This window comes from Emydura macquarii, unplaced genomic scaffold (genome assembly GCF_026122565.2).
Source record: "Emydura macquarii macquarii isolate MOO-44397 ecotype Brisbane River unplaced genomic scaffold, CSIRO-AGI_Emac_v2 contig_1253, whole genome shotgun sequence".
Taxonomy (NCBI): domain Eukaryota; kingdom Metazoa; phylum Chordata; order Testudines; family Chelidae; genus Emydura; species Emydura macquarii.
In genome coordinates this window covers 93,510,567-93,582,655 of record NW_027131390.1, presented here as the reverse complement: position 1 = coordinate 93,582,655, position 72,089 = coordinate 93,510,567, and the positions used below count along the sequence as shown (strand labels likewise).

Sequence of the window (72,089 nt, the reverse complement as noted above, 5' to 3'; positions counted from 1 at the left end):
TGGAATTCTTTTGGGGGAAGGTTCCCTGTGCAGGGATTGATATAGTTTTTTCCTAGGTGGACTTTTATAGATGAAGTCTTATTTGACTTTTGCACTTGAAAGAGTGCTTCTCTATAACTATTTCAAAGACTTACTAAAAATATTTTTTAAAAGGAATATTACTGTGCAATGGCTTTGACTTAATTATTTCTAGCATGCATCCAACTCTTAGAACAGCTATGTCATAAGGGCACTTTGGCCCAACTCCACAAAGATACTTAGGTGCCTAAATCCCATTTTTAGGTGCCTCTGGGATCCACAAAATTCCTGCTCAGCTGCCGCCCAGCCCTGTAGATGCTTAAACTCACTTGGTGTCTAGGTATTTACAGTAAAAGTGCCCTGGATGCCTAAATTCCTACCTCTGAGTATGCGCGCTGCTGCTTTACTCTAGGTGTCCAGTTGCCTATCTCCTGCCTAAGCCCTAGAGTGATCCACAAACCAAGGGAAGATAGATGCTCCTCCACTTAACTTGTGTATGGGGCCAGGGGTAGGCATGCACAGAGCGACACAAAATATCTGAGGGGGGAAGGGTAGGGAGGAAGATCAGGAAGCCCTCCCTTGTGACCTTTAGCTGAGTGGTGTGAGAGACTACTGCTTCAAATCCCTCCACTGCTTGATGAGGAGATGGGATTTGAATAGGGGCTTCCCAGCGCTCGGGCAAGTGCTATTGCTACTAGGCTATGGAATAGTCTGATGTGGGGCTCTCTCAAACTCTCCTATTGAAGTTCTAACTTTAATTCAATAATTCAATAATTAAATATTAATTGTGTCAGAGTGGGGCTGATAATGACTCCATAGCCCCAGTTCATGGATCACTAGCAGACATAGGTGCCTCCCTGCAACCTACAGTTAGCTGCCTCTCTCTGAGAAAGGGGTGGGACTTAGGACACACCCCTCTCATTGGTATCTCCCATAGGCTACTTTAGGCAGTTCCCCACCTAGCGTGCTTGCTTTGTCATCTTCTAAAGTGCCCACTTCGCCCCATTCATTGTAGGCACCTAGGCATGGAATCCACAAAGCAGCTTAGGGTCCTAACTTCCACTGAAGTCAATGCTAAAACTCAAATCATTTGTGAAGTTTGAAAAAGTGTGACTGATGTAGTCCCCCAATTTTCAAGCTGTTGGACTTCTAGCTGACGTGTTGAAAAATCATAGGAAAGGATAGTCTCATGGAGCCAGATCCTCAGATGGTGTAAATTAGCATAGGCCCAGTGAAGCCAGCTGAGCATCTAGCCCATAATACTTCAGGCCCCGGTGAAACCTGGAATCCGTGACAAGATTGGTGAGGATATTGATGTCTGGGTGGAAGAGAAAAGAGGGCTGATTTGACAGTAGAGAGTGGGTTGAGGAGATTAAAGAATTGGAAACTAAGCGGTCCTTAATGGGAGAGTCATCTGTAATGGAAAATCTATAGTGTGCAGCTTGTACTGCTGAGTGGTCAATTCTGATAATGTATGGCTGTTGTCACCACTCTGTAAGCATACAGGAGTCAGGTCTGTAAGGCGAGAAGACATGACACTTACTGGTGGCATCAGCACTCCTTTCAGTCTGGAATTGTTTGGTTCTGGCCAGGCCTCCTGCGTGATAGCTGAAAGCACCAGGGTGATGTGGTGTGATTTTTCTTAATGATTGTTTAACAGGGCACTCTTGTTGGCTAACAGATTGTGTTAATGCTTTCTGCTGAAAAAGGATTCTTGTTGTGGCCCCAGCACTGCTCTTGCCAGGCACACACACAAGCAATTCATCAGATTATTTTGTGGGTCCTTTAAAATTGTGTTTATGAAACAAAGACTAAAGAAGGGTGGTGGCTCTTCTATCTTCCAGATCAGCAGCAACTCAGAGAAGATCTATTTCCTTAACTATTTAAAAGCTCAACTTTGGGTTGATTTGTAATTGGCCTAATGTCTGAATGATTCCTGTGATCATAAAGGACATTGATGCAGCATGAGTAGCTAACACTAAAACCATTTGTTTAGCAAGGGAAGTGTTGCTATAGATCATTGTTAAATGCTTATTTGTGCTCCACTGCTCTAAAGCACAGAAACTAATTACTAAAGATAAATTAGCCTCTGTGACACAGAGTGAAAAATACACATCCCAGGATGGACCATTTTGACCACAAACTGAAGTCAAGAATCTTGGGTTCTGTTCCCAGCTTTAACTTCATGTGTGATGCTAGGTAGATAGCTTTATTGCTCTCTGTCTCAAGTTCCCCAACTTTAAAATGGGTGTAATATACCTCAGGAAGTATGGAGAGCCTTAATGGATTGCAAAGATATCTCTGGATGAAAAGTGTGTGTGTGTGTGTGGGGGGGTGTGTGTGTGTGTGTGTGTGTGTGTGTGTGTGTGTGTTGTAATGAATATTACAATACCTAACATAGCCACAGGAGGGCTCCATCAGATGGTAGAACAGCAAATTATTTTGTGCTAGGGCCACAGAGATACCTTGGCACCTAGTCCCAGTTTTAGACTCCACTGTGATCCATAAAACTCCCACTTGGCTGTCACTCTACCCCTGTAGTCGCCTAAGCTCACTCAGAGCCTAAAATGTCAGGCTAAAAGTTCCCTGGGCACCTAAGGTTCTGCTTCAGAGTATGTGCACTGCTGCTTCATTCTAGGCATCTGGACGCCTACCTCTGCCTAAGCCCCAGTATGACCGACTCTAGACCGTCACCCGACTATCTTCCCTGTGGGATGCAATCCAGGATAAGGTGCTCAGACATGGGGCTCCTTCAATCCATTCTGATAGAGCTGTTCCCGTTTGAATAAATAAATCCTCATTAAAGCAGGTGACTGGACCCTGGGTGTCCCACCTCCCAGTTGGGTGTTCTAGCCACCAGGACACAGAGTCATTCTCTCTCTGGCCCAAAGACTCTCTGTTTATCCAAACTGGATAAACGGAAGGTGATGGGTGAGGTAGGGCTGGGAGACCAGTCACGTTCTTTGGGTTTTTCCCCTCCAAAATTGTGGGGCAAGAAGGAGCAAGTTACAACAATCAGAGTGAACTGGGCAGTTTCCCTTTTGCACCATGGGCTCCACAGGGAAGAGCTGTGGAAGGAGGCAGAATAGTCAATACAGAACCTCCGTGGCCATATTGTCCAGAGCCATGGGGGTCTAGGAAACAGAACAGAGACAAGGGGTTGAACTTGTCTGATGGGCAAAGCAGACTTCACGCCAGATAAAGTCCTTGTTGAATTCTACAGGAAGACCCTGCATAGGAGAGCCTGGGGCCCTTCTGGCCTAGGAGCTGCTCTGAAGTGTGCTGCCTAGTAGTGGTAACAGTCCCAAGACACCATCTGGGGATTGCCAGGGCGATAGGTCTGCTAATCAGGTGATTACAGCCCCTGTCAGCCCCCTTCCCCTGGCCAGTGGGGAAGGGTCCTGAACAAGGAAGTGGCCAGGCTCAGTTTGAGAAAGCAGCAGCAGCAGCTGCTGCACGGCGAGTTAGGAACTGCAGAGAGGAATCCCCAGGAACTGTGTACACAGCCACAAGGGGACAGGCTGCGAGGGCTGGATGTTACAGCAGGTGCAGCTCTGAGTGGGACTTATGGGGCAGCAGCAACAGCTTGGCAGGGAGCCAGTGTAGCGGGGCCCCAATGAGCATCACTAACTGAGCCCATTCTGGAACCTGCAAGCTCATATTTTGCTTGAATAGTGACTGGACTGGATGGGGCACCCTAGACTGTAGACCTGAAGAGCCCTGACTTTTGACTGGACTGTTCCCAGGGCCCAAAACAAGAACTGCTATTGCTCACTTTCAACTGTAACTGTTAAACCTGTGTACCTGGTAATTTGTAGCCTCTCCCTTTCCTGCCAGCCCTAGTCAATTACCCTTTCACTTAGCCCTGTCTTTGAGTGCTTCCTGGGACTGACCAGAGCTAATGCCTACACGGCCTCTCTGCAGAAGCACCTACAGTGCTTGCCTCCAAGTTGCGGTATACCAGGCACACGACTGTCACTCTGAGGGTTTGGTGTACTCCGGGCGTGAAGCAACCCTCAATAATTAGACCTGAAGTGCAGTATGCTGTGACCACACCCCCACCTCTGACATGCATCCTGTTCTGGGGGCCTGTAGGAAGGTAGATGTGGGATCCAGCTAAGTTGGAGGACTGCTTTGCGTCCTCCTTGGGACCTGGCCTGTAGATATTTGGCCAATGTAAAAAGATAGCCAAAGCAGATAGAGAAGATCATCAGATATTTATCAAAGGTTCGCAGCACACCTGCAAACAATCCTTAACAAGAACAATCCATATTATTATAAAATTCTGTTTTGACACAGTTCTAAATATTTAGAGCAAGACGTCGTTGACCTGCTCTAGCATTTTACCAACATCCTCAGAGCCGTGTATAGAATGGGATCAGGAAAAACATATTTCTACTGGATTCATTTAAATATCTCTTCTTCCTCTATTGTCCTCCCTCTCCCATGGAAATTTGGAAACAAACATCATTACCCTCTGGCTTTGCTGCTTTAATTGCTTGAAGGAATGCAGCCAGTTGATAAAACATTGAACAAGTTCCCACAGGTTGCACAGTTAGTGGCTAATAGCATACACTTACAACTAATGCTGCTCTTATAGAGCCTATCTAGAGCTTGTAATCCATTTGTTTTAAAAATGATTTCCCAAACTTAGGGCTCTTCACTGTATCAAAAAGTGTGCTATTTTAATAGACACAATATGCCAAGTTCTCACGGGTTCACTTCTATGGAAATAATATTATTACTCACTTGGTCTGGAGTTAGCATGCTCTTCAGGAAGATCTTTTATGGCAAGGATACAGTGTTAATAACATTCTAAAATAAATACATATTCATTAGTTCACCTTTAGAAAGGGAAAGTATCTGTACTAATGGTGGGCCAAGATAGCAATTTCACTTATAAACACCAGAGGGCAGTATTGCCCTATTAAAGTACAATTTTCTCCATTTAAAAACAATTAATACATATTAAAGATTATAGTCTCCTTCTGTTTCACTAAAGTGAAATGAGCAGAATCTGAACCATGGAGCTACAGCATATACTTGGGAGCTGAGTTAATGGTTTGACATATTAATCTGAACCAGAGTGGATGAAATGGTTTGGGTAAAAAATAACCGTTTCCCAATCCCTTTGCAAGTTTTCAGAACCAGACTTCTTGTGGTTGGTATTGTTTGATTAAATGTTTTTTCTGCACTTCTTATTCTGCTTCCAGTCCCTAAATAGTTCCAGGGCAAGTTGCTGTCATGTTGTTTCCAGTCACACTTTTATATTAAATGTACATGTGGGTAAGAAGTTTACGAAGAGTTTGTATGTACCCTGATTTTATAAGCTTGTGACTCTGAGCAGCCTGTGTTTTATAAAGGTTTATAATATAGTAGCAGGTATCACAGGTGGCTATAAGCAATCTGTTGTACTCTATAATCACTCAGTAATCATTTATTAATCCTTTATAAAGGTAACCTTGTTGTCAAGTGACCAGGATAAGAGGTAGAAAATCTCAGAGTCACCCAAGGAAGTCTACTTTTAAGAGAGATTCCTGGCTCTGTTTACAGAATCAAGCAATTCAGGTAAGCAGAAGGACTTGAGAAGGAAGCCCCCACTTCAGATGACACATGGTGGCTGGCAAGGTTCAAGACTTTGGAACATATTCATCTCCTCCCCTTTAGTGTATCAGAACCTGGATTTATTATCCTTCCAGCCATGCCTTAGAGATCACATCCCATCAGTGGCATTTGGGGGTGGGTGAGATGGATATGGGGGCTGAGCAGGGAATTCACATGTTGCAAGTCGGTTCAGATTGTTCGAATTTGAGTCCTGAATACAGTGAGTGTAAGTTAGAGAGACAAAGTGGGTGGGGTGATGATATCTTTTATTGGACCAACTTCTGTAGTGAGAAAGACAAGCTTTCGCGCCACACAGAGCTCTTCTTCAGGTCTTATATCCTGGGACTGACATGGCTTCAACTACATGGCATATGTGAGTAGATGTGTTTATTAAGTGACACAGATTCTGATCCCCTGACATTTCATAGTACTTTACTCCTCACATAGCACTGCTGAAATGATTAGGATTGCTCCGTGTGCATAAGAATAACAGAATCTAGCCCTAAATGGTGTTTAAATGTTGTGCACCAAGGACTAGATGCAAAAAGGGTAAAAATGTTCAGCATTGCTATGCCTCTGTTAAGTGCTGCTGTATTAATTTAGATAGAATAAATGTGCCAAAGGTGTTACTATAACCCAGTTATTGTCCAGCATTAAACAGGAATAACAAGGGACATTTAACAGGGATAACAAGTATACAGAGACTTCAGCGTGCTCATTATCATGGCAAACACACCGTTAAAAAATCTTTAATAAAAGGTAAAAGACACAAAAAGAGGGAAAAACAGTTAAAGCATTTGAAATGTAAAGTATGAAATAAGGGTTTTTTTCTAACAACATCCCTTGTTCTTTTTCTCTTTAGGTAGGGAAAGTTTTAGAAGAACTGTCCCCTCTTGTCTGACAATTTCTTAGATGGTATAATTCTCCTTTTTGGGGAAAAGAGAATAAGTTAGTTGGTTCAGATGGCTTGAGCTGTTGCCATTGTTACGCTGCTGTTAAAATCCAATCCCATTTTGTCCTGAGTGTGGTTAGGATTCAGCTGAAGTTGGTAGGGGTAGATCTCTCTCTCTTTGCTACAAGCTGGTCAGGACATCCTTCAGGATTAGGGTGAAGAAGGTGGTCCAAGAAGATGGCGAGGGTAGCAGCAGCGATGGTGAAGCGCGCTCCAGTAGCCTCTGTCTGTTCTTTCTGTTTCTTCCCCTCCAACGTCTTTCTTTAAGGACCCAAAAGGGAGTGGTGGGTAGAATAACCCATCCCCTCGTTAGTTCATCCACCAATTAGCCTAACTTTCGACATACCAGTTTTGATTAATTAACTTTTATCTTCAGATCAGCTGTTTTTAACAAGCATAGGTTCATCAGTCCTTGGATTCTATTAATGTGGCCTTTTTGGTTTTGACTAATCCACTTTCTCTGTCTGGCTCTTTTACACCTCGTTATAACATTCTTTACTGAACATAACTTGACCTGCTTTTCATAGTAAATTTCTAAGCCAACAAAAGTTACAGACCGATTCTCACAATGGCGCCCTGCTGCTTACTGGATTTCACAGCCCCGAGTTAAGTGCCCAGACTCCCTATCCAAAGCACGGGGTGAGTTAAGCACCTAAAAGAGGGATTCCCAAAAGCCAGCACCCTGAGTGGGGAGCTGCCAAAGCTAGCCAGTAGACAATGCCAAGGAGAGTGGTATGAGCTAAGCTGGCCCCTCAGAAGGAAATAGGTACCTAACTCCAGGCTGGAGGAGCCCTCTCTGTCCTGCTGTTAGCTGTGTAAGCCAGGTCAGATCTGCCTCACACAAAGAAGCAGTGGTGGTTCTCTTCCCTTCCTGCCCCACCCTCCCAGTGATTAGAGCACTCACTTGGAATGGGGGAGATTCAAGTTCAAACCCCCCATCTATCTGATTTGAGGTAAGGAGTCAAACCTTGGTCTTCTACCTCCCAGGTGAGTCTCTAACCACCGGGCTATTGGGTATTCTGAACTGGGGGTTGTCTGTCTTCTCCTTCGCATGAAATACTTAAATATCAAACCCCAGTGGTTAGACCACTCACCTGGGAGGCGAGCTCTTGAGCACTGGGGGGCCACTAAAACATCCTCTTGTGTGGAGTAGGTGTGCCCTGAATACACCCACAAGATCAGGGCCTGCAGTTGAGGTAGTCAGGGGAACACCCCAGTTTGTGAATCCTGTCGTGGCTTAGTGAGAGTTAGATCCTGAGCAACTGGCAATGTCAGGACTGAGGCAGATGTGCGCAAGCTGGGTGATGGAAGCTTTGGCACCAAAGGGACTTTGGGCATCTACTGGGTTAAGTGGGAGCTGAGCAGTGGTTTTGTGAGTGCCAGTGATGCTGAAATGTTGGATTTAAGTGCCTAATTCCCCATTTCCCCCCCTCCTCTGCTGTGACTCTAGCCTTAAGGGTCTGAGCCTTGGTGCTATCAAATACAGAGAAATAAGAGCCAAGAAATAACTTTCCAAACTCATCTCAGCTTTTGGACATCTAACCCAACCAAACTCAAATCAAAATCCTTTGGACGCTCTATGCTTAGCTTGATCTCCAAGTCTACGAAGGGGGCTCAGAATTCTCAACTAGCAATGCCCCTCTTTCTATAGACTTTTATGTTCAGATCTGATCATTACGTGTGTGTTACAGCTGGATGGAGTTTAGAGCACATATTTATGTTGCAATAGTGCTGCGCTTGTCCCACATTTGTCCCACATTTGTCCCTGGTTGTGTCCACATTTCATGCCAAAACCCTTTTATTCCTCCTCTGTTTATCTCCCTCCTATGAAAATTCCCATCAGAATGAGTTGATATACAGAGCATCAGCCCAGGATGGGTATTTTATTTTTATCAAATCGGGCAGGGAGGGGGGAGAAATGGATCCCACTGATTTTAAATTACAGGGCAGGAGAAGGAATTGTTTATTTTTTCTCACATTTCTAATTCTCAAAAATAGCTTTGCTTAACAAGCTAAAATTAGGCAGGCAAATAGTCCATATTATGGGGAAGTGCCATTGTATTCAGTATATTTGGAAAACAATTTGAACCAAATGAGCTATTTTGTTCCTTTAGCTCAGAAATTGTGTGTGTATGGTTGGCAGCTGCTAAAGTCCATCTGGTCAAGAATTCATGAAGACCATAATGTCAAATTCTCTAAATACGAATTTGCACCACAGTCTATTGCTCTCCTGTATGGTTTTTTCAGAAGGATAATATGCATTTTTAAAAGTCCCTGAATATGTTTTATCCTGTAGTCCATTGCTAGGGAAAAGAGCTGTTATGGTACATTGGGATAATCCCCTACTTGTGTAAATATCTTGGGTGACTAGTATGTACCTACAGCCATTACTTTAATAGACCAGATCCTGACCCCTCCTTCTGGTTGGTTTGTGGACCACTCCAGTTGAAGATTCCCCCAAGCATGGGGGAATCTGTGAGTAGCATAGAGCCATCACAGAGGATCCTGTGACACTGCCACAGTGTAGGAGGCATAGTGTAGAGAAATGGGGTGTGGCAGGGATATCCTTTATGCACTAGTGATCCCTGGCAGCCAGAAATACCCTTAGAGACTGTATTGGCAGCCCGTGCAAAATTAAAGCAGCTTTGAGGCTTCTCCTGTTTATGGCAGGGAGTGGCCCCGGAGCTGGTCAGCCCTGGAACTGGGCATGAGTTAATGTAAAGGTGGCTTTACACAACCTTTGTCCCCACCCACCCTCATGAAGTGCCAGGAGCAGCGTGGATGGAATCAAGTATCTGGGTTGAATACTTTTCTTTAATATAATTCTGTAAGGGCTCTGATTATTTCTGAAAATGGCAATATAAACAGTCCAAGGAAGACTGAGTAACTTGAAGGTTGTGCCATAAAGTGATAATGGCCAGGAAAATCGAAGGGAAAGTTACATCACAGTTTGAGCGTGGCCTGAGGAGCTGTGGTGCTGCACTTACCTGAAATCAGAGTGTGATACCAGACCTGGACACAACAGAGAAAGTTAGGAGTTAAATTTGTGGTGCTGAAATTCACTTTGTAAGTCTGCTATGGCTTTTATTTATCAGTGGGTCAAATGTCTGTCTAGGTCACCCAACACTGCAGGATGTAAGATGCACAATCTTACCTGCAACCGTTTTTCTAGTGTCGTACGCTGGAAAACTGTCAAATGTTCGCATGTGTTTTTGTGTGTGTTTCCGACGTCATGTCTTGTAACTTGGTGATCTGGGCTAATGAAATAGATGTATTATATGAACAGAAATTACATGAGCCTAACAAGCTAGGTAGATACAGGGGGGGTTACTATAGTACCTTTTGATCTTGGGGGATTTGGAGCCACATACTTAATAAGTTTGGTAGCCTTATCTTTGTCGCCAGTGGATACTTATCCACGTCATGAAATCACTGAACAATCTGGCATGATTGATAGCCTGTGCTCAGGAGAAGCCTAGGAATAGAACAGCAGGGACGCAAACTGAGCTGCATAGCTTGGGAAGAGAGAAGTACGTGCCAGCACCATGCTTCACTCTCGGCAGTGCTGTTAGTTCCTTAGTGCCAACCTCGCCCCTCAAAAAAGAAGGTGAAACTCACCATAGCACACAGAACCTGCACAGGGTGCATGTAAGCTCTTGACACAGAGTTTACGTGGTGCAGAAGGCCTTACACACCAAGGGGATTTTACCTTCTAGCAGAAATGGTGTGCATAAGGATGCAGAAGGTTCCCTACTTGGGCCCTGTGAGTTGGAATGAATTTCACCTCTGTTCCTTTTTTCATTAGCAATACCTGATGTGGCAGGCAGAGCTGTAGGGGAAAGGTCTGTGTGCAGTATGCTGAGAGGCCTGTGTCACATGCTGAGGCTGTAGAGTTTGACAGCTAGCAGTCTGGACTCAGCTTGCATTTCTGAGTCCCCTGGTGACACAACAGACTAAGACCCTCCTGAAATCTGATTTTTCTCCAGCACCATTCATCATATTATACCTATTAACTAGTCCTCATTTTGACGGACTTCATCACTTTAGCCCTAAAGTTACCTTTCTTTCACGGCGATTCGGTGCCCCCTAGCTATTACTGTTGAAAATGACTTACATGAGAAGTGCAGAATCATAAAATGGATTACAGAAAGTCATGTACACCAAAGGCATGAGTCCCACAGCATTTTAAGTTTCCTGCATGATTCATTTTGTGTGTCCCTCATTCTGGGTCTTTGTCACAAACTGTGTCCCACATTTAGGCCTTGGCAGGTTGAAAGATTATATATTCAGTATATTTTTTAAATGGATGAGGGGTCACTGTGCCTCTTGGAAGTTTGTGAGCCATTGTCACTGGATAACAAGTATCATGTAGTCTGCCCTTGAGACATCTCTACTTCTCAGCTTCACTGCATGAAAAGAAACGCCATTTAGAACCCCCATCGTTGCAGCACTAGATTAAATCAGTCTCAGCCCATTACTTTAAATAATCAATACCCATAAGTGCCATGATGCTGTCTCTTACTTCACTGTGGAAGCTGAAAAGTTAAAGGAAGATTCACATAATTATAGATTTTCAAGATTAATTTTTTGGAAAATTAAGCATTCCGTGTTGTGACACTTGACAGGCTGCTTCTCTCTGCACCTCCAGCACAAATGCAGACTGAGTCAAAGATCAGAAGGAGAATAAAGCAAATTTTTACTTAAGCTTTTTGCTGCCACCCTCACAATAAACCCTGGCAGTCTTATGCATATTCCCCATTCCACAACTGGCTCACTATGTATGCATAATGTTCCCTCACACACTCGCCAGTGATCAGCTGAGATACCACCTTCTAGCACAGAGATATGCAGCTGTGTTTGCAAAGTAACTGAAAGTTACTATTCCTTCTCAGGTCAAGTAAATCCTAAAGACAAGTTTAAAAAAAAATCAACAATAAACCAACCCAAAGGCCCAGACTTCTGCGTCTGACCTAATCTGTCTCACTCTAGTTCCATCATACTGTCAGTCTGCAAGAAAATAGTTCCAAACTTTTGGCTGGGGCCTCATTTGAATTAGCTTGTTAAACTAAATGTTTTGGCCATGGTTTTGAAAAGTGACCAGTAATTCTGGCTGTCTCAATTTTGAGGGGGGGCCCAAATTGAGGCCTCTTTAAATCGGCTTGATTTTCAAAAAGTGCTGAGCACCCTGCATGGAAATCTTTATGAAGGTGTCACAAGTTGGGTACCCACAACATCACTTTTGAAAATGTTGGCCATGTGTGTAACAGTGTGTTTGTACAAAATACCAAAAGCTAGTCTCAAAAGATAGGAAGGGTCACTTCTTGCACTGCTCTTGATGAGAGCTTTCTCACTGATGTCAGAGGATACAGATACCGCATTTAACTGAAACTGTAAAATAACTGGGAATCACGGGCTGGTGCAGTTGCAGGCAGTTGTAAGGTCTGAGTATCTGAATGTATAGGAGCTAGCTCTTGAAGAAGTGTTTGTCAGCTGTGAGGGAGTTTGTTTTTTTATTGGAATCTGAGCTTCAGTCAAATCTGTTCTGCCACAATCTCACTCTGACTGGAGAATCATTGTCAGGTATAGAGCTGATGTCTACAGGTTATTTCCATGCAAGAATACAAAAAATTACAAAGACATGTTGCATGGAGAAATCAGCTTGACCTCAAGTTATCCCAGTGAATTTCATAGCAAAGACACTTAATAACCACCTTGTTAGAACGGTGATTCCTCTCTGAAGGCACCTTCATGAAGGGCCTTAGGCATTGCAAAGCTGAGTGTCACGGCGCCTAACTTGTAGGTGCCTAAAAAAATCACAGGAACAAGACTGCAATCCACAAAGCCTGAGTTAGGCACCCAGGTTCTCCCTACAATGAATGGGGAGAGACAGGCGCCTAAGAATGCGATCTACAAAAGCCAGCATGGTAAGTGTCTCCCCGCCTAAGCTAGCCAATGGGAGATGTCAATGTGCTAAGCCCCTTTCTCAGAGAGAGGTGCTTATGGCCAGGCTACAGCAAGGCACCTAGCTCTGTTAGTGATCTGCAAACAGGAACCTCTCTCTTGTAGTCTTGGTGTTGGTGCCATTGCCCACCTTATAACTTTTAAGTGGTTACAATGCTCATCTGGGATCTGAGACCCAGGTTTAATTCCCCCAACCCTGGCAGAGGGCAAGAGAGGATTTCAACATGGGTCTTCCACCTCTCAGGAAAGTCAGCTAACCCCTGAGTTATGGACTATTCTGATGGGAGTGATCCCTCAGTCTCTTCTGTTGATGCGGTTGCACTGTGAATATATAAAGAGAGAAGGATTGGGCAAGACAGAGAGGAAATGACTGTAGTCCAGTGGTTAGGACACCAAGCTGGAGAGTAGGAGGACCAGGGTCCACTCCCCCCCCTGCGCCAATCACTCTGTCATTATTTGTCTGCACTGGAACAGTTTAAACAGGGAGAGAGTGAAACTTCCTCCTCCTTGTTACCAGATTTGCCCTTCACCTTGGAGTATGCTCATTTAATTAGGGTTACCTTCCTGGAAGGGGGTGTGATTCTAGGGATGTGATTCTATTAATGTACTGCTTGTGTTACTCGTGTGTTCATATGGCTACAAGCCCCCTCCCAATGGAGCTATCCTGCAGGACCTAAGGTTTTCAGGGCTGGGTTCCTCCAGAACCAGATTAAGATAAACCCCCCACAGACACATCCACACATTCCAGATTAACTGAGCGGACCGGGCTATCAGCACTCTCAGCTGACCCCTTATATGTTCCTGAACTCAGCAGGCTGGGTGACACCACACTTTCAGTGGCCATCCTTATATGCCCCTTTGCAACGCACCAGAATAGAGCACACTTCTTGATCAGGCTGGGTCCAAACAGCACTTTTAGGCTACTCCCCTTGTTTGCCCCGGGACTCCATAGGCTAAGCAGAGTAGCACTTTTTGGCTGTCCCCTTCATATGCCCCTTTACACCACAATTGTTCTAGCAGTAACCCCCTTGATGAGCAAACCCCATAGGATTTTTGGGCACTCCAGAGATCTTTGGTTTAGGTAAGAGAAGCATTGCTGCAGAGCAAGATAGGGACCAAGAACACAAAGGAGTACATGCAATTTGGAGAGAGAGAGAGAGAGAGAGAAAGTGGCAACCAGCTTGATTATAACAGCTATTTTATTGCTAGGTATATAAAACTTATGATACTAATAGTAATACCATACAAGGAGAGAAAAACAATCAAATGCTTACAATACTACACAGTTGGGGTATTGGAGAAAGCTATCCCAGGTTTGATTACAAAAGTAGAAAGTTATACCTGGACTAAGAGAGAGAGCGGGAGAGAGACAAAAAGTGTGTTGGGGGAAGAAGAGAGGGGGCTATCTCACAACTCCATGCAGCTCAGAGGTTTGTCAGCTTAGGGTCTGGAGCGCTTTTAGTCTGGCAGAGTCCCCAGCACTATCAGTCAGGAATAGGGGAGGTTCCAGTGGAACTGATGCAGAATTTGGATCCAAGCATCAGAACAGGGGTTTGAACTTTGATAGGGGATTTTGTAGACACCAAGTTTGTTTATGGATAAAAAATGTCTGGACAAAAGGAGCTGATCCTTCCTGGAAGGGCATTTTTCCTTGAGAGAGAGCTCACAATGCAACCAGGATACAGTGTTTTACATATCAGTAACTAGAATGGTCTGATAACTGCGGAGCTCGATGTGTACAGGTGTTAGTTCATTTACATCAAGAGCAGAGATTTCCCAACATGCAGTGCTTCCCTGCTTCAGCAATCCCAGAGTTCAGTGCAGTCCCTGCTTGACCAATCCCAGAGTTCAGTGCAGGCCCTGCTTTACCAATCCCAGAGTTCAGTGCGTGTTCCATCTTCGATGTAGATGAAGCTTCTGTATGCCTCCCTTTTACATCTTTGATGTAGATGAGGCATGGGGAGTTGTATCACCCTTGATGGGAGGGTTTTCCACTGCCTTTTCATATTGAAATGCCTTTGGTTTCTGGTTCAAGCAGCCTGGGGATCGGGAGGGGGTATTCAGGTGAGCCAGAGAGAGAGTCGGGGTTTTGCACCCTGGTTCCCTAAGAACACAGAGCTGCCAGGTAACATCCTCCTCCAGATGGCTTTTGAATAGGGCCCGATCTGATAGGCACGCTCAGAGGACACCTACTGGATTGTGAATTGCTTTGGGGCTTAAGCAGGAGATCAGCTCCAGGTGCCTAGAGGGAGGCAGCAATGCACATGTGCAAACGCCAAAACATAGGCACCTAGGGAATTTTTACTTTGAAAACTTTAGGGGCTGAGTGAGTTTAATTATCTGCAGTGATTGGAGGGAGTTTTGTGGCTTTCAATGGGGGACTTAAATGCCTAAAAATGGGACTTAGGTGCCTAAACAGCTTTGTGGATTCCATCCTTAGTGGTGCTTGGAGAGTAAGAATGGTCTGATAGATAGAGCACTAAACTGGGAGTTAGGATGCCTGGCTTCTGTTGCAGGCTCCACTGTGTGACTTTGGTCAAGTCACTTTGCCTCTGTTTCCTCACACCCTTTGTCTATTTACGCTGTAAAGTCTATGGAGCAGGGACTGCCTCTTACTGTGTGTCTGTACAGCATCTAATGCAATGAGGTCCTGATCTCAGTTGGGTACTCTAGGCACAATTGTAATATAAAGAGTAACGACTGAGTCGTGTATGTCCCTCTCATGGTGCCACCATTGATTTGCTCTTCTAACAGCAGCTGTCAGACCCTCCCTAGCTGTGGTACATACAAAAAGTGCGTGAATTGCTTCACTAGTGCCTGTTCCTGGCATGTAGTTTGCTCCTTCCAAGTGATATACACATTCTGGGTCCCAGTGTTGGCCATCTCACAATGGCCCCGACTGCTAGCACTGGCCAGGCAACAGCCTTAGTACCTATTCCAATGCACCCCTAAGCCCAAGGGTTTGTCCAGTAACATGATAGCAGTATAGCTCCCCGAATAGCAGCATTACTACTGGAATTGTGGCTTCTATTAACTGGGAAAAGGCCATCCATACCCGGGGAGGATTCTGCTGTATGTCCATCTGAAGTTGGGGTCGGTCCTGCTTTGAGCAGGGGGTTGGACTAGATGACCTCCTGATGTTCCTTCCAGCCCTAATATTCTATGATTCTATAAGAGAGACTTGCACACACAGCAGATTATGCTTATTAGCGACTCCTTGGTTGAGGGCAAAAAGTTACCATTATCTGACAGTTGCCAGTAAGCAAAAGGCAGGTTTGTGGGTCTGCGGCCAGGGATGGAAGTGCTGGGATGTGCTGATTCCAATCCCCCAGTGCCAGAGCAGGACACGTCCTTGAGAGTGCAGGAGAGGTACTATGCAGCCCCTGTGCTTCCTTCCATGGTGCAACCCTGCAAAGCTGCCTGCAGCCAGGGCTTGGTATATCCCAGCACTTCCTTCCCTGGTGCAGTCCCACAAACCTGCTTGCAGCCAAGGCTTTTCACAAAAAAAGTTGCCAGTAGCTGGCATGCCTTTTGCCAGTAACTGGCTCAATTAATGTTATAGTCAATTGGATGTTATTGGTGCCATGCAAAAAGTTTCTATTAGCAGATAGATGTTGTTATCTGGATTGTTGTGAACCGGCATTTACTGTACTTCACTGACATTCTCTTCACTCCTAAGAATTCATATAATTAATCATACCATTCACAGGAAAAAGAACATTTCCTAAAAAACCCACAAGGACCCTTCTCTTAACAAATCCAGTTTCCCAACTTCTTATGAGGGTTCCAAGTTATTATGGGGGTGGGAGGGGGGTCATTCAATATGGACCTTATTCAGACACTCACATGCAAGATAGGAGACTTTACCTCCAGCAAAAAAATTCCCTCCAGAACAAGTACTATATCTTAACAAGGGAATGGGGTAAGGGGGAGGAGGGATTCTATTGAGCTCTACTCCCTGAACGTCTTTGAATGCTGGGAGGGTCCTCATTCATTTCATACAAGAACTGATTATTCAAGTAAAATAGAGCACTCTTAAGAACATCATCTAAGTCAGAGAACCCACTTGAGACTCCTTTCTGTGCCCATTATGAAGCTGTCTCCTGGGTTATTGTGAACCAAAAAGCACTTACAGTTTACTAACACTGAAAAGACCTTGTAGGAGAGGATAATTGTGATTGTAGCTTATTGAGTGAGATCCAGACTGAGCTCATGTTATGTTGCCTTTTTATCCATCTAAAAGGAATTAAACAAAAATTCCTGGATATAAGTCATCTTCATAATCTATGGACTTTTCTTCATTAGAAGATACATGTGTAATATAAATTTTACTTCCCTACTATTCCTTTTAATTTCAATTCACTCTTACTGTAGGCTCTTGAACAATAAGATATCTACTGTACTGCAATAAAAATAATTGCTCAAGACCTTACTGTAACAGGTCAGAGTTCCAGGCAGTCGGGAGAAGTTCTTGAGACATTGTCCTGGGGGCTCTGGTAAGCTGTATAATGTCACAAAGCCTGAATCTGCAAAAATTCAGCATGCCATGTAACCCCAGTGATCAAAAAAGCTGTGTTTGGAAGTCATAGAACTAACTAGGAAGTGAAGAATTCATACAGATGAACTCTTCTCTTCCCATCTGTTAAATTTGGAAATTAATAGGATCTCAGATAAATAGAAGAATACACCAGCATATGAGCAACAAACTCGTGTTTACATTAAGAAGGCTGCTGCCATGCCCTAAGAATTGAAGAAGACAGTTCATACGAGGCAAAGCCATGCAGATTGCCAATACATAACATTAGGCGTGCCAAAATCCCAGTTCATTTCAGGTCCATATGTGTGTACCAAATGGGATTTTCTTCAGCTCTAGACAGGAGTAAGTCTGTAACTTTTGGGTAGATGGAATGGATCGGCAGAGCAACAGGCCTTCAAATAGGGCCTCACCCATAGCCCAATAAGAGCCATGCAATCCTATTGGCTTTAGTTGGCTTTGTCTCAGGCTCCTATTCTTTTTTTTTTAAATAAAATAAAATAACTCATGGTATGGAGGAGAGTAAAGGAAGGAGGGCAAGAGAAAGTACTGGTTACCATTTAAAAAAACCCAAAATCACTGAGCTGTGCATGCAGAGCCTTTCCTTGTTCTCAAGTGGCTGACAGGTCCTCTTAAAATTAGTCAGGGAGATGTATTTCAGCTATCAATTGACCTCTCTTTTCCTGTTTGGACAGTGTAAATATCTGGGTAGGTGCGATGGGTCTGTTTTCAAGGAGAGATGCAACTGTGGTGAAATCTGGAGTCTCCCAAAGCTACAAGTTATTGTGGTAAATCCTGTTTTTTCCCACCATAACAAAATATTTGTTTCTGTAATGGCAGATTTCCTTATATTTGCCAAGAAATACCAAAATCTTATGAAAAACAAATGTTCCTTTGGAAAGGGAAGAGAACTGGCGAGAGGCCTAGCAAAGCAGAAGAGGGACAGGCTCTTTGGTTGTGCGCACCTCAAAATGCTCCCCAACCCAGTCATCTGCATTAACCCTCATACCGGCGTTGTATTACAGTAACTGTAGAAAGAGGCCATACAGAACAGAAAAACACTTTTTCCTTGTCTCTTCTTCCACCCCTTGAGGTTTTTCCTTCTTGTTGATTGTACAATAGTGACACCGATCTTTGCTTGAAATGGGCTGAATGCTTTGCTTGAAACTTGGAAAACCAGGCCAGATCCCATTGAAATCCATGGAAATATTCTAATTGCACACTCAAAATGTGGGAGTTTGCAAAAAAAATAGACCTTATGTTTAGCGTTTGGAAGCTATGTATTTACCTTATTATTTATACTATAATAGCAACTAGGGGCACCAAATGGAATCAGGACCCCTTTGTGGTAGGCACTCTATAGCCATATAGTAAAAGGCAGTCTGTCTTTTACAATCTAAATAGAAAAGACAAGGCAAAAGAAGGGTTATTATTTCCATTTTATAGAGGGACAAACTGAGGCAAAGAGAAATTTAGGTAATTTGCCTTAAAGTGATACTGGGATTCTGTGGCAGAGCCAAGAAATGGCTTCAGAGCCCTTGAATCCCAGTTCAGTGCCTTAACCTCAAATTTCACCTTCCACTCCCTCTACTCCCCCCCAACCCCCTGTGTGTGTGTGGTTTGGTTATGTTTGTTACCAATAGGTTTGGTTATGTTTGTTACCAATAAATTTTGACTCCTTTCTAGGTGACATCAGTGGAAAAACAGACACCATATCCCATCTGAGGGGGTTAGCTCACTGTGCAGTGCTAGTTGTATTTGTCTTGTGGTGCTTCCTTTTGCGAAAACAAAACTTCCCGGTTATGTTTTTCTTCCTCTTCACTGTGCTACCAACACATTTAACTCTCCCACTTTTTCTGAGTGCCTTTGTCTTGGAGTTTTGAGCAGGGAATTGTTCATCCTTTTGAGTCTCTTAACTGAAAGAGAGCTTTTCTTAGATGAATCTATAAGGACATTGCCAAAGCTGTTGTTTTTATATACGTTCAACAATAAAGAGTCCAGGGAGAATTCCACATATCCTGGATTCACAAGGAGTCAACAGATGATGATAAGGTGGGTAACAAGAGCTGAAATTTACTGGAAGACATATACATCAGCTGTCGCAGTACATGTGGCAAGTTGTAGATGAAGGTGAAAATGCTGTGGGTCTGAATTTCTCTTCCTTGTACTTTATATAGTCACTGAGGATATGATTACATTGCAAAGAAAAATCCGTTGCACTGAGTCTCAAGAGCCCAGATCAAGCGATGCAGGCTTGTGGGGCTCAGGCTGCAGGACTAGAACTAGCAGTGTAAATATTCCCACTCAGGCTGGAACCTGGGCTCTAAAACCCAGTGAGGCGGGAGGGTCTTGGAACCTGGGCTCCAGCCCCAGCGAGAATGTCTACACTGCTATTGTTAGCTCCGCACCCTGAGCCCCACAAGTCCCAATCAATCGACGTGGGCTCTGAGACTCAGTGCCTCAGGTTGTTCTCTGCAGTGTAGATACACCCTAAGCATCTGTCTGGCCTACAGTTTGTGACTGTTTTAACTTGAGCTAATTGATTGCCAGTTAACTACCATGACTGTACATGCTAATTTAGACACCACAAAGCCATTTGTGTCTTTGAATATACCTCTGTGGAGTATCTAGATTACCACTGACTACTGGCCTTCTCCCTTGGAAAAATGAGTGTAACAGGCAACCAGATCAGTACACACATGCCCAAAGGTTACAATTTTCAGTCATAAAACCGATTTGTCACAATGGGTTTTGTGCCCATTCCAACTCATCCATGCAAGTGTGCTGCCGGTCTGTGCACCTGTGAAGTGCAAGTGCAGTGATGTGCAGTTTTACATATTCATATGTGGAGGCTGGAGTTTGAAAATTTACTCTAAATGACTTGCCCAAGGTCACAGGAAGTCCCGATAGGAATAGGAGCCAGGGACAGAATCCAGGTCTTGTGCTTTAACCCTCAGCAAAATTAACTATATGTCTTTTAAAATATATTAATAATAGCAATGCACTGATTTTTTATTTTTAACTAGATATAACATGGCTGATACTATTCCAGGGATCATAACATTCTCATCTGTTATATGCAGTCACACACACACACACACACACACACACACACAGAGAGAGAGAGAGAGAGAGAGAGCAGCCTGGGACCACTTCCTCCCCCCTTTGCCTCTGAGAGTTTCTAAGAAGTAACTAGAATTCCAATTGATTTTCCTTTAGAAAGGATATTGTTGCACGCAGATGCAAGGGGGGCCTTTTACCCACTTCAGAAAAGTTCCATTAGTATCCACAATCAAAAAAGTGAGCTATTTCCGTTTGTAATTCCCAGGGCCTAATAGGACCCATTTAGGTGATAAAGAAAAGAGAATAAGCAGTTAATGAAAGACAAGGCAATATTGAGATGCCCATGGGATGGAGTGTTATTAAGCTATTTCCTAATGTTCCTAAGGTCTGAACTCTTAACCTAAATCAAGGATTATAAGGTGTCTGTTGCTGCTTCCTGTGGAGGAGCATGAGGGTGAATGGAGGGAGTTTGACTGAACTTGTAAGATAGTCCATGCTGGTTCTTAGAAGAAAAGACCAAACTGAGGGACACAGTGTGAAGGCTCAAAGATTTATGAACTGAGGACTTGGACTCTATTGTGTGAGGTCAAATACCTACTAATCTTTAGCCTGTACAGTTCTTAGAGCCCATTCCAGTATGTTTTTTAGTGGTCGTGGCTAGAAGAGAATGACTTCCTTTGGGCTTTTTCTCTCCTTATTACATGGAGCGTGTCTTATTTGAAGTTATAACTTGATTGATTTGGAGGATTCAGCTGCTATTTGAAAATAACAGAATCTCTACTCTTTGGGCAGCTGAAGAAAACAGGTGGGATTTACTGATTCATAAATTCTAAAGCCAGAAGGGACCATTGCGATCATTTAGTTTGACCTTCTGTAAACAAGGCCATCGAACTTCCCCAAAATAATTTCTAGAGCAGGAGTAGTCATTAGGCAGACTATGGGACAAATCCAGATTGCCAGACGTTTTTGAATGGACCCCACAATCTCTTTTTAAACTTATTATTATAATTATTTTTTATTATTATTTTTTTTCTCTGGAGTCTGAACATTGACTATACCTTGAAGAAATTTGGACCTTGGCAAAAAATAATTGACTACCCCTGTCCTAGAGCATATCTTTTAGAAAAACAGCCAATCTCGATTTAAAAATTGCCAGTGTTGGCGAATCCATCCTGATCCTTGGTAAATTTGTTCCAATGGTTAATTATGCTCCCTGTTTAAAAAAAAATCATGCCTTAGACAATGCAGGCTGAAACTATCTTCAACTTCCAGCCATTGGATTGTGTTATACCTTTCTCTGTAGATTGAAGAGCCCATTATTAAATATTTATTCCCTCTGTAGATACTTATACACTGTATTCAATTCACCCCTTAACATTCTGTTATGCTAAATAGATTGAGATCTTTAGAGTCAATCACTAATCCTTTAACCATTCTTGTAGATCTCCTCTGAACCATCTCCAATTTATCAACCTCCTTCTTAAACTGGACCCTGTATCCAGCAGCAGTTGCTGCCTATCTGTTGAACGGGGACCAAATCCTAAGGTCCTTGACTTGGTCCTTGACTTAGTTTTTCCTTATTCCTTACTCGGGCAAACTCTCATTGAGTTCACTAGGAGTTTTCCTGAGCACAGACTGAACTAAAGCTCAGAAAGAACTTATGGCTGTGGCCCATAAGACAGCAATACTTAAGTATAAAGACAGCAAAGAGTATTCCATCTTAAGAAAAAAACAAACACATAAAGAAACTTGGATGTGTTTGTCTTTCTGAAAATGAAAGATGAATAGGAATCAAACTAGTAATGTTATCTTAAAAAAACCCCATGATATCGTTGAAGTAACCAGCCCACTGTTTATTTAATCAGGAAAATAGCTGGGGTTTTAACTAACTGCAATACAAAGCCTGCACAAAGGATAGACTGAACAAGAAGAGATAGATGTGACAGTGTCTTTGGGACGATAGGATGAAATAAGCAATGATACATGGAGACTGCCTACAATGGCACCAACTGGATTGAGGTGAGAGGTAGAAATGTTATAAAAAAAATTATTGCACGCAACAGTTGTATGCATCCAGGGCAGACTGGCAATGGAGAAGTTTAAGAAGGCCAGTTTAAGGGCTATAACATTGATCATAAGGATGTCAGTTACTCATACTTTGACAGGAATAGGAATTCAAAGAATGACTGATTGGAAAAATGCTAATTTCCGTAGGTAGCCCGGAGCCGCTTTCTTCTTATAGCATTCTCTGGCAGCGGATGCTATGGTTTACATTATGTTAAGATATTCATTACAGCCCCTGTTTTCACACACTCATAGATAATTTCTGAAAAATTATCCTTTTCAAAGAAAATCTTTCACACCTGGCCTCAGTCCACATTTGCTTTTAGTTTAATGTTTGAGCAAACTCGGTTCGCTCTTTTTGAGCACTGGTTAAAAAGAAGGAAAAAAACCATTTTCATTTCTAGAAATGGCTTTAAGACTTTTGTGCCTGCATTTACTCAAAAATGGGTGAACTTGCAAGTCAGAACGTTAAAGTTAAAGCTATTGTAGTCTCCAAACTCACTTGCAATTAAAAATAAAGGAATTATATATAATTGAAAAGCTGCTATTGTGCTTTTCAGCTAAGTTATAATACTGATGATGGGATGATCTATATATATACTACTAGTAATGGTAGCTATGGAGGTTTGGGTTTGTGCTGATATTTCACTGTGAAATTCTGTATTTGCGCACACTTATATGGAAATACACAGAGAAAACAATTTTGAAACTAGTGTCTTAGGGAATTAATTTTAGGCTGGCCTTATCTAGGGATATAATTTAGGCTCTTTAGATAACTGGCCCTAAGATTACACTTCACATTTCTCTTATTGTGGAAAATGAAAATGACTGGGGATGAGTTTCGCTCTTTTGACAGGCAATTTCACTCTCAGGTTCTTAAGAGTGTAACATTTTTGTTTAAAGTAGAACATAAGAATGGCCATACTGGGTCAGACCAATGGTCCATCTAGCCCAGTATCCCATCTTCCAACAGTGACCAATGCGGCGTGCTTCAGAGGGAATGCCAGGAGATCGAGGAAAGTGATTATTCCTCTCTGTTCAGCACTGGCGAGGCCTCATTTGGAGTACTGTGTCTAGTTTTGGGCCCCCCACTACAGAAAGGATGTGGACAAATTGGAAAGAGTCCAGTGGAGGGCAACAAAAATTATTAGGGGGCTGGAGCATAGGACATGAGGAGAGGCTGAGGGAACTAGGCTTGTTTAGGCTGCAGAAGAGAAGAATGAGGGGGGATTTGATAGCAGCCTTTAACTACCTGAAAGGGGGTTCCAGGGAGGATGGAACTAGGCTGTTCTCAGTGGTAGTAGATGACAGAACTAGAAGCAATGTTCTCAAGTTGCAGTGGGGGAGGTCTAGGTTGGATATTTAGGAAAAACTTTTTCACTAGGAGAGTGGTGAAGCACTGGAATGGGTTACCTAGGGAGGTGGTGGAATCTCCATCCTTAGAGATTTCTAAGGTGTGGCTTGACAAAGCCTTGGCTGGGATGATTTAGTTGGGGTTGGTCCTGTTTGAGCAGGGGATTGGACTAGATGACCTCCTGAGGTCCCTTCCAACCCTAATCTTCTATGACTCTATGAATGAACAAAACAGGCAATCATCAAGTTTCAAACACTACATGGCAATATTTGTTTAATATCTGTTCCCTGGATTTTTTTTTTTAATTATTTGTGGAAATATTAGTAATCTCAGGGCTTTATAAAAGTTTTTTTTTTTTGTTTGACACAATAAATATCTTCGTTTGTTTGGCATTACATGTATATATACACACAATTCGGCTGAATCCCTTTAAATCTTAGTCTAAAGTCTGCAATTTGTTTCTTATAGAATCTAACTCCCACTTATTCTTGAGAGGCAAAGGGTTAAAGAGGGCTTCAGTGAGACATACCAGATGGACAACAGGCTGCCACAGAGTCTGGAGCATGTGCACCACATGTATGAGGTGGACCCCAGGGCACTGTAAAGGGCACATTTTGGAGATTGAAGTGGTAAGTCATCTTGAAGTAACTATTATCTTTTTTTTCCTTTCTAACGATATCATGTGCATTCAGCTACTCAGTAAACATGCGTGAGTTTAATTATCCTCTGTTGCCCATTGCTCATGATGATGAGGAACAGAGGCTGTAGATAGTGTTTCTGTGCAAGTTACATCCGTAACTGCGAGTAAAATGAATACCTGGGGTATTGAATTTCACTAATATTGGGATGGGGAGTGTTGATACTATTTACCCACTGAACATTGTGAGAGGTATTGGTAGAAGTGAGGAATGAGGAGGATATCTATTTTAACACACACTTGGGATTGATGGGGGATGGGTTAATTAATTCAGAAAAGGCAAAGACTCTGTAAACTTTTGTTCATTGCAAGAACTGACCTTGAATTAGGGCCTTTTTAAAGATTCTAGAAAGATTCTCCCCCCCCCCCATTCTTGGTGCTTTGCCGAGCCTGTAAGCAGAAGTACTGAAATAGCAACAGAAGCTGCCCACATATTTCCAGCCATGCCCAGAAGCAGAGGGGCAGGCCTCATGGAAAGCTCATGAGAGAGCCTGTTCTTGTGGGATGCCTAGCCCAGTTTTCAGACCCTAGCAATCTGGATACATTTCCAGATTCCTGGCCTGATTCTCCTCTCTTACTGGTTTAAAACCATTCTAACTCCATTGAAGTCAGTAGTGTTGGTGGAAGGAAAATAAGGCCCTTGGATACTTATCTAAACTGAACCTGATCTCTCAGCCTTCTGGGATTCACTATTTTCAGTACAGCTCCCACAGAATGACTAAAGGATGGAAAACATGCCCGAGACTAATAAACTCAGGGAGCTCAATCTATTTAATTTATCAGAGAGAAGGTCAAGGACTGATTTGATCACCATCTGTAAGTACCTACATGAGAAACAGCAATGTGATAATAGAGGGCTCTTCAATCTAACAGGCGAAGGTATAACAATATCCAATGGCTGAAAGTTGAAGCTAGACAAAGCAGGCTAGAAATAAGGTGGAATTTTTAGCAGTAAGGGTAATTAACCATTGGAAAAATTTCCAGGGATTCTGATGGTTTTTCCATCACTGAAAATTTTTAAATCAAGATTGGATGCCTTTTTAAAGCAGATTCTCTCGTTCCACCAGCAATTAATTCAGGGACGTTCTATGGCCTGTGTTATACAGGAGGTCAGAGCAGATGACCACAGTGGCTTTATAATCTAAGCATTCTATAATCTGTGACTTTTCTTATCTTCTCCACCCACATGGGAGAGTGGATGGGAAAGCTTGGCAGCCAGGAAATCTCCTCTTTCCTCTGCACCCTATTAAAGGCAGTAGAATAGGGATCATCCAGCTGCATGCATATGTCTGCGTGTGTGTGCAAGTGTGTAGAGGTCTCTGAAAAGTTTGGCCTTCTAAACCCAGTACTGTGGACGTCCTGCATTTTTTGTGCCTCTTCCTCTTCCACTCTTGGCATCTTGCTTTCTGCAGAGGAAAGGGGGCCAAATCAGCTTTGTTGGCAGCTTCTGAAGACAGCTGGGTAGTTTCAAACACTTAAAAATCTAGATGTCATATGGTGAATAAAAATTTGGGGGGAAGGGCTAAAACTTAGCAAGATCCTGATCAAGACTGACCCTACAGATCAGAAAAGAGCTCCTTGTTTTCTTATACGCAGCAGCTGCTTTATTTATATATAGGGTGTTTATCATCCTAGCATAAGAGAATCTCACGGATATGAATGAATTTACTTCACAACAGTGCTGTGAGCTAGCAAAGTAGTAGTATCCCAGTTTCACAGCTGGGGAACACAAGGTAGGGGTAGATTAAGAGATCACAGAGGAAGACTATTGTAGAGCCAGGAGTGGATCCCAGATCTGCTGAGTCCTAGGACAGTGCTTAACCACATGAATTCAGCACCTTTCTCAGCATATTCTAAAAAAAATGAGCATAGTCGTCCTCTCAATCCAGTGTAAATCAAAGTAACCCCATTGAAGTTACAGCTACAGTTCAAAACCAGCATGAGAGGAGAACTGGGCCCAACTTGTTCTTTTCCTCAGTTTACACATTATTCTATCCCTGTAAAGAGCATTAATAGCTAAACCCAATAGCTTCTCACCCTTTTTACTCTTATAAACTTAAAAATATTTAAACATGTTTTGTCAAGAGCAAACTCCCTTCCAGGCTGAGAGAAGTTGTATGCCAGGATTTAGTCCTGAATGAATTGTTATGAATAAATGAAATGCCTCTAATATGAGGTTTTATAATGACACTTATGCTGTTATCTTAAGTGCATGTACGAATAATACGGTTAATAAGAAAGAAGCCAACACATAACTATATAAGCCATCACATAACCTATAATGAGTTCTCAAATACTAGAGAAGGCACTAATGGCACAAAATATTACATTTCAAATAAAGAGATTGAGAGAGAATGCAAAGTGTAGAGGAGAAATGACTGGAATCAAACTGACAACAGATGTCAATGCAACATTCTTGAGATGGCGAATGAATGAATATGGCCTAGAAAGAAGGTGTTCAGATTACTGTGTATCCTTTTTAAAACATGGATTCTAATACTACTTCTACTAATTATGTATTCTAATTAGAGGGTAATTATATGAGGCAAGAAAAATTTATAATGCTGGCTTTACCAATTGCGACTGTATGTTGTATAGACATTAGAAGGTGAGTGATCTTCTGAACCTGAAAGATTTGTTGCAGGCAATGTCTGATGTGACAACCCATGAATGAAAAATATTTTGACATACATGGTTCCTGGTTCTCCCCTGTTTTATACTTTGTGTAGTCATTTGACGCTTTGTCAAAGTGGGTGCAAAATGATAGCATTCTAATCCAGTAGATCTTCACACTCACTTTGCTAAGGTGTAACTGACTATCCACAGCGCCAGGTGGTGGAGATACAGGCCTGACGAGTCAAAGAAAGAGGGTATTTATTGCCTGTAAAAGAACAGAACAGGTGTTATATACAGAGCTTGAGCAAAATAATATACTTGCACTGAGTCTGATAACGGCTTGAAGAATCTAGCCAAGAGCTGTTAGTGATATGGGCCATGCACAGTAACGGGATTGTTAACGTATTTAAACAAAGGCGTTCAGAATACACATCAAATGAAATGTTTTAGCATAAATCTTAATACTATATACTGGATTGAGAGAAAGTGAGTACATGATGATATATGATGGTATAAATTCATTAGTTGCATTAGTTTGGGAAGGCTGCACAAATTAGTCGCAGATGATAAAGCCATGTGTGAGTGACACATGCTGATAAAACTTTAAACAATTGGGCACTTTCATGTATTTTGATTTTGACATTTTACTGCTAAACTATTAGAGCAGTTAAAAATATTATTAGTGCTCTTTTATGTACATGTATACATATGCCTGAAACAGTTGCTTTAGTACTATTAGTTCAGCTCTGCAGGCATTAGAAGAAGAGAATTATACAGATACATTGTAGAAATCTCCTAAAATTATCTAAACTATCCTTTTCTATGCAGAATTTATGTTGCTCTTTTAAGGGTTAGTACCTGGGCTAGAAAACAAAGTCTTGTATCATTAGAAAAGAGGGGAAATCTCAATTCCCTTGTCCTTATGCTCCATGAGATAGACATTGAGGGCTAAATCCTCAGATATGCCCTTTGCATTTCTTCAATGCCACAGATGGTTCCCTAGCATAGGTTAGAGCAATCTGTAGGCTTAAAGTCACCTCCTGAATTGTATTATGTGCTCCATAGCTGCAGATGGAACACATAACTGGGCCATCCATAGATAGGCCATCTTCCTGATTTGCCACTGCCATAAATTCTGTAGAGCAATAGCATTAAAACCAGTCGGGTTTATAGCAATCAGATTCTGCGGAACTTTTCCATAAAGGTTTCACTCGGTTCGGTGTATTTGTACCCCTTTAGTTGCCAGTTGCAAATATTTCTGAAATATGAGTTTCAGTCTGGTAGCCAAGATTAGTTTAATCAAGACAGAATTTTTGTCTTAACCTGGTTTAGGTGGAAGTAAGAAGTAGATTATAAATGTTAGGTCAGTCAGTCTGGGAATAGAGCATTTCACATGCTTTACCAGTCACAAATCACAAACTTTGAATGCCATTTACCAAACAGCACACAAACAATCGTTAGCTCAAATAGGCTCATCAAACCATTTGTAAAATGGTTTTTCAATAAGGAACAAATTTATGAGAATGCTGCTGATCCAGTCACAGGTAACGCATAAAGGGATAGAGTGATACATTTATTGAATAAATCATTCACAATGAAACATTTCATCAACTCTAAGGCTGTCCACCGTTGTCAGTCAACATATCATGACGCTTTTGTGTAAGAGGGGGGCTGTCGGCATTGGCATATTGGAATTTTCCGAAGATAAGCAATACAATTTATCAATCTAAATTTCCCATGATGCAGTCTGCTTTTTCAGTTGCTATCTAAACTGTTGTACGGTGTCTCACAGTTGCTATAGTTTTTCCTAACGGTGGCTTTATTATGGCCAGTGAAGTGGTGATGTGTGGGTGTGAGCCAGAGTAAAAGATGAAAATACTGCTGAGCGTTTATTTTCCCTTTCTTAATGGATCTGAAAACTGCTGAAGTCAATAGAAATCAGTATTTTTTTCGTCTGTGCTGAGACCAGCAGTGCTGCTTCCCGATGTGCCCATATTGAGGGAGGCCTCAGCATGTTGCCCAGCAATGTGCTTAGAGAGCAAATACAGCAGCGGCAGCGGCAGCTGGGATGAGTGCAGGAGAGTGTGTTGGTTGACAAAAAGTTGGGGCCCTCCCTCAGTGCTGACCCGCATAAAAATTAATATGCACAAACCAAGTTAAACTAGAGTGCCCAAAATATACCATCTCTTATATTTTTCTGGGTTTACTGTGTATTCTGTAACGTTCTGGGATCCTTCCTAATGAAAGTCATTGCCTACATGCAAGATATATATCAATAACATTAAAGAATTGACTTATAGCAAACTCCACAGTTGAAAATTGAAGTGATACATTGTGAAGATGATGTGCAATGCAGCGTATAAAGGACCTCATTTTTAAAATGACCTTGACATGGTCTCTTTCTTTAAGGTTGGGGAAAGGAAGAGCTCCACAAATAATTGCATGTGAAATTTTATGGGCATGATTATTTGTGGGTGCAGCTGAGGCATCTGGGAGTCTAGCTACCTGATCTGCAAGTGCAATCAGACAGGCAGATGTGTTCCTATTGGCACCCACAAAGAACTGCACCTGCAACAGCACACACAAAATTATTTGTGGGTGACAAAAATGAGATTGAGATTTAAAAAATTAGGCCATACGTTTTTCACTCATAAACTACAATTAAGGATATGATTCTGTCAGGGAGGTCACAGATTCTGTGACTTCCCAGGACCTCTGTGATTTCTTCTGGGGCAGAGCTGGAGCAGCGGTCAGTCACGGGGCTGCTAGAGCAGTGGCTGCTGGAACAGCTGACCCATGGCCAGCCCCGGGGCTGACAAGACACCTGACCAGGGTTGGGTCAGCCCCTGCGGCAGGATCAGTGGTGGGGCTGGAGCAGCTGCAAGCTCTGGCAGTGCTCTGTTTGTCTCTCCCACCATCCCCCGGTATTTTTAGTAAAAGTCAGGGACAGGTTGCAGGCTTCCATGAATTTTTGTTTATTGCCAGCGACCTGTCCCTGACTTTTACTAAAAATACCTGTGACAGAATATCTGTCCATACCATGTTTGCAAAGACCCGCCTACTCTGCCCTGGTGTACAGCAGCTGGAACTGCAATGCCAAAATGATCAATGTTGGTTGGTTTGGGTTCTAATCACTCTAGTATTTAAATACAGGGATAATAAAAGGTTATCATCTTTATTGTATGAGTAAAGGGCAGCAGAACTGTGCTTAGCATGCCCTGATTGAGGGGAGGGTCACCCTCAAATGAACTTCACTTGCTAAGCAGAGGCCCGGTAGGGATGCCAAATCCTAGTGAAGATGAGTGGGTAGGGAGAGATGTTTCTACCTGGTGGTGTGGATTCTCCCCAAAAGCATCCTAAACACCATTAGATCTGCCTGTTTCTAGTGTTTAGTGACAGAGCTGATTAGATTTCATTGAGCGTCTTTGTTTCCAGTTGGTGATTCCTAGACCTGACATTACGGCTGAGCAAGTCTAGGAGCTAAGCCTTAGACCTTGTCTGGGGACGGTGAATACAGAGCCTGTATTGGCTGTGACCAGGCCCACCGACAGGAGGCGTCGAAGTGGTCAATTGCCCAAGGGCCTGGCAATTTAAAAGGGCCTGGGCAAATGGGATAGGTACCGTGGGCAGTGGGTGAAGCTTCACCTCCGGGAGCCTAGCTCCCCGTCCCGCCTCTTCTACCTGCGGCCCTGCCCACACTCCACCCCCACTCCTCCCCAGGCCCCGCCCCACCCTCCCCCTTGGTCTCACTACTCGCCAGGTTTCTCCTTTCACTCCTACTCGGCCCCCCCATCTCTCTTCCACACACCCCCTTCCCTGCTCGACCTCCCTGCTGCCACCTCCATCCTCCCTGCTCAGTCCTCCCACTGTCACTCACCGCATACATCCCTCCACTCCTCCCCCACTTGCCCCCCCATGGCTGCTGCTCGCTGCATCCCCCCTCCTCGCTCAGCCCACCACCATCACTTGCTGCCTCAGAGGAAGAGGGAGTATGGAAGAGAGGAGGGACATGGAGAGCAGCAAGGCTGAGCGGGGGAGAGGGCAGGGCCTGGGGCGAGTAGGGGTGGAGTGTGGCAGGGGCCACAGGAAGAAGAGGCGGGACAGGGAGCTAGTCTTCACCTGCTGCCCATGGTTGTAAACCTCAGCCATCTCTTTCTAGGGGAGGCATTGACTGTTCTGCCCTGGGGCCCAGAATTGCTGTTGGTGGGCCTGGCTGCGAGAGCTCACTGAGAGCTGGGTTAAGTGATAGAACCTCATAACGTGATGTCTTGGGAGCAGCAAGCAGAGGCAGCAGAAGGGTGGTGGCTGCAGAGTCCAGCGACAGTAGCTGTGAGCCAGTTGCAGAGGCATTGCTTGATTGCCACCAACCAGCAGTGGGAAGTGAAACCTGTGAACTCACCTCTGAACTCTGGGTCTTCACTAACCGAGGACAGCCAACCGTGTGTGGGGTGCAGCAACAGAAGAGGGGAGTGAAGTGTTAAAAGGTTATTCATTCTTTGGACTCCCCCACCACGAGGTGGGAAATTGAGATAAAGGGTGCTGCCCAACATGCTGTGGGGTTGGGTTTGCTTATGGTCACATGTTTTTCAGTGTGGTTGTGGTATTTTCCCAAATTAACGCTGTGTTCCCTTTCTCTTTTATTAAGAGTTCTCTTTTGTTATACACAGACTCAGTGCTTGTGAGTGGGAAGTATTGCTACTTAAAGGCACCCAGGAGTCGTGGTAGATTTTCCCAGATTACTGGGTGGGGGACTTGAGCTGGCTTTGTTTTGTATTTTTAGGAGGAGCCCTACATATTGAATCTGGCTTTTGTTGCTGCTGCTTCCACCTGGTGTTACCCAGGGCTCCTTGACCAAGTAACTTTTAGTCTGGTATCAGGAAATAAACCAAAGGAAATGCGGTACCTTCTCCTGCTATGTGGCTGGCACAGACAAGTCAAAACCAAGTGCTCTTGACTTCAATCTTTACTTTGCTGGTCTCCAGCAATTCCCATTGGAATTACCTTTACTGGAAGTCCCCACTTATTAGTCTTAAGCACTTACATATACATTAGGTGGCTAGAGTATACTAAAATTTGATAGTTACCCCACAAGCCTGAGGCAATCTTTGGGTGAATCAGTCACAGATTTCCGGATGGCTGGTCCTTCCATCTGTGCCTTGAGATCTTTTCAATGTGTCCACCAAGTGATATGCCTGATTCAGACTCTCTACCTCCCTCTTATACCCCAAAAAGTTACAGAGACATGTCAATCAAAAGAATGTTACATAGCTCACGAAACAAATAAATCACGGGGCAGAAGCAGGAGTTACAGAGACGTCACTAAAAAAAAATATTGTTATGCAAGCAGTGCTAAGCTGTTAGTCTGCTAGCTAAATTTCCCCACACCAACAATTCTAAAATGTATCCAGACTTCCTGTTTTTCACAGATATACATCCCAGCAGATTCAGAGAGAAAGAGAACACAGAGTCAGGCTCACCTCATGCATTTACTGGCTACCTGCTGCCCCTCAGTTTGCCTGGTTATGCTAAGTTCCTGCAAAGGGCTGAACATAGCAAAAAGCAACAAGTAGAATAATTGATAGTCCATCCCAGTAACTGGCAGTGGCTCGACCACCTGGCTGGTTGCTAAAATGCCTCAGTTCATTGGCAGAAAGGTTATAATAAATATCAAGTTTATCTTGGCCTTATTCAGTAAACTAGCATCTAAAGTATAGTGGTGAGGACTAGTTTAATTAATGAGCTGCTGGAATTAGAGAGGACAGTTATAGCCTTGTGAGATTGTGTGCAAGTGCATGCATGCATGCACAGAGCTTGGGAAATTTCCATTTTAATAAAAACAACCTTGGAGAAGTATGAACAATAACCTGTCTGTTCTTTGGAATGGACAGTTCAGTTGTCCTGTAAAATGAGATTTTGCTAGCCTAACACAGAAATCTTGTTATCAAGTGCAGCTTACATCTGTGTGCTTTATTAGAAGACAGCAGAAGTAATTCTGTAAACATTAAACAAGGTCTAGTTTCTCCTTTTATCAGACTGACTAAATAAGATTAAATCAGATGCAGAGGGGAGTCAAATAAACCTATCTAAATATGGGCACGCATGTCTGGTCCCATGTGTGAATGTTTTTGAGTTTGGCAACAGGCTAGAAATATCCACATTTAACCTCTGTTCTAAAGCCCTCCCACAAACATCATCTCTTGGAGCTCTTCATCCTTCTGTAATGTCTGACCAGGGCTTTTTGTGTTCTTGGCCTTATTAATGTGCTCAAAACATTGCACAAGACATCTTCTTCATGCTCCATCTTTTCTCTGAAGTGATTACAGACTTCAGTTCCTGCACTGATGGGATGTTTCTCAGACTAAGACAAAGATGCATACTTCCAACGGGCTAGTCCAGGTCTCTGAGTAATTCTAAGATAAATTAAATATTACGTCTCTTTCTGCTTATAATCACTCTGCTTCTCACATGTAACTAATAGTTGATCCCAAATGTCCTATTTGTACTCTGGCTTTTTCTTAACAACAGTCAGTACTTGGGTTGTACTTTTCCTCTCTGAAGTACTTTACAATGTTAACTAATTAATCAATCGTCAGAACACTCGTAAAAAGCTGGTAAATAAATTTATGCTATTATCCAATTTTACAAATGGGAGTAGGAGGGCATAGAGGTTATTGACAGGCCCAAGTGTACACGGAGAGCCTCATCCTTAGAGCTGTGAGTACACTCAGCAGTTCTATGCTCCAATCACACAACACTGTCTGAGTATGTGTTACTAAATAGGCACTTTCCCTTACTTTAGGCTCTATGCACCCCTCCTATTGCGGAACAAATGATGCTAAATAATATATGCTTCACCCTTTTCAGGGATGGATCCTCAGCTACTGCAGATGAGTATTGCTCCACTGACCTAATTGGGACTAGTTAGATTTACACCGCTCAAGATGATGGCCCACAGAATTTAATGTACATCTTTTAGTGGCGAATTAAGGTGCATGCAGCTGAGGCTCTTGGGGATGTTCTGGAAAAATTGTACAAAAATGGAACCTGGCACCTCCCAATAAAGACACCCTTTGGGATAATGGGGTCATTGGCTTCAGCTTCTGTAGCTATGCAAATCCTCCCTCTCCCTCGCGAAAAAGAAATGATATGGATGGAAGAAAATTACTAGAGGCAAAAAACTTCAGCTAGTATGATCTGTTGCTAGATTTGCAGCAAAAGTCGGTGTGGCACAGATGGGAGCAAGCTGCTGATGTTGGCTGCTTTCCAGCTCTGCCCTATCCGGCAAGCCAATGCCATGGAGCCCTTCCTACCCAGTTCTTACACAGTGGATTTCCAGGGCGGGAGTATCCTTTCCCCTTCCACTTTTTTGGGGGCATTTCTGCCCCACCTTGCTTCTCACTGCATAGTGCAGTGAAAAGCAGCTGGTGGCTGTTGATTATTTTCATTACCAACTGTAGCTATTACTCTAGGTATCATCCAAGTTATAGTGAATAATAAATATTCTGTACACTGTAAATATTATTGTTCTGTGGGCTAATTTACAAATGTTTTAATCCAGCCTTCCTCAATTTGAAACAGATAGATACTTTGCACGTGAGGACTAAGTGTTGGGAGTCAAGTGACAGAGTGGGTTATGGTGAAGGCTGAAGAAGTTATAGTAGAAACATCAGCCTTCTAAAACAGTTGTATTCAAATGTGTTAAGCAGAATGTCAGCACAGGGCCTGATCCAGCAAAGCACTTAAGCATGTGCTTAACTTTCTTGTAATTTAGGAAGGACCACAGACATGATTAAAGTTAGGCATGTGCTTAGGTGGTTGGGGGCAATAGGGGCTGCAGTTTGACAAAGGGGAAGTTACTATCTTTTTAGATGTTTGCACGGTAATGCTGTGTGTTGACATTGCCTCACAATTCTGAAAAGGAAATTTCACCACATCAAACTGTATTGGGAAGAGTAGATGTGGCCAGCTGTGCAATAGCCCATCCTGAGAGAGAGGAGAGGACATGAGGGCTGGCCGGCTGGTCATTGTACTGTGGCTAGCCTTGAAAATCCCTGCACTGCTGCAGGAGCCTCCCTCTGGACTGCTGGTGGGAGGAAGAGGTCTGGTTAATGGTCACTGACCTGATGCTGCTCTGAGACTGGCATCACTCCTGAACCCACACAGTGTTTTCAGGGTGGCTGTGTGGACATTTCCAGCCCAAATACATATGTAAGTCTGAGTAACTGCAGCTTTTAGAGCCCTTAGAAGAGTCCAGCTGTGAACAGAAAGCTTGTTTAAAGCCTAATATAACAGACCTGGCAGTCTGCTCTAATACATAGTTGTACAGCTATGGGAGTAGGAGCAGTAGTGTTGTGCAGACTAATTAGTTAAGCTTGTTAAGAGCTAGCAAAATTATAGAGCTATCTACGGGCTAAGTATTGACAGTAAGTTGTGTAAAAAAATCACATTCAAGTTTTGTCTGACGATGGACTTCAGGCCTAAGTTTCCTATGGCTTTGGCCTTGTAGGTGGTGGTACACACAATGGGACCAATTCTGAGCCCCATGCCTGCCCCATATGCTACTACAGTAGTGTAGACAGGCTGTACAGGAGCTGCAGGGGGCCAGGAGAGCACTCTCCTGGCTGATATAAGTGGGCCTACACTGCCTCCCTTTCCAAGTCTGGAGTCGGAGGCAGGCCTGGCGTGATGAAAGCTATGGGAGTTCTGGGCTGCTGCGCAGGCTATATAGGCAGTCCACTGGAGCTGCTTTGTTTAAACTATCCCTGGTGGCCATTTTGACTTCTGCAGCAGCCCTGTTAAGTAGCACAGCACAGAATCTAGCCTCACATTCCCATTGAACTGATTGAGAATTTGGCTTAAACAATGACTACGGAGTCTGGCTCCTGGGTAATGAAAGAAAGAAATTAACATGAACATCTTTTGCTTTTATGAGACAAACAAAACACCAAATACGTATTTTTTATTTTCACTTGCTAAACTTCTGCTCTTACACTAAATGGCATCTGTTACTTGGAACGCAACTGCAGTCTGTTGTGAGTTTTGTGTGGGGGCAGGGTGAGGAAATGAAGGGCCAGACACAGTGATATGCTTTGGCAAGCTTGCGTCGTTCTGGTGATGCCAGTTAATCTGGGTTTCTGGCTCAAAGCAGGCAGGACTGTATGGGTGATGCTGGCCCAAAGGTTTTTTAAAAAATACATGCCACTTTGGGTATATCTACAGAGCAGTTTAGAGTCCCAGGTCAACACACTCAGGCTTGCATTAGTGCTCTAAAACAGCTGTATAAACAGTGCATTGGAGTTGAAGTTTGGCTGGCTTGGGCTCTGAAGCCCAGCCTCTTCTCCAAGCTTCAGATCCAGGTTCTAGCTTAAGCCACAACTTCAAAGCATGTCTATACAGCTATCTTTATACCGCTAGTGCTACCCCGAGTCTGCCAACCCAGGCTGGGAAGTTCACTCCAAAATGCTATATAGACCTATCCTTTGTGTTTACAGTTACACAATGCAATGCTGCTGGCTTCTGGTGGTGTTACACCAGTGTAACTGTAAGCTGAATTTGGCTCTGTATCTTAGAAAACACTGCCAGCCTTAACTATCATATGTGAGTGTAATAACCAGATGTGGGAAATGTTTGATTATGAAGCCTGAAACCACAAGAAACTTGCCAGGTGTAGTGTTTCTTTAAAAGTTAGCCCCATTGAAATCGGTGGTAAAACTCCTGTTGACTGCAGTAGGGCCAAGATTTCATTTAAGGTGCTTGTTGAAAAGTTTGTGAACCTGGGCAGCTTTACAGCTTCAAGTTGAAACTACATAAATGTATTTAAAATAAATGAATTTAGCATTTTAAACTGAGTTGTGATTACACTCTGTACTTATAGCAAAATTAAGGGAGTGTGAGTAATGCCAATTGAAGCCAAAGAAATTTTCTCACACACTACTTGTGAATCAAAACTAACTATAGTGTTGCATACATTTCTACTATAGACTTAAAACTGTCACATAATATATATATATTTATTTGCTATGTAAGAAGGTGCACTTAATGTTGGGAGCATGCATACAAGGCCCACATATGTTGCATGTTGAATTTTAAAATGTAATATTAAGACTCAAATTTGAAATTTCAAAAAATATTACTGGGAACATCCTCTGCTCTTCTGTGTTGCTTTCATTTTCTTCCCTGACCAGAGAATTTACAAAATCACAAAATTACAAAAAAATCTATAACTGATTGTATTTTGACAGGCTCCTTGTGAAATACATAATAACTTGAGAAAATTAAACAAAGCTACTCTGAATTAGCAGCATTGTGTCACATCTCTGCCAGGCCAGAAAGAGATGATGGTGAGTGATTCGCTAGCACTCAATGATTGTCTAGTAAAAATAAAACACCTTGGGAAAATGGGTTTGCTGTAGCTGAGAGAAGACAAGTCTTCCTCTTGTCGGGGGAGAAAGGTTGGGAGCAGTGGAAAGGTACCAAAAGAAGCAGGTGACCCCCAGCATGAGTCTATAAAGGACTTGGCGGGAGGGGGTGGCTTGAGCAAGAGAGCCATTTTGCACCAGATTAAGATGAAGGAGGCAGCTGCATGGGCAGGGTAGGCACTTGCATGGTGGGCCCTTCCTTCATACTTGACAAAGGAGAGATGATCCCACAAGGGAGGGTGAGCAAGCAAGGGACTTTGAGTTTAGGATGTTTCATTGTTTTCCATATGATCTGTACTCTTTTTGCTTTATATATTAAGAGTGATGCTTCTAGAATCGGTGCAAAGCCTGTCTACCAGTTTGTGTTAAGTATCCACAAGTACCATGTTGTCCCTGAGAAAGTTCAACTGTACAACAGAAGCTTCACACCTTTGGGGCCGTGTTCTGGGAGGGGGGATACATTTATGTAGTGGGGATTCTGAAGGATCAGTGCTTCACCCAGAGAAGGTAGGCAGCTGCACAGCAGATTCCAGTGTTTAGAGGAGGGTCTGCACCTGAGAGAGTTCCTCGGGACCCCATTCAGGCTCCAGAAGCATGACAAATCCGGGGGACCCAGAACACAGAGGCTAGGCTTCTCCTCACAGCAGTCCTTGCCGGTGGCTAGGAAGAGGCGCGTGCTAGGTTCTGTGACAGCAGTGTGTAAACAACTGGCAGTGGTTCAAATCCTTACATCATTTTTGCCAATACTTATTCAGGCAGATTTGTATTGAAGTGAACAGGCATTTGAGTAAAACTGATTAAGGTTCTGAAGATGGAGTCCTAGGAGATGTCAGCAGCTCTCATGTGGTTTAACTGCTTAATATTCTGGCATGCTCAGTACATACATGGTTTTTACATTGATAAAATACAGTATTCTGTTTGAAAAGTAGGTGCAATCTCTTATTAAAACTATCACTCTTAATTATATTTCTGTTTAAATGGTAAGGATCAAATGCTACACTTACATTAATATAAATCTAAACTACTCCAGATTTACATCAGTGAAACTGAGCAGAACTTGGCCCTCTGTTGGAAACCACATTAAAGGTTATTTTGCTTCATTCCTGTTCAGGAATACTGTAATGGCTTTATACCAGAACCTGATTCTATTGGTGGGGATATAATCCGCCTGTAACAAATGAGCTGATTTGATTCAGAGTCCATTTCCTGCACATTGTAGCAACACTCAGACAAACTGAAACCAGCTGGCCCTCTTAAGGCACAGACTATATACATGTAAGTACAAATGCTTTCAGGATAAGCACAGGCTTAAAGTGTTTTTCATTAATGTTCTCAAAAAGGAAGGCTACCGTCATCCATATTTTGATAGCATACAGCAACAAGAAATAATCCTGTAGCAATAAATGCTTTCCTGTTGCAACCAGTTTACAATTGCTTGAGGAGTGCTCACTTTCCTTTCTGATTTAATTTGATGAATTTAAAAGGTTTTGCTGTTTGGTTCAGTGAGGATCTAATTCACATCTGTGTAAATCAGAAGTAACATCAGTTACATTAGTGTAAGATCAAACTCAGGCCCAGAGTTTACAAAAACCAATTAACATGTTCAGAATAATTTTTGATTGCCAGTTAGGGTATCTTGTCCAAATGAGCATTACTATCATAAAGATTCTCAGTGGTCTGTTTGTAGAATTAATTTCCTCCTCCTCTTTCTCCACTTCTAAGTTAACTGATTGCAGGTCAAATTGCAATAAATAAATAAAATGAACAAGATAAATTCCTTAAGCTGCATGTAACGTGAAATGAATTTTTTCTGTCATCATCGTTGTGGTTATACAAAATATAAACATGCAAATTAAATCACAGCAACTAGTATGGTTATTATACAAATAAAAAACCTTGACTAGATGCAAAAGAATAACAACTGTAGAATATTTTTTAAAGATTGACGGTTGTAAAATGTTTTAATGCCAAATGACATGACCCTCCCTTATTCCATTTTAAGGAAAGAACAGGCTGTTGGACTGAGCAAAGGAATGTGTAAACATGGAATGTACCATTCTTTCTTATGGGTGGTATACAGTGTGTTTCATAACCCATGTACATTCAAATATTACTTTTGCTTTCTTACTAACCTGTACATTCTGGCAACATTTTAATTTGTCTAATTTGAAATCTCCCTTAGTTCTCTGATTTTGCTGATCCACTAAGAAAGAAAACAATTGTCAGTGAAACTGATCCATATCTGTGTCTGTATGTCCGGATATGTGGCAGCCTGAACAGTTTTGTCGTTTCTAATGCATAACTGCGTTTTATTCTGTGTTTATTCACTGCAAATTTCACTTGAGTGCACCAAATACATACTGAATTGTTGGCCTGAGGGCTGGTAATTCATATAATAGAGTCAATTTAGCTGCAATTTGTTAGCCTGTCTTTCTAATATATAGGCAAGATTACGGCTCTTATCTAACAAAAACAGGCTCATTAAAACAATCCCCAGCAGCAACGAACAGAGACTAGGCACTTCACGGCTGCCTGAACCCATGTAGTTTACTATGTGAGGGCCAGATTTTGGAGCCCATATTTACACTGGTGACCCCTTAATCACACAATCGGTCCTTTTGTTTTCCGAGACTGCTTGCCTGAGTAAATGCTTATCAGGGTGAGTAACAACTCCACAATATTGCCCTTAATATACTTATTTAACATTTTTCTCTGAGTGCTTTTAGGGTACTTGAAAGATTCAAGGGCCATTTCAGATGGATTGAGATATTTGTCTTGGCTCTGGGTATCTTTGACCCTGAGAATAACTAGTTACTCTCCGTAGTTTGTGGAATTACCCAAGTGTAACTGAGGTCAAAATCTAGCCCACAATATCTTACCCACCTAGGTATACTGAAACTTATAGGGGGTGAACGGTTGCCACCTGTCTGGTTTTCATGGAGACAGTCCAGGTTATGGCTTGTGTGTCCAGATGCCATTTGACAAATCTTTGTCTTTTTTTTTTTTTTTTTTTTTAAATCTGTGGCAACCCTAAGCAAAAGGAAGGAGACAGTTCAGCCACCCCTGTTGCCTCCAGCAGCAGGCTTCTTGTGTGGCTAGCAGTGGTGGCGCATGAAATGCAGAGGCCAGGCCCTGGAGGAGAAAAGGCGGAGTGGGGCAGGGCCCTGGGAGAAGTGGGGGGCAGGGGCTCAGTGGTCCCATTATCAGCCATTAGAAAGGTGGCAACCATAAGAGGGCGGTAGAGTTGGCCCAGCTTTTACACCACTGACAGAATTGTTACCTGAAATATAGCTACTTTCCCTTTCCCTGCACACAATGCAAGGCCATCATTTCCAAAAATAAGTGTAAAATGCTGCCATGAATCTGACACAGGTGAATGAGGCTGGTCTTAGGGCAGCAGGAAGGAGAAGTTTCCATGGCAGTTGAGAGGATGGTTTGTCATGAGTGGATCAGTGAGGCAAGGTATCTTGAAAAGCACAGGACTTGATGGCGGTTGCCAGTAGCCAGTGTATGAAGAGCTGGAAGGGCTGTCTGAGGGTTTTTTTAATTATCTGCCAGTCAAGTGGAAGTGGAGCAGGAGCTGTGTGGGAACCACTGTTTCAGCATGGATACACAGCACACATAGAGTCCCATACCACAGAAGTGAACACTGGGTAGGTGACCTACAGGATACCTAATTACCTCTGGTAGAGGAGTGGACCAAAAGCTGTCACCCTGTGTATTAGCCCTGAGGAGCAATAATTTTCTTTTCGACTTCCCCCTGAAGGTTAAAACTACCCCAGAGACTAATTTATGATTGTTAATTGAAACTGCTTAAGCTAATGAGCCTAATAATCTTTTCTGCCAGTCCTAGTGATTCATCCTTTCTTTTGAGCTGCATGTCATAGTGCTTATTGGGTAGGACCCACCAGCTGCTAAAGCCAAATGGGCCTTGTAGTTTAAGTACTTTAATTGCATGCCATGCAGTTGATCCATAACTGGTGTGTTACCAATCACTGTTTCTAAAAGGGTGCCTGTCCCACAGCAGTCCAGAAACCCCCCGGGGTGCTAGCCAATCAGAATGGTAGTTTTTTTTACAGCCACTTGGCACTGGTGTTCATGGCTATCCAAGCTGTTAAGCATGGAGAATCAGGACCTTTGTTTGTTTTCTCCATGGCTTGCTTGATATGGTGATGGTCTTCACAGTGTAGGATGCTATCCATGGGGGACTGAAGTGAGACCACCAAGCCCATTTCAGCCCAGCTACTCAATAGCAATAATACATCTAAAAGTATATTTAAGCCACAGGACAGCCCACTGTCTGGGTGAGCTGGCAGATTTGGGGCTACCCAATGAACTTAATTTAAAAAAAAACAAAACAACCCCCACTGTCTGTGATAATTGCATGGAACAGCTACTTAGCATTCTAAGAAAAGTCTGGATACATTTAAAAACTGGCTCCTACTCCTGTTGAAATATACAGAATGAGGCCTGGGAAAGCGACATGGCAAACCCTAAGAGAAAACCACAAAGAGAGCATTAAGGGGAAAGTCTGCATCTCCCCCCAACTCTAGTGGGGTACAGGGGCTGTGAAGGCACCACAAAGGGCCAGGAAGAATTCCCCAGTGCAGTCACGGTACAGTGCCATTGTAAGCACCAAAAGGTGCAGCTCAGAAACAGACCCATAGTCTTTCAGACAAGGGAGTGAAGAGAAACCTATCCCATTAATCCCAGCTGGGCAGGGTTGAGGGCTTTGTTGACATGCTTCCCCATTCTCGGCACCTATGGAAACGGCTCTACTGTTCTCCACAGGGTGTGAGCTCAATAGGCTGGGAGAAGGGAGTGGAGGTATCCTCTCTTAGATGTGCTTTGCTGGATCCTTCCCTGCCAAAATACTCACAGAGCAGTGTGGTACAAGTTCCTATAGGCCATGTAAGCAGCAACAGCACAGCTTTCCCACCTGTGCTGATCTTCCTGTGCAGGCTCCAGGGGAGCTCCTGGCCACACAGCTTCTATAGCAAAGTATTGCTCTTCTCTGTTATATGCTGAGGCAACTTTGACAACAAAATGGCTGCTGAACTGACTCATTGATAGACTTTTGGGAAATGTAAGATGCAACACCCTGAAAGGAAGAGGCATCCCAGTTTCACTACATATGTGCTAGCTGAAACTCTATAAAGATTCACCTGAGAATACAAATTCAGGTAACACCCTGCAGACAGGAGGGTCCAACACACACAGAAAGACACCTAGCTAAAACTCTGTGTTTTCTGTTTATCCCCTTTATGCTCAGTGGAGGTAACCGAGCAGAGTTGGGACCCTGGGGCTGCTAGAGTGGTTGCACAGCAACCAAGTCCAGGAAATAAGGCACTGTAGTTCAGCTGGCTGCTCCCATTCCAGAGCTCATTGGACAAAGGTGGGTAACTGTTTTGATTCTGTTTAACCATTCCCTTTGGGAGAATTCAGCTCAGGGGATTGGAGATGGGTTTAAACAAAATTAAGGCAAATGACTCCACACAGATAATGGAGCAAAAAGGGGTCAAGCATCTATTTGGTTCCAGTTACTCACAGGCATAGCTTATTCATACGGTGCATACACAGTGTATTTTGCCCCAATATTCCCCACCATGCACAGGAGCAGAAGAGGAGGGAGATAGCAGTGTTGTTTAGTTAGAGCACAGGACTAAGGTCCAGTATTCTGGATTCAATTCCTAGCTTTTCCACTGACTCTCCGTCTGACTTTGCCATGTCACTTACTCCAGTTTCTATGGACCTCCATTTGCCCATCTGTAACATGGGGTTAAAAATTATTCTTTACCAGTAGCTTACATGACTTTTGTGAGACTTAACTAACTGATGCTGGTGAAGCATTTTAATCTTCTCAGATAAAAGGTGCTACATAAATAAAATATTGTTTATTAGATTGTTATGGATTTCACCAATCTGTTTACAAAAATTCCCCTAGTCAGAGTTCTCTGTGAAAACCAAATGGCTAAAAGCAAGAAATAACAATTCCTAGCTTCTCTGGGAGTTCACACCTAGCTTCCCTCCAATCCCCACATTCAAGAAATACTATTTAGATACCTTCCCTCCCCTGCAAAGAATCCTTCCTAGAGTTTAATTGAATCCTACCCCATCTCTGTGATAAATGGTGGCATTTTGTCAATGGAGATTATATATGACTTGTAACTTTTATGCAAACCTGAAATAGTGCTTTTATTGTAGAATAATGTCATGCATTTTATAGAAATTCCTGCCACAGCTCTGTTTCTAATCTAAAGCAAGGGGCCAAGGTCTCAGAACAAAGTCCAGCAATAATGTAGCTATGCTGATTATACAAGCATATTGTCAGTGTTCAGACTGAATACAGCACTGACATGGCATTTTGAGGCAGTCGGAGACACTGGGGAACTTTTAATTGTAGTCTGTGTGTGTTTGTTTCATTACTAGGGCTGAAGAAAGTAAAAAACAGGGAGGAAAAAAACCTACCCCATTCTTTTGTGTATTCCATAGGAAACAAAACATGGCATCTTCCATGAGGAGCTTGCTCTCAGACCACAGCCGATATGTTGAATCTTTTCGTCTGTTTCTTGAGAATTCGACAGAGCACCAATGCATGCTGGAATTCATAGAAAAGAAGCTGCCAGGCATAATATCAAGGTAACAGAGTCAGACATTTTATCAAAAGGACAAACCCTTGATACAATTCTGCACAAGTGATGAATGTATGCTTCTGACTGCTGGAGCCTGGGCTTGCAAGGGCTGCCTGAGAATTGCAGATTGCATTTTTTCCCTCCCTCCCCCTCTGCAGATTTTTGAGAATGCTTTAGTTAGAGGTTTCATTTAGACCAGTGGTTCTTAACCTTTCCAAACTACTGTACCCCTGAAGCCTGAGTCCAACCCCCACGGGGCTGAGGCATGTAACTTAGTTTCATGGCGCCCCTGTGGCTCCAGGCAATTGCCTTTCTTGCCACCCCCATACCAGATCTGCACTTGCGACCCCTCTAAACCCCCAGGTTAAGAAACACTGATTTAGACACTCTTTGTGAGGAGGTCTTAGTAGCAGGAAATAAATAGATTTAATTGTTTCTTCTATGCTTATTTCCTTGTATGCTTTCCTTGTTTCCTTGTATAACTTAGATTCAATAAACCCTAATATATGAAAAATATATTAACAAACTGCACAGGATTTTAATAATTTTATTTAGGGGTTATGTTTTTAAAAACAGAGAGCATTTTAACTAACATTTAGGAATCTCTCTAGCTTTCACATAATCCATTTACTAATCAAATAAGTCTACGGTCTACCTGCTTTTGTTTTATTTAATTTTTTCAATTGCCACCCTATTTTGATAGATCAGCGCGTTTTATTTGAATAGGTTCCAGACATCAGAGGACCTGGGATGAAATTCTGGATCCATGGAAGTCAATGGGAGCAGGATTTCACCCCTGGTTTCTGTTCCCAAGTCAGCCAATGCCTTGTAATGGGATCTTGAGCAATTTTCTTAACCTGTCTCAGTGCTTCAGTTTTCCCACCTGTAAAATATAAATATTTTTTCAAAGTTTTTTAAAAAGCTAAAAGTGCTTTTATATTATACGTGCAAAATGCAGCTAGTTGAAATTTTTCCAACAGAATATTTTCAGTTCTGTTGAATCAGCATTTTCCAGTGGAAATATTCCATGGGAACGTGTTGATTCCATCAACTTTCCTGCCAGCCTGCCCGGGTCCCTGGCATCCCTGGCTCCTTTGCTCCATGGCTGCCTGCCTGGCAGGGGAGCTACCCACGCTTTCCAGCAGGCTGGCTTCCCAGCTGCTCAAGCTGGCCGAGGAGGTGGACAGCCCAGCCACCTACCTAGCAGGCAGCTGGCAAGTCCAGGCAGTGAGAACGTTTTAGTGTTTCTGAAACAATTTGTTTGGAATTTCAGTCCCAGGAAGAATTTAGTTTTGATCCTTTTCATCCTGATTTAGGAAATCTCATTTTCAAAACCTCTACATTTATCACAGGATGGAAGTTCTGTTTCCTGGACAAGCTCTGATGATTCTCAAAATCCATTCTCCTGGAGATAGAGGGAATCGCAGGGCTCATGCTTCAGGATCTTTTTTATTTCTCTGTAAGCTCTCTGGCCTGTAGCCTGAGAGAGAAGGGAGGGTTGTTGTGATGATCCCAATGGGAGTGAGTCTTGCCTGTGCTTAGCTCAGTGTCAGCTTCCTAACACTCCAGCTTTCTAGCCACTCAAGGGCTCTCCTCTGGCTATGCCTGCTCTGATTTTACCATGCAGGGTAAGAATAGGTGCACCCCTGTCCCAGAGCCTCCCCCCATGATATCCACCCCCCACACTGGCCACTCTCAGAAATACCAGGTCTGCTATCCCCTGTACTCACCAGGTTGTAAGATTCAGCTCTGGTCCAGCACTTTTAACACCACACAAGTTAGATATATTTGTAGTGAAAACAAGATTAAGTTTATTATCAAAATTCAAGTGATAATGAGAAACATCTTAGAAACAAAAGGTTACATGTAGAATAATCATGACATGCTTTCTCGAGACTAAACTTAACTAACATCTGTTTGTCTGGGTGAGTTTGTTTCACCCTGGGTCTGTTGCAGCTTTGCAACCAAGGTTAGCTGAGATCCCGTTATCATGAATGTGAACGTACTGCCCGTTTCCTTCCTAGGTGCAGGATGAAAGCTGTTGTCTTTGCCTTCTATTTATACCCCCGAAGTTCAGCATCTGTCCTCCTGTGACTCGTTTTTCCTGTATGCTGCTTTACTGTTTTTCACATCTCTTCACTGGCTTTGTATGTAAATTGGTTTCTTACAATGCCCAATTTACATCCTGAAGGGAGAGGGGTGAATAAACATCTCTTGTTAGACAGAAAACCTGTTTTTTTACCTCTTCTGGTGAGTCATACCTTGATATAGAATCTAAGAACATATTTTCAGTGTGTGTATATACACAACTTCTTATATAGTTTCTGTACATACATTTGGCAATGATGATAATGACCAGTGTGACTTGGCTTTCATTTAAGACCTCACTAATATTCTTTGCTGAACTAGAATGTACAGGCCAGTATGAAGATATTCCAGTGTCTCCCTCACCAGGTATCATTAAAGGTCACACCTTCCCTATTACAATGATGCAGCAGGATCACCCACAGACTGATTCATAAACAACTAGTTATAACCCTCTTTCCCAGACAAAGCGTCTGCCACTCTATTTTCTCTCCCTTTAATATGCACAATTTTCATGTCATTCTTGGAAAGTGATGGTCCTATCTAGCACTTTGGAGATGGTACCTTTGGTTTGGTGTAGTCATACCAACAGAGAATGGTCTGTCAGGACCCTAAATTTTCTGTTAAATAGATAGGGCCTTAATTGCTTGATTGCCCACACAATAACATATCTCTCTTTCTATGACAGAATAATTTTGTTCAGTGGGTGTCTTTTCTTACTTCAGAAAGCAATGGGATGCTTTGTTACTTTCCCTATTTGCATGAATACAACTCCTATATCTGTGTCTGATGCATCAGTAAACAGTTCAAACATTTTGTCAAAACCTGGACTGGCTAGACCAGGTTTTTCTGACAGGATTTTCTTGACCTCATCAAAACTTTCCTGATTTTTGTCCACACTACTTTTATTTGGCTTTATCTTTTTGCTCGAGTCTTGGATAGCGGACACAAGGTCGCTGAAACCATGTACAAATCAGTGGTAGTAGATAGCCACGCCTCTGAAAGACAGGATGAGATAGTGAATCACAGGGCATATGTTTCAGAATTTTTTTTTTAAATTGTGTGGAAGCTCTGTGGCCTGAAGTATGAGAAAGAAGGGAACTCTGTGCTGTTGCATGTTAGTGAAATGTGAGAAGAGCGGCCCAGAGCTGCTTAACTGCACTGCAGAAGAACAGGTGAGGAGCTCTTTGCTGGCCTCTGTTGGAGACATAAGCCTGGTCGACACTTATCACGAAATTCAGCAGCAGTCGATGGGAGAGATGCAAGCTACTTAGAGCATAATTTATCCTTACATAGTGTGATGGGGTGGCCTCCGTGCTCCCCTGGGCTGAGCGCTTTTTCCCTGTGGTAGGACACAAACTGGGAGCCCGGGACTCCCACCAGTCTCAAGATGGCGGCCGTCTCTCTTCGGACCAGTCTTCCCGCAGGTCTTCACAGGCCGCGTAGTGCCCTTGGGACCTTGGGTTTGGGGGGTAGGGGGTGTCCGAGCCCGCCCTCTCCTTCGGACACCAGCCCAGAGGCCCTGGCTGACAGCAGTGGCTGGCTGCTGCTCTAAGGAAATGCGCAAGTCTTTTCTCTGGGCTGCTTCCCTACCCTGGACCCCGTCGGGGCTAAGTGGCCACTCCACCGGGGAAGCCCCCCTGCTTTCCTCTGGCTTCTGCCATTCACTGTTCTCCTTCTCCAAAGCTCCTTCTCCAAACTCCAAGAGCGCACTGCCTGGCTGGCAGGGAGCTCATATCTGCTCCCAGGCAGTGCTTAATGGGTCTCAGCTGGCTCTGTCCTCAGCTGACCCTAATTGGTCCCAGATGGCTCTGGCCTCAGCTGACCCTAATTAGCCTAGAGGGAGCCTTGGGCAGCTGCTAGGGGAACAGGGCCTTGATCATTCTTGAGTTAACGTAGCGCCCTTCTACCACCCTCTGGTAGCTCCTGTCACAATAGTTTCTATATTTACATTTGGCAATGATGATAATGACCAGTGTGACCCGTCCCTGCTAAGCTGCCTAAGGTCAACTCTTGGGGGACTGGTGGTATCTGGGACCCTTGACAAAGTCCTCACTGCCAGAGAGGACCTCCCCACAGCAAAAGGAGTCTTTTTCTCCTTTCCCTCTCTGTTCTCCCTTACTCAACTGCAGCTGACAGCCATCTTAGTCACAGTAACTCCAAGCACATTCAGTGTCACTGTGTTGTCCTTGTATTTCCCAACAAGGTCAATTGCATTTTATTGTCCCCAAACTCAAAATGTAACTGAATTTTAACCAAAATGCCCCAAACTACCACAAAACTGAAATGTAAATAAGGTCTGGCCCATTCAGTCAACTCCCCTTGCTCTCCAACCAGTGGTGCTGGACCTATTTTTATAGCAGGGGTGTTGATAGCCATTGAACCAAACTGTGAACCCTGTATATAATGGAATCTACTTCAAGCAAGGGAGTGCAGCAGCATCCCCTGTACCCACAAGTTCCAGCACCTACGGGACTGTGGCAAATTCGCCGCCATCAGATTGATTCTTTGGGATTGATTGAGCGGAAGTGGAGACCCACTCAATCGATCCGGAATTTGATTTAATAAATCCACCCCCAGAAAAAGAGTAACGCTGTGTTGATGTGAGCGCATTTCCCCTCGGTGCAGTGAAGTGAAGATGCCGCGGTAAGTAGAAATTAGGAAGTCGACAGGAGATGCCCTGGAGGGTGGGAATCTTACATCATAAAATTTGTTAATTGCTCATTTCCCCAAATTCATTCTGTTGTCTTCCTTCTCTTCCATCCCTACCCACCCCCACCAAGTTTTTTGTTGAAACCCCTTGACTCAGTGTTTGTGAGTGGGGAAGAATTGCCCAGACTGGTAGATATAGGGGGGCTTGAGCCCAACTCTTTAGGGATACCCCTAGGAAATTGATCCTGACTCTTTTTGCTGCCAACACCTGGCAGAAGGGTTACATGTGCATTTTTTCATTTTAAATTCATTATCTCAATGGGAGGGACATAGAGTACATTTAAATTTGTAACCCCTATTAATTCCCAGCCTTCATTATCCTCACAGGAAACCTAATGACCTTGCTCTGCTTCTCAGCAAAGGCTTATGGTATAAGAGTGCCTAAGTCTTAATAATATTTCATTACATTTCCAAGTAGACTGCAGCACATTCACTACTGCATCATGAAGAACTGCCATAAATAATTAAAACAACAACTACACATCAGTGTAAGTGACTTGAGTCATCTAGTGAGGGAGTATCCAGGATATTTTAATTTTGTTTATCTGGTCACTAGTCCTGTACTCTTCCCTGCTTTCCTCCCTGATTTCCCTCTTTGCTTTTGATGTCATTGTTTCTTCTTTCAATCCTTTCTTCTCTTGACTCCTTTGTTCCCCGTCACACTGCTCTGCCCACCCCCTAATCCCTAACCATCATTGGTTCTTCCTTCACATTTGCTTCTTTAATTTCTCTTGTCCTTTCTCCCTCCTTCTGCCATTCCCTTCCTGATTCTTATCTTCAAGGTCTCTTGCTTTCCCCTCTTGCTTTCCTCCTTCTCCTTTTCCTTTGCTTAAAGTGTATTTTTTTAATCCTCTGCCTTAAAAATTCCTTCTCTTCCATCTAACTCCCTACAATTCATCCTCCCTCTTCCCATTTATTTCCAGTCCTAGGCCTGGTCTACACAACAGAATTAGGTCAATGTAAGGCAGCTTTACATCGACCTAACCTGTAAACTAAAATGTCACTCCCACCAATGTAACTCCCGCACTACACTGGTTTAAATACTCCACCACCACAAGAGGCGTAGTGCTTCAGTTGATGTAGTTAGGTCAACGTAATGTCAATGTGGATACTGCATTGCTTACATCAACTGTTGCTGCCTTTCAGAAGCCATTCCACAATGCCCCACACTTACAGTTAAATTGGTACAAGCGCTCCTCATGGGGACCCACACTGCCGACACAAGGAGCATAGTATGGACATGCAAAAGTGATTCAATTACTGTGGTGCCTGTGCATCAACATAACTTAAGTTGACAATTTTTTAGTGTAGACTTGCCTCCAGAGTATGGTGTCTAGTTCTGCTGCATAAGCTCTGGCTCCTCCAACTCTTTATCAGCTCTTAACTGGCTCCTATGCTCCTCACTCCCTCAAAACCACTCTAAACATGGTCCCACTGAAAGTCAATGTGAGTTTTGTCATTGATTTTAATGGAGAAAGAATTTCATCACTGGTCCTGTGCTGCTTTATAATTCTAGATCTCTGCTGCATTTACCACAGCAGATCATTCTCTGCTCTGCCTTATTTTCTCTTGGCATCTCTGAGTCTGATGTTTTTCCTGTGCCTCAGTTTCCCCATCTGTAGACTAAGGATAATACTGACCTCCTTTGGTAAAGGGCTTTGAGAACTAGAGATTAAAAATGCTATACAAAATCTAAATATTAATGTTTTATTAAGTGGAGTTGCTCTGGATTTATACGGGTGTAAATGAGAGCAGAATGTGGGCTATGTATGTGCTACTAAACAGACAATAAAACAAAGTCCATGCTCTGAATAGCTTATAAACCCAAGTCGTGATCAGGTGCAATCAAATACAATACACGCATATACTTAAATAGATATTCTAATGGATATCTGTATAATATATATATGAATACAATTTTGCATACATCTGAGGAAATGCTCCCCTCTAAGCACAGAGATGGAAGAAAACATCTCGTGGCCCCAGTTTGTGTTCAGTCCTAAGACATGCAGAACTCCCATGGATTGCCTGAATAATGACTGAATAAACACTAAGCATGAATTCTGAGCCTGGCTCTAGGCCTGCCATGTATATTTATGGTTCTATATTAATATAAAGATTATCTGTACACACAATGTTATTGTGGGATGTTTGTGTTTTTTCAAGGGTTTTAAATCTTTGTACTAATGAAAAGAATCTATTGAATATATAGCCTAAAACATGCAAACCTATTTTTGTTTTCAGTATTGGAAATGGAAAGTCTGCAATCAATATTCTAAGTGTAGGTGGTGGTTCAGGTATAGTAAAATCTTAAAGCTTTGTATATATTTAATTTTTCCTCTTGAACCATTGGATGGCAAAGAACTGACACCACGATGGGCCTGGATGGATGCCCTATTCCTTGAAAAAATGGGTTCATATCCAAACTTGGCTCATTGGTAGAAACAAGCCTGGTGATATTGGCCACTGTCCACAAACCAAAAGCATCACACAGCTGTCAGTCTGTACTCAGAATAAATCTGTGGCAATAGCAGAGCAAGCTAACAGGTTTATTAGAGTTGCCTTCATAAAGTAATCTGTAGCAACTGGCTGATTATTATACTCAAAGACTAATCTATTGTATCATGTTACTAATTAGAGACTTATTCCTGCTCCCCCTTACTCACTTGAATAATACTTTGTAGCAGGGGCGTGTGCAGAAATTTAAATCTGAACACTTTTGAATGGGCACGTTAAACAAACACAAATGAAAGGTTGGTGTGACACTCCACTCCACCCCACCCCACCCCACCCCAGATTTCTTGAGATGCCTCTGGTGGGGTGGCCCAGAAGTGAGGAGGCAGCGGCTTCCCCTGGCAGCAGCACGCTCCATGTCCCTGCAGCCCCAGGGAGGGATGAAGCAGCAGGACAGCTGACCGCCGGCTGAGTTCCTCCTCCTCTTCCCAACCCTACAGCTGCAGCCTGCTAGTTCTCCTTCCCTGCTGCTAGAGTCCCAGTGCTGCTGCCTGCTTTGCACCCACTGGAAGTGAGTCAGGGGATGGAGGCAGAGGCAATAGGTGGGACTCTGGCAGCACCGAAGGAGAAGCAGCAGGCTGCAGTTGTAGGGGTGAAAGGAGAAGACACTCAGCTGGCAGCCAGCTGCCCTGCTGCTTCCTCCCTCCCTGGGCTGCAGGGACACATGGAGATTTGGGACTTGAGCATGACCCTGCTTTGTAGGTTTGAGGGGCTGGGGAAATCCACTGCAGCCGAACTTGTTTTTTCACCCTCCACCCCTTCATCTTCACACAGCAAGAGCCCTGCAGAGATTCTGTGAGGCTGGGGAGTGAAGGAGGAGTATGTTGCAGTTGAAGTGTTCCCCCTGACCCTCCAGATTCTGAGGACATGGGCTCCCTACTCAGTGCTGTGTAAGGCAGAACTCCTATTGATTGCCTGAGTAAGGACTGAATACCAAGCAAGCAAGGATTTGGGATTTAGCTCTATTTAGCCTTCATTCTGTAAGTTCTCTTCATCTTCCATATCCCACCCACCACAATGGGTGACATATTGTCTGACTCTAGTATGTGTGGCCAAGCAGGGTATACGGAACCTCCTCCTGTCCCCTTGAGTACCCCCACAAGAAATCTCTCCCCTAGCTCCCTCTGTTGCACTCTCCTCTACTCAGGACTGTAGCTAGATGGCTCAAGTTATCCCACAGTGTTCACACCCCAAAACCAGTGCACATGGCTGTCCTATCTCCATTCATTTTTCATCTAGCCCAGCCAATAAAAATCCTTGAACTTTCAACATAACTCCATCTCTCTTGCAGCTCGTTCCATTTTACTGTACTTCTGTGCACTACCTACACCAGTGGTTCCCAATCTTTTTGGCTCGAGGGCCACAAATATAATTTTTACAACCCTGAAGGTCCAGCAGTCTCTGCCAGCAGCCCCACTTCCATCTCCACTGCAGTAAGAGGGAAGGAGTTCAGCAAGGAAGATCTCCCGTGCCCCTGGCTGCAATAGGGAAATCATGCGTTCCACCTGGGTCCCTAGGCAGTGGCTCCCTTCTGCAGCCACGAGGATAGGAAATCCGTGCTCCTCTCCCTCTGGTCCCAGCAGGGACCCCAGCGCCTAGAGACCCAGGCAGAGCACTTTGCTTTGCTCCTTGCTACAGCCAGGGGGAGGGGAGCGCTGATCTCCCGTCCCCTTGGCTACAGCAAGGAGCCTGCACCAGTAGTACGCTCTGGGTACTTAGGCCGCGGCTCCTTTCTGCAGCTGGCAGGAGGGGAGCAGCGCTCCACTCTGAAAGAGTGGCCCACGGGCCACAAGTTGGGAACCACTGACCTACACATAATTGATTCCTCCTGGATCTTTAGGTGCCAAGGACTGAGCAAGACTTATGAGTAAAAAACGTTTGTTAAAAAACCCACAAACCTATTTACTTCCTGTGACATGAATGCCTCTGTGTATGAACCCTAAAATCTCTACCTTTGGCTTTGTTCCTGCTGCCACGTTACATTACAAGTTCATACGAATAATCACGGACCATGCTCACCCCAGAGGTCTCTTATGGAAATTACTGCTTCCCAAGAATCCCTGTGCTTTAGATAGTTATAAATGCATCAAAATGCATCTCATTTGCTGATGGGATACTGTGGAGCAGACAAACACCTTGAGCCTGGTCACACAAGGCTTTTTCCCCCTAACATTTCCCACTGTTGTTGCCACCAGTTCTGGTACACTAGTGGTAGTAGGAGTGCTAAGGTACACAAGGTATTGGTAGTCATCATCTATTCAGTCACTCTGGCATCTGAATGTGCTTAACGCTATTGAAAACCTGACGGTATATACATAAATAAATAGTACCAATGGAATATGGAGTACATGATTTTAGGAATACATAATATTATACCTCCCTAAATACTCCATACATAAGTTCCCGCCCTTAATATCTATGTCCCTTAGTTTTAGCCTGCCCATTAAATTCTATTAGATCAACACATTTATAGTAACCCTTAATTTAATTTAAATGTTTCAATCATGTCATCTCTGAAGACTAATCTCATTTTTGTCAATCTTTCCTTACAAGTAAGAATAGCCATATGTAAATGCCGAATTATTAGTGATAACCTAGACACTGTCAAAGAGTAGGGACATTTATTTCTAAATAAGAGGGACCATTTTCGGCCAAAAAAAATTCTTTCTAATAGGATCATTTGAGTCAGTTAGTGGGGCATTTAACTGTCTAATCAGAGAGATGCAGCTTAGCATGATGGACATTGATTCTATAAACTGGCAATTGCTCATTTTGCCATAACTGAAAAGTTTGGATTCTCATTGGCTCTGAGAACTGACTAGAGTCATGTGCTGCAATCAATCAGGACAGCTCATTGGCTCAAATATAGTTGTACTTTAAGAATAAGCTGTTTTCTGATTTGCTAAGGTATCTTCCCCCACCCTGAGTGTTTGTGAGTAAATAAGGGAAATTCAGTGGTTTGTTATTTTAATGGGTTCACACCAGGTTCATTTAGAGGTAGGCTGTAGCCTTTAGCCTCAAACCTATTTTGAGGCCAGTATGAAGCTGTAATACCCCTATCAGAGCTCAGGAAAGATTGTGCTTCCTGGGACCCCAGGTTGCTGGCCCTTGGTGTAGAGAGTACAGGTGGGCGGAAGGCTCCATGCACTCATCCTGCTCACTTATCCCTTGCACAGCTACACTAAGGCCAAGAGTTCCAGAGGGGTAGCCGTTCTGTGGCACTTTAAAGACTAACACTAACACTTTAAAGACTAAAGACTAACACATTTAATTTTAGCAGGCATAAGTTTTCGTGAGGCTCAGCTTACGTCATCAGATGCAGAGGTAGAAATGAGAAACATAGGATCATCATATACATATACAAGTGCATAGAGAACAATGGGGGAGGTGGATGGAAGCCGGGTACTTGAGGTCTAATGACAGTCATTGCATAGGAGGTGAGAATGGGTGAGGAAAGCAATTTACCTCTTCTAATGAGAGACCCATTCCAAATCTCTGTTTAAACCCAGTTTGAATGTGTCAAGTTTGCAGATCATTTCTAACTCAGCAGTTTCTCTTTGAAGTCTGTTTTTGGAGTTGTTTTTGGAGAAGTACAGCAACTTTCAGGTCAGTGACAGTGTGCCCTGGGAGATTAAAGTGTTCTCCCACTGGTTTATGGATGTTGTTATTTTTTGTGTCCATTTATCCTTTTGCGTAGTGATAGTCCAGTTTGGCCAATGTACATGGCAGAGGGGCATTGCAGGCCAAGCAGGATCTTGCCATTCAATGTAACTGTTCAGGCCCATTGTACCAGACGATGGAGAGAGTCTGCTATTGACTACAGCTTGTGCCTTATTAAGTTTCCACTTCAGTGCATAGCATCCTAATATTGCTGTACCTGTAAAAAACATAAAAGGCATCAACTGTGCTGTAAACGACCCCTTTACTTAAAAATGTTTAATTAGAAACTTGATGGTGAACATAGTGGTAGCCTTTAAAAGGTAATTGTATTAGAGAGTTTAAATACTTCCAATAGCCTAATTGCCAAATTGTTGACAATGCAAGCTGCCACATGTTTGACAATAAAATGCCTCAGGACACCTGTTTGCATATAAAAGAACTAACTGAAGTTAATTACAACTGTAGATTAAGTCAGGTATTTGTTTGTTTCAAAATAATGTAAGGGTTGTGTGTCCATGAAAGAGTGAAAATGAATATATTAACCCATCAACATATGGAAATGTGAAATTCAGATTTTTTTTATTGAGACTGGCACAGCCTTTCATAGAATCATAGAATCATAGAATATTAGAGTTGGAAGGGACCTCAGGAGGTCATCTAGTCCAACCCCCTGCTCAAAGCAGGACTAACCTCAGCTATATCATCCCAACCGGGGCTTTGTCAAGCCTCACCTTAAAAACCTCTAAGGATGGAGATTCCACCACCTCCCTAGGTAACCCATTCCAGTGCTTCACCACCCTCCTAGTAAAAAACTTTTTCCTAATGTCCAACTTAGACCTCCCGCCCTGCAACTTGAGACCGTTGCTCCTTGTTCGGTCATCTGCCACCACCGAGAACAGCCTAGCCCCATCCTCCCTGGAACCCCCTTTCAGGTAGTTAAAGGCCGCTATCAAATCCCCCTCACTCTTCTCTTTTGCAGACAAAACAAGCCCAGTTCCCTCAGCCTCTCCTCATAAGTCCTGTGCTCCAGCCCCCTAATCATTTTGGTTGCCCTCCGCTGCACTCTCTCCAACTTGTCCACATCCTTTTTGTAGTGGGGGGCCCAAAACTGGACACAATATTCTAAATGCGGCCTCACCAATGCCGAATAGAGGGGAATAATCACTTCCCGTGACCTGCTGGCAATGCCCCTCCTAATGCAGCCCAATATGCCATTAGCCTTCTTGACAACCAGGGCACACTGCTGACTCATATCCAGCTTTTTATCCACCGTTACCCCCAGGTCCTTTTCTGCAGAGCTGCTGCCCAGCTCGTCGGTCCCCAGTCTATAGCTGTGCATGGGATTCTTCCTTCCTAAGTGGAGGACTCTGCACTTGTCCTTGTTGAACCTCATTAGATTTCTTTTGTCCCAATCCTCCAGTTTGTTTAGGTCACTCTGTATCCTATCCCTACCCTCCAGGGTATCTACCACTCCCCCAGCTTAGTGTCATCCGCAAACTTGCTGAGGGTGCAATCTACCCCATCCTCCAGATCATTAATAAAGATGTTGAACAAAACCGGCCCCAGGACTGACCCCTGGGGCACTCCGCTTGTGACCGGTTGCCAGCTAGACATGGAGCCATTGATCACTACTCGTTGAGCCCTATGCTCTAGCCAGTTATCTATCCATTTTATAGTCCATTCATCCAACCCATACTTCTTTAACTTGCTGATAAGAATACTGTGTGAGACAGTATCAAAAGCTTTGCTAAAGTCAAGGTATATCACATCCACGGCCTTCCCTACATCCACAGAGCCAGTCACCTCATCATAGAAAGCAATCAGGTTGGTCAGGCATGACTTTCCCTTAGTGAATCCGTGTTGACTGTTCCTGATCACCTTCCTCTCCTCCAAGTGCCTTAAAATGGATTCCTTAAGGACCTGCTCCATGATTTTTCCAGGGATTGAGGTGAGGCTGACCGGTCTGTAGTTCCCTGGATCCTCTTTCCTCTTTTTCCAAGGGGATAATCCATTTTACAGAATGTTGATATAGAAAACAAATACCAAAAATTCTATAGTAATTAGTTAAAAATTCCATGTTCCCAGATTTTCCCACAGCAGACTATGAACAAATTAATTTGGTCAGATTTTCAATTAAACTTCTATAGTGATAGCAAAACCACAGCTATTTACTTCTGAAATTCAATTTCCCTTTCTGGAAAGAACATGCTTACACAAATGCCACGTAAACATTTGTTTTTAATTTTCTTTTAAAAAGATACTTAGCTCTGAAAAGATTAAACTCGTTATGTTTTTATGAACCTTTAGTAGGGCCTTTTTCACTGACAAATATTAGGGCAAGGTTTGAGACCTTCAATTGTAGTATGTATTTACAAAGGGTAGAATCAGAAGCAAGGCATGGATCTCTTCATGTCTGCAGTGGTATGATGAGTGGAAAGATGATCCAGTAGTTAGGACACTAGCGTAGGATGCAGGCAACCTGAATTCAGTTCTTTTGTCCACTTCCTGTGTGACTTTGGGCAGCGCTGTGCCTCAGATCCCAATCTGTAAAATGGCCATAATAGTACTTCCCTACCTCACAGGGTGTTGTGAGGCTAGATATAGTAAAAACTGTAAAGTGTTTAGGTAGTGGGAGTCATAAGTACCATGTGTGCCAAAAAAGTCCTATTAAACCATAGTTGTTCAACCTGTGGTACATGTACTCCTTGGGAGACACAGGCAGGGGGTACGTGGCAAAAAACCCAGTGAAGGGAGGTGGGCGGCAGCTGCCGGCTTCTAGGGGAGGTGGGCACCAACTGCAGGCTTCCCGCCTGGTCCCACCTCCTAGCTAGGAGGTAGACGGCAGCTGCCCCAGTCCTGGGAAGCTGGGCGGCAGCCGCTGGCTTTTTGGAAAGCTGGGCAGCAGCCGCCTGCATCCCGCCCAATCCCAGCTCCCAGGTGGGAGCCTGGCAGCAGCCTCCTGCGCCTTGCGAACTGGGCTCACAGCTGAGTGGCTGCCATCCGTGCCCCGGCTCTGAGCCGAGAGACATCCTCCCACGCCCTGGCTTGAAGATGAGCAGCAGCTGCCTGCCACCTGCCCACATCCCCGGGTCCCAGCCTGTGCGGAAGCCTCCTCTGCTTCTGTTCGGATTGCTCTAGCTGAGCAGTGAAATTGACAACTATGACAGCCCCAGTATAAAAATCTTAAGAGGGGTGCACACAGTGTGATTTGCCCCAGGCCCGCACCTCCCTAGGGATGGCCATGGGGAGCGCTGCTATCCACTCTGGTGGGCCACTAGTGCCTGCTCATACCTCACAAGTTCTCGCCGGTGTGAGGAGAACAGCACGTGATCCCGCCATCAGGCCATGGTGATTGGCTGGTGTTGACCTTTGCTCCGTCATGGAAGAAGGGGAGGAGGAAGGAGGGGAGAAACAGCAGCGGGTTTTGTGATCTGCCACAGCCACACAGCACTGCAGAACTCGGAGCTCTCCTGCTTTACGAGAAATACAGTTGTCCAGTGTAAACGGGAAAAAGATTATTTCTCAGAGTGGAAAATTGAGTGTAGGGGTACTTACTAAAATTTTCAGAAATTAGGGGGTACTTGCTACTTAAAGGTTGAGATTAAGCCAAGCTGGTGAAGAGAGGGGAAGGAGGGAATGAGCATGTGAAAAGTTGCCTGCTTGCCTCCAGGTAGGTCAGCCAGCCACTCTCAAACACATCTGTGTCTCTTTACCTTACCAAATTCACCACGGTTATCCATTTTTGCCTAAATACATTAATGCTGTTTGACTCCACCGGCTCAGTTGGAAGTTCATTCCAACTAAAATCTTCTTGCATATATTCCACTAGCTTAAATCAGCCCCATCGTTCTAGTCTTGATTGAGTGTCAAACTTAATTTTATATTTTAACATAGTTTAAATACTTCAGTCTTGTCACCTTTCACGACTAAGTTCAGCTTCTCTTTATAAATAAGACTGTTCAATTTTTCATTTTAGTTTTCGCTCTCTCTACTTTAACTGAATGTTTAGACACATAGATTGGCCAACACTGGACACTAAAACCGTGCACCAAATACAGTCCAAGCAATGCCTTCATAAAGTATCACAGCACAGTATCCTTGGCTTCCTTCATCATACAAACCAACATCCTATTTGCTTACTTTACTGCTGCTGCATATTGGACTAGGAATTTAAATGTTGGCTCTATCAATACACTCATCAATAAAATCACTGCAGCAGATTTGAATGATCTCTTGTATACAGAAAAAAAGCAGTCAGTGCTGTCATATTTGCTTTATGTTGTATACACAGAAACACAATATTCAGCTTAATCAGTCACAGAAAGAGCAAAGCACTTTAAGCACCAATGAAAAAAAAATTGAGATTTGCTTCAGCTTTCAAATTAATTTTCTTTTTTCCCCGCTCCTCATGTATCTCATTAGCCAATTAGCTTTTGGGACAAAGACCCCTAATTCATTCTCAAAAATAAACAGAAAATGGCCTTATAAAATACAAATGAAGAAATGTCATGATGGCTCAGGGACTTAATAGGACACAGAGCTTTTTACTTCTGGTTCATTGATTCCATATCCAATGGGCATGGGTTGGTAGTGACTAGAGATGGGGTAGATCTGCAGTTTGGATTCAGATATAAACTTTGCCAAAGATCATGGATGATTATATCCTGGATTTTGGTATTGACCACTCTCTAATAATGATTGATACCAGATGACTGCTATTTAGTGGCATATATAAAATAAAATAGGGAGGTTCAGTCAATTTTTGAGTGGACATCTACATATCACTGTGAGACATCACATCTGGTACCTCTTGCTATAGTCTCAGAGAAATCAGACTCGTGGGGGACTGATGGAGTTAATCTTCAGTCCCTAGAGACAGATCTTTCGGGATGGGATTGAGGAATTCAGTGGGAGCAACATTTGGATCTGATTTTTTTTTTTAAAGGTGAGGGATTTTGGGAAGGAAGATAGCTAGCAGAATCCTCACATTTTATCTTTTCTCTGATCTTTTTATTCTGCTTCATATTTGTATTTTAGGTGAAATTGACCTACAGATTCTCGCAGAAGTACAGGCTAAATATCCAGGAGTTACCATTAACAATGAGGTGATAGAACCAAGTGGTGAACAAATCCTCAGCTACAAAGGTATTTGAACTAACAAATGCATTTAACAAAGTTGACCACTGGCTAACATGTCATCTTTATAAGGTTTTTTGTTCTAATTTCACTTTTAAAAATAAAAAGCTACTACATTCAGTTAGGATTAGTTATTTTTCAACTGTACTGCGGACTCCTGCCTTCTTAGCAATGTCTTAGTCCTTGATCTTGCAAAGAGCTCTGCATAGACAAACCCTTAAGACTACACAGATCCCTTTGCAGTATCCCACTCTTAGAACATTTGTTATGGCACAATGTTTATCAGTATGTGTAGAGTTAGACTGTTATCTGCAGCCATGACACTTTAAATTGCTAGATAATCAGATTTTATAAACTAGATAGAGTCTAATGACTGGATGGGAGAACTATATGTAAAACCTTGACATTTTAGGAAGTGGTGTTTGTGATTCAGTGGCTCATCCAAAAATGGTACTGAATCAGTGTCCCAGAATGGCATTGAGTGGTCTGCTTGAGATTGTGTTTAACAAGAATGCCAAGAATTATTTTTAAGTGATTTGCAAATATCAATTACCAACCCTCATAATACCCTACTGACTTAAGTATAGTCCTCACAGGTTAGGTAACTAAGGTTAATAGAGGTTAAGTAGCTTACCCAAGATACAGACAGAGTTAATGTACAAGCTGGCATTCAAAAGATCTATCCTCAGAGGCCTAGAACATACCTCTCTCCAAAAACCCAACAGCCACACTGATTGTTTTGTGAAAAATACTATGGCATGCCTAATAAAGTATTAGTGTTTAGCCTTTGCGCCTGGCCAAATTCTCACTGCAGCTTCAACTAAATATATTTCTTTTGATTTCCAATCTTAGCTAGTTATGTACTGTTAAAAACCTACTGGGGTTCCATCTGCAGGTGGCTTTATGTATTTTGGTGATGGGTGAAGTGATTCCTACATATAGATTATACCCTTTTGGGAGCAGGAACTGGTGGCCAGCCTTGCACCTTGTGGGTGCAGACCACTACCAGATCAAAATGTGTAAGTAACTACACAAAATATAAGATAGTGGAGAAACAGGCTCTGCATCTTCCTTTTGAAGAGTGCCTGGAACATGTTGGGCATCCTCCCACTATAAATAATACACTATTTTCTGTCCTACAAAATGCTAACATTCTAGGTGTTTGTCTCACTGCAGTTAAAAACCCATAGCTGCCCTGTGCCAGCTGACTTGGGCTTGTGGTTTAATTTTAGTGTAGATATTCCGGCTCGGGTTGGAGCCCAGGCTATAGGATCCTGCGAAGTGGGAAGGTCCCAGAGGTTGGGCTGCAGCCCGAGCCTGAATGTCTACACCACAATTAAACAGCCCCTTAGCCTGAGCCCTATGGGCCTGAGTCAGCTGGCACGGGCCAGCCACAGGTATCTAATTGCGATGTAGATATACCCTTAGAGGACATCTTTAAAAATGCAGCATTCCTAATGTGAAAGAACTTGGAGAGGCAAGGTGGGTGAGGCAATATCTTTTATTGGACCAACTGCTGTTGGTGAAAGAGCGCTGTGTAAGTGAGTTTTCTGGCCAGTGGAACATTCTCTGGTGTGCAGCCATTGCACATCGTGGGTCTGATTCTCATTTACACATTAAAGCCCCTTTGTACTGCCAAGAGCCCTATATTTCCAGTTCCAGTTCAAGCCACAAAAACTGTTATCTCTTGTGGTATTTCAGGGCTTCTGAAACCAGGAGGAGGACCCTGGCAGACAAAACTGCCATGCAAATCTAGGATAAACTGGGGAGAGAATTAGTAGAACTTTGCAGAACTGCTAAAGGGAAAGTTTGGGGTTCAGGTGAATTTTTAGGTGGAGACTCCTATTTTAGCCAAACCAGTTTGCTTTGTCTGGATTTTGACATAAAAAAACTACACTGTCTGGGTTGGCCAGTGATCCCATTTTCTTCCAAAGTCTCCTCAAAGACTGTCTAGAAATTAAATTCAACCAGATTGTACCAGCTTATTTGTGATGGTGATATGGACTGCTGCTGAACGACGGATGAGTTTAAAATAGCAAGTTAGATTTGAACTGCGGGAACAGAGGACAGTGACTAGTAAATGGAAGAGAACAGAGTAACAGCAGCAGCATCCATAAATGGCAGCCCAACTCCACTAGTAAAGGAAAGGAATATAAGCACTGATGGAACATTTCTCACCTATTCTTGCAGTATAAAAGTGCTGGTTTTAACAAAGTATGTTATTCTGAATAAGTGTTGCACATCTTAGGCTGAATTTACCACTGTGATACTGCTGTTTTATACTGATATAACTACTGAAAGCAATGTAGTTACACTACCATAAAACTGGAGTAATGCAGTGGTGAATCAGGGCCTTGAGTCAGAGGGAACTCACTTTAAAAGCACCTCCCTCTTCCTAGTATTCAGTCTTTGTACACACGTTAAAACACTCTGCAAATATTTCTCTTATCACTCACCTGTAATTAGCATCGCTCTAAAATACCTGCCCTTTGTTTCACTGTTAAATATAAGACCCTGAATGAAAGACCCTCTGAACACAGTTAACTTGGAGAAATTTGGATGAGGACGCAACTAAAGCTTTGTTCCAGGCACTAGGTTTTTGAGGAAGTTGGAGACAGATTAAGTTCCTAACTTTCAAATTTTTCCTCATCTCTACTGAAATCTCTACAACAAAGTGTGCCAAACTCAAATCTTGTACAGAGATAAAGGCATCAGATCCCATTTGTACTTCATTCCACAAAGATCCCTCACAGGACTGGGCCCTTTATTTATTAGCTTTATTTGTTCACATACTATAACAGGTAGGCTTCATTTTTAATATTCTGTTATTACATTGAAAATAATACCATGTCATTTTCAACATGTAATTTTTGGCCATATTACAATTCTGAATGGAACTTGTTTCCATATTTGCAATTGAAATAGACTACACATCATTCTCTCTGTATTTTAGACCGTGTAGCTAAGACATCAAACCTTGAGAACATAAAGTTTGCCTGGCATAAGGAAACATCAACTGAATATGAAAGTCGAATGAATGAAAAGAAAGAGTTTAAGAAATGGGACTTCATTCACATGATTCAGGTAAAAGTTATGCAAAGTCAATGTTGTTGAAGGTCCAACTCTAAAGATTATGTCTAAGGTATGTGACCTCGTTGCGCACTTTAACGAGAAGAGTTTATTTCTTTGTAATTTCTTTAAGTATTTAAGAATAAGTGAGCTGCAAGAATGAGAACTGAGGTACAGCAAGGCAACTTTAGTTCTCAGTGGCCTCATTAACCGGGCAGAGGGTGGCAGTCAGCAGAGAAAAAAATGTTAACTAATATATTCAAAAAATTCCCTCTGTGAAATTCTCATTGTACTTCTAGGTTCACGGAAGTTATCACAGACCTTATCTTCACTGCTAAAAACCTGTATTTTTCAATACAGTGTAACTAACGCACATGAGCTACCCCAAGGTAAAAACACAGAGGAGACAAGGCACTGTAGTTTTTATCGTCAGTTAAACTGGGCTTGACCTTGCCTACCTTATCTGATGGTAAAACTACAGCGCTTTGTCTCCACTGTGTTATTACCTTGGAATAGCTGAGCTGTATTAGTTACCCTGAAGTAAAAGGGTAAAGGCAGAGCCTCAGAATGACTAGTGATGTCACAGAAAGATGCGTTCGTGAACCAGACATTGCCAAAAGGATTTCAGGGAGGGGACAGTGAAGAATGTAAAAAAATTAAACACTTCTGTGCTGAAATCACCCCACAGCCTGGTTAGTGGTATCATTCAGAAAATTACAAAACCCTAACACCACTTCTCTTGCATGTGAGCTATTGCACATCTTTTCATTCTAGGGACAACTAATCTGCACTACAACTACTGCAGTCAAGTGGAGATTTATCACTGATTTCAGTTGGAACAGAATTAGGTCCAAAGTGTTCTGGCACCTACTTGGTTTTCTAAGCATGGTAATTAGATAAGTGAGAAGGAAAAAGCAGCCTCATTAAGTGGTCAGTCCTTCTCCATTGATGACCTAGCAGGGATTCTCAGAATGAGATGGTTAACAGTCTGGTCACAAAAAAGAAAAGTAAACTGTGATGGAGCTATCCCAGGTGAGCAGAAATCCTAGGGTGATGGAGCCTCTCTCTGGCAGAGACACCAGGAGCTCTGCTAATCATGTCTGATCAGTAGGTCACTCTGTGTATTGTACATAACCTACATTATTCTGGACACTTCCTGTTTTTATTGGCTTAGAAGTGGTTTCACCAGCAATTACAAAAGTTCTTGTTTCATTTAAAAAAAAAAAAAAAAAAAAAAAGGTATCTCATGCAAACTGGGTCAAAAAACTTAAGGCAAGATTGTCACTTGCCAACACAACTAGGCCAGGTCTAAGAGAGCACAAGACACCCCCTCGCGCCTCCCTGCAAGATACCCATGTTGCAGCTGAGAGAATGAGAGACTCATGAGAGCAAGCACCTCCTCCTATGCATATGGTGGAAGTGGGCGGAGCTTATATGTTGCCCTTCCCCACAGTGTATCCGTCAGCAGAGCTGAGCTGGTGCAGTGGAGGAAGTAATCTGCTCCAGGCTGCTGCAGCTTACTTACTTCCTGGAGCAAAGAAGTAACCAAGGGCCAAATTGTGACTCTGATCAACTACCTCCTGCCTCTTACTGAGGGCTTGTAGTAAATTTAGCTGAGTAAATTAAGCTGAGGTTAATAATTAAGCTAAGTAAATTTAGCTGAGGTTAGTCCTGCTTTGAGCAGGGGGTTGGACTAGATGACCTCCTGAAGTCCCTTCCAACTCTATGATTCTAAATCCATTTGTGTTATTTAGGAGCTAACCCTGCTCCCTTTGAAATCAGTGGCAAAGCTCCCATTAGCCTGAGCAGTTAGCCAGTATTCAGGCCTTGCCAAGTTCATTTGTATTAGAAGAAACTGATGATCGGAATCTGGGTTTTGGGGTGGTTTTTTTGGTACAATCCCATTTATTACAAAGAATGTACACAAAGTCCTGCTTCCCTGAATGCAGTAGAAACAGAGAGACAGTAGTTTCCTTGTTCAGAAATCCAAGTCGGCCTTTTCAGCAAGCACTCAGCCTCAGAGAGCTTCTTTTGGGCAATGTCTACACTACAGTTCATGTCAGTGTCAGCTTAGGGTGGGGGGAATAAACCACTCCCAACGTAAGTTACATCGACATAAGCCCTGGTGTGGACAGTGCTATGTCGGTGCTACCACCACTCACGGGAGCTGGAATATTTAAGCCAACAGGAGACCTCTCTTCCATCGGCTTGGAGTGGCTACTAGTGTACCATAGCCTCATCTTCCTCTGAGGGACTCTCTCAGACTGCTGCTCTCACTGTCTCCAAGTTTTCTGCCTGCTTTCTGGCATCACAGATGCTGCCCAAGCCCCTCCATTTGCCATCAATCAACAAGGAAATCTCTCAGACCAGGAGTATTTATTTTCAAATATTTCCTTTCATTTCCAGATGCTCTACTATGTAAAAGACATCCCTACTACTATCCAATACTTTCACAGTCTCCTGGAAGCTAAGGCTAAGCTCCTCATTATTCTTGTATCAGGTAGGTGATTTTAACTAAATTCTTTACTCACTCAGTTCAGATCTGAATGTTCATCTATGAAGACTGGACATGTTCATGTGTGCACACATCTGAGTCCATCATAGGCCAGTTCTCCATTAACTTAATTTCTGTACTATAGAGCTTAAGCTCCTAGCTTAATGAACTACCAGCCAACTAGACATGCATTATTTGGGGGGTGGAGGGTGAGATGAGATCTGTGTTTTATATACAGTAGACTGTGTGAGTCAAAGCCCACAAAACCAAAACAGAGCTTTGTGAAATTCACAAGTCAGAATCTTGGAAACATCATTTGGCAACAAAATTGTTCCTTTAGCACAGACAAAGTCTTTCTTTGCAACAGATTCAAAACAACTACTATAAAAATAACAGGATTGTGATAAACTCATAATAGACAGAGAACCAAAAAGGTTTGATCCTGACACCCTTACTCACGTAAATAGTCCTATTGATATCAGAGAAGCTATTTGTGCATCAGCAGTTTCAGGATCAGGCACAAAGACTTGTAATTCCTAGACACACGTGGCATTAAGCAAGCAGCAACAATGGCGCTCTGTTGTGCCATACGACAGGTGTTGGTGGACATATGGTTCATTTTCCCCTTTAACTGCCCATATCCTTAATATCATTTTGTGGAAAATCTCATCTGCAGAATTAGATTGGCTGTTTCACATCTGATTGAGATACTGTACGTTTGAGTGAATAGCAAAATAGAAAATCAGAATGTTAGGATTCTACAGTACTGTGATATCAGATGAATATGGATATATTTGTGTTACCATGACTGGACATAACTCTCTGGGAAGTATTAAAATTCTCAAACAGTTATATGGGATTTTCTGATGTTCGGATACAGTAACATGTAATCGTTGCTAACATAGCTGAACGTTCGCCTATGATTGTTTTTACAGGGCCCTTAAATAGCTAAATACCTCGGAGGATCTGGGCCTCAGTACTTAAAGTTTTGTTTTTATTAGATTTGGGCACATTTGTAATGTGTATTTTAAATAATGAAGTTCATACCTTCTTGTGTTAGAAAATTGTGCTTTTTGCAGACAATTCATAAATGTATTGTTCAAAACGGTTTGTGAATCATTTTTGGCTGGTAGCTTGTTAGCAAGCAGTTCAGTGCAAGTCTTCCCTATTTAAAATCACAATAGCTTTGATTAGACACAGAAGTCACATGTTTCCATTCCTTCATTGCACAAGCATAGCTCTTGAAATCAGGTTACTGGCACAAATACCCACAAATCTGAATTTGAAATTTCTTGTCCATTAATGTTCTGAGATATTCATTTGACTCACTTCAAGCTACCAGTAAGCTCGTTCAAGGAGGCAAACACAAAAAGGGAGGCGAATGGACACAGTCAAATGGAATTTTCAAATTTGAATTAAATCACAGAAAATATTTGCAGTCCCTCACCCAGCATTATAGTGTCTGCATCTTCTAATTCCTTATTGCACTTCTCTCTGAAAATGTAACTCATAATTCACGATTGCATGAGTAAATCCACATCTACAAGTAGGACTATTTGAAAACGTGTACAGTAATGATTGCTGCTTCTGCAAGTCTGTCACATTTATAGTAATGTGTCACAATTTTTGATAGATCAGCCCCCCTGCCTAAATCAGAACAAGAGTTTCTAGGGTAGGATTTCCTAGAGTGGCCTTTAATCTGCAGAGAAGTGGACTTCTGACAAAGAAAGGAAGAAGATGATAGAATAGAGAAGAGCAGAAAGCAATGGAACCAACAAGAGAAAGGAAAATTGAATCAGAGGCAGCTCAAAATAGCAGAGAATAAAATACAATAAATAAAACTAAGGGAAGAGGGAAAAAAGAAGGGAAAGAGAAGCGCTATAGAGAGAATGAAACAGGAATACAGTGATGAGATGGGAAAATTACAGGAAAGTAAATAAGCAAAAGCCAGTTTCAAAATACTCCTCCCTCAAAAAATACAAGTAGGGACTAAAAAGAGAAGATGCATGGTCACTCCATGAAGGTTTCAGTTCCTCCCACTCTGTACCTTTCAAGAGGCCAGGACAGCTACAAGCATTAGGTTGTAGTGTTTTTAATCACAAATCAAAAAACCCATTCAGTTTACATCGTCTTGAAAACAAAAATAGTGCCATATGTTGTGCCTGGAGAAAGTTATTATAATAATGCTTCACTCAGGTAGTGTGTAATTGTTCAGCTCAGAATTAGCACCAAGTCACTGAACACTGACACTAGCAACTTTTCTGCAATTAATGCTCTGCATTCATTTTCCACCAGATGAAAAACATAGCAACAGAGTCTCTTCTAAACCACTTAAGTATTTATTATACTGTAAGTAACTGTTTACAGATAAAGCCAGTTTTGGAGAATGGTTTATTAATTAAGGGAATTTAGAGTCCTATCTCTCAGCAGGCCCTCATAATTAGGCCTGGATTTACTTCCAGCCCACCCAATCAGGGTGCTGTCATCCTTTTTATAAATTATTTACACTGGAAATGCTGACTCATGGAACTGAGATTAGAGAGAATAAAGAAATAAATCCTGCATTGTCGTCAGCTTCTCCGACTTCTTTTTCTAATGTGCACTGTCTCGGTACCTCATTAATTCAAAATATGTCTCTGCCGTGAAAATGTATGTATTTGCAAACTTGTGATCGCTATGGGCCAGATGGCGGCTGGTCCTTACATGCATGTGCAGCATTGGGGAAGACTACAGGAGACTTTCCTTGCCTGGCCTTGTACAGCCTGAATAAAAGCCAGCCAAAATTGCAGGCCCCGATTGCTCTCCAGAGATGCAGAGGGAGGAATTTACCCTGCAAAAGGGAGGTTGACAAGGACAAAGCTCTTCCTTCCACCAGCCTATGCAATGGAACTGAAGGGATGTAGAAGTAGACATGCTCATTCTGTATCCTAAGCAGCTCTGAGGTAGAATTATGCCCTAGCGTTAGGTGATGTGGCTCTGCACCATCCTTTACTCTGGGCTCTAAGCAGTTTGCACAATCTAACCCTATATAAATATTAGATACAAGTGTTTTATTTTATCACTAAGAATCCTTAAAGCACTTAAAACCTTAAAACCGCTGAATACTCCCCATATTCTTTCAGGTCCAAGACTTCTATATAGCTTGGGTAAGCGCCCAATCCTGCATTAATGGGAGTTTTGTTGTTGACAGCAGTAGCAACAGGATCAGGCCTTTAATGAACTGTGCATAAAGGGATTCCCAGTTTAAGGGGTGGGTCTGGAACAAAATCCTCCCTGAGGCCACTAATGCTGCACAAGCCGTCTTATGAGTGGGGATTTGGTGGGTGAATCCATCCTATCCCTTCCTCCAAACCCCACTGAGTATTGGTACAGGGGAAGCAGATCTCCTATGAAGACTCTGTGGATCCTGCCCTTTAGCTGCCAACCAGACTGCATTGGTTCTCCTGTGCACAGGTGCATCTGCACTCAGAGGTTTTACCCCTGTTTAGTGAAGCAATTATTTTGCATAGAGCCTCTGTTCTCCCATGTCATGAGCTGTGCCTGGGCTGTGCCTCCTGAAAAGTTCAGCTCAGAATTTGGGCCATAATGTTTAAAATAATCTATCTGACACTTCGTTTAAATACACTCTTATTTTTAAGCATTTTTACTATGATTTATCTGGCAGGAACCAGTGGCTGGGCCAGGCTGTGGAGGAAATACGGACCTCGCTTACCTCTAAACGATCTTTGCTTGTATGTTTCATCTGCTGACGTCAAAGAGCTACTCGATACAACAGGGCTGAAGTATCAGATCTATGAACTTCCATCCACTATGGACATAACTAATTGTTTTATCAAAGGGAGCAAAGATGGGGAGTTGCTGCTGGATTTTTTGACAGAAACCTGCTATTTTAGTAAAACTGCTCCTCTTGACTTAAAAAATGAAATAATGGAGGAACTAAAAGAGCCTGAATGCAGCAAAGAGAAACATGGAAAGGTTTTTTTTAACAACAACTTGAGTGCAATAGTGATTGAGCCGTGACTAAGTTCTACTGGATTTCTCAGTCCAAAACCAAAAATGATCATATACCGTTAATCACTTACATCTCTGGATGTGTTTCATCCTCTCTGAACTTTCCGTCATACCCTAGTAAACTTAATTTATAAACAGTTAGGAAATTATTATTAATAGCTGTTGTTACAAATGTGCATTAACACATTACTAATTCTTGAAAAATATATGAATACATAACTTGCTGAATAGCAAGTTATACTTTATATATGGCTGTTCTATAATCAGAATACATGTAACTGGCACCATTAATCAAAGCTCAGCAAATACAAAACAATACTCTTCTGATGGCTTGGTAAGCAGTAATAATGACCCTGAGGAGATATCATTATGATTTAAATATAGCATACAGCCAAATTTTTTTTTAAATGTAGTATGTTTGGCAATCTCAAATACAACCCCAGTTTACAAAATTCTTCCCCCACAACCACCAATCTTTGGGTGGTTCCTCTGTTGCTGATGTGGTTTTGAAGTTGTTATGACAGTGCCTTCTAGTTATTTTTTGCAGGCATCAGTTGCATGCATCTGTTGTCCCACTAAACACCATCTCATAGCACTGCTGCCTTGTTCACATATTTGCACATTTATTTTATTTCTCCTACAGCATCCCCTCCCTCTGAAGCTGATTCATATACACAACTGATTCTGGATAAATAAAAATATGGCTTGCATAGTCCATTTCTCAAAATGAAGATGCACCCTGGGCAATGGCAGTCAGACCTTCCAAAATGTATTGGCCTTTCATATCAGATTCCCAGCTCTCTGAAGCAGTGGATGAGAGAATAAGATGGCATGCAAATCCTTAGTAGGGATTAGTTGCTGCTGATCTTTTAAACTGAAGGGTTGTCTCATGTTTGTATTTTCAGTTAGTGAAATATGTATTTCCCCTCCTTTGTCTTAACACTTGTGTCGCAAGGGCTACATGTGTCTTGTGGCATCCATAATGTACAAGATGTACAAATAAAACTTACAGACCCAAACCGATTTGGCTTCAATGGGCTTCATCTTGTTTTCAACGGGTTACACCAGGGCTGGATCTGTCCCAGTGTCATCTATAATATAAGCCGATCAGCAAGAAGGATTTTTTTTTTAAAGTTATTTAAAGACATTGAGCCATTTCTGACTCACGATACATCTACATTGTAGCTAAGAACATGTTTCCCAGCTCAGGTAGACAGACATGCACTAGTTCTGCTCAAGCTTCGCAGGCTAAAAGTAGCTGGGGGTAGCCCAGACACAGGGACTGAGTATGTACCTGAGGATGTGGGCAGGTTTGTATTTGGGTGCCTAGGCCAAAGCTATTGCCCAAGGTACCACCAGCTACATGACTATTGCAGTGTGCTAGCTCAACCACACACCCAGCTGCAGTGTGGATGTCCCTAGGAGGACTTTTTCCTTCATCTCAATGCTGGTGATTTGATTTGATCCTAAATCCCTGCCCTGATCAGCACTACCTTCACTTCAGTAGTTGATTAATTTGTTTTGCTAAATTATTTTATGGTTTTAGTGTCTGCTATGTTATATACATGGTACAGTGCTTAGTGGAATACAATAGAATTGCATGAGTGAATTTAATAGCTTGAATACTCAATTCATTCAGTGAGGCAGATGAACTTGAGTCAATATTGAAATGGTTTACTGTAGACAATGCATTAGCTACAAGAGGAGATCTTTAATTTTGTATATACAGCCAATTCAATATCAATATATTAAATATTTGAGGTGATTTAGTAGGACATGTGCCAGGCATTAGTAGCGATTTATGTAGGTGTGAATTATTTTACATATATACAACTAGTGATCAAATATTAGTCCCAGTGTACTTTAGAATTACCTACTATATTTCTCAGCTGCTGAACTGAACTGAAACTACGACTACTTTTATACAGCAGCGTGTGCTGTTTCAGGTGTTTGCAGGCCTGTCTTGTAATACTGTGACACAGTCTAAAAGGAGAGGGAAGGAAATCTCCCATTCAGACAATGTTGTATGCATCTCTAATGTACGGCAGATGAAAGCTTTCAGCCGGTTATCATCTGTGGTATGTCCCCCTTCAGTGATATATTAGCGGGAACTCTTGGGAAACCTTTGTAAATTTTGCAACCAAATCAAAGGGAGGGGTGGAGGTGGTTTTACTACCCATCAAGGAGAGCACCTTCTCTGGATGCTGTGCCAATTCATCCCTACCAGAGATGACTTGAAATATAATATAACTAAACTTTATGATTAGATGAAACATAAGTGCGTTGTGTGAAGAAGTACTTCCTTTTGTTTGTTTTAAACCTGATGCCTAGTAATTTCATCAGGTGACCCCTAGTTCTTGTGTTATGCTCACTTTCTCCGTATGACTCATGATTTTAGAACCTCTTTCATATCCCTCCCTAGTCATTTCTTTTTAAGGTGAACAGTCCATCTCTCCGCATCTCGGAGCTGTTCCATCCATTTTCATTGCCCTTCA

General features: G+C 42.7%; 1 protein-coding gene across 2 annotated transcripts; it reads left to right on the top strand.

The window, feature by feature from the left end:
- The first annotated feature begins 38,500 nt into the window (after window positions 1-38,500).
- Window positions 38,501-70,613, top strand: HNMT (histamine N-methyltransferase). Of its 2 annotated transcripts, XM_067549907.1 has the most exons (8): window positions 38,510-38,556; window positions 42,554-42,676; window positions 43,774-43,920; window positions 50,955-51,007; window positions 59,922-60,029; window positions 62,974-63,104; window positions 65,496-65,589; window positions 69,248-70,613. In XM_067549907.1, exons 3-8 carry the CDS (start codon window positions 43,784-43,786, stop codon window positions 69,601-69,603), a joined length of 879 nt encoding a protein of 292 aa, XP_067406008.1. In that variant the 5' UTR covers window positions 38,510-38,556; window positions 42,554-42,676; window positions 43,774-43,783; the 3' UTR covers window positions 69,604-70,613. The 2 variants fall into 2 exon arrangements, with proteins under 2 accessions (XP_067406007.1, XP_067406008.1); XM_067549906.1 differs by lacking the exon at window positions 42,554-42,676 and having other exon boundaries at window positions 38,501-38,556.
- Window positions 70,614-72,089: the final 1,476 nt, after the last annotated feature.

Bases quoted from the DNA above. Each gene is read 5' to 3' on its own strand.
- HNMT (XM_067549906.1), top strand. The intron at 43,921-50,954 runs GTAACAGAGTCA...TTTTGTTTTCAG, and splicing joins CTGCCAGGCATAATATCAAG to TATTGGAAATGGAAAGTCTG. The intron at 63,105-65,495 runs GTAAAAGTTATG...TTTCATTTCCAG, and splicing joins ACTTCATTCACATGATTCAG to ATGCTCTACTATGTAAAAGA.